Source organism: Pseudorca crassidens, chromosome 13, assembly GCF_039906515.1.
Source record: "Pseudorca crassidens isolate mPseCra1 chromosome 13, mPseCra1.hap1, whole genome shotgun sequence".
Lineage (NCBI taxonomy): Eukaryota > Metazoa > Chordata > Mammalia > Artiodactyla > Delphinidae > Pseudorca > Pseudorca crassidens.
Window position 1 is genome coordinate 77,690,601 of NC_090308.1, and position 72,089 is coordinate 77,762,689.

Here is a 72,089-nt window from a genome sequence, read left to right on the forward strand (position 1 = left end):
ATTAAAAGTGTCACATCAGTTTTATTTTATTTTCTCTTTCTGAGGAATGAAGCAGCGGGAAAAGGATGAAATGAAGTTGAGGAAGGTGAATACATGACTTATAGTTCATATTTTCCAGAAAAATATAGCATGTAAAAGCCTTTCTGGAAAAAATGCTGAAACTGGATTGGATTATTATAAATTTTGAATTCAGGTACATCAGCTATTTTATCAAAATGAAAGTCAAGCTGTGTTCACCCAAAAAGCATTCCTCAGGGGTGTTAAGTGTGATGATGGTTACAAACTTTCTCAGTTAGATTTCAAGAAAAGAAAGAGTAAATGTAATTTGGCTTGTTATTCGTACTCTACTGAATTATGTCAGATCCAAACTGCACAAAACCTTTAGGTTAATTTTGGAAAAAAAGAAACTAAAAGTCTTTTATGTGCATTTTTGTTGATACCGTTTAACCTTCAAACATCACACAGTTTATTCAGCTGCCTGTTTCTTTCTTTCTTTTTTGGCTGTGCTGGGTCTTTGTTGCTGTGAGCAGCCTTTCTCTAGTTGCAGCGAGCAGGGTCTACTCTTTGCTGCAGTGGGCGGACTTCTCATTGTGGTGCTTCTCTTGTTGAGGAGCACGGGCTATAGGCGCGTGGGCTTCAGTAGTTGTGGCTCGCGGGCTCAGTAGTTGTGGCTCGTGGGCTCTAGAGCACGGGCTCAGTAATTGTGGTTCACGGGCTTAGTTGCCCTTTGGCATGTGGGGTCTTCCCTCACCAGGGCTTGAACCTGTGTCCCCTGCATTGGCAGGTGGATTCTTAACCACTGGACCACGAGGGAAGTCCCCAGGTGCTTTTTTCTTAATTATACTTTGTTACTAAACAGAGTGAAAGTATCACTTGAGAAATCACTTACTTTTTCAGGAAAACTATGCATATCATTAATAATTATTTTATTAAAAAGAGATGTTAAGAAAGGTTTTACTGAAGAAAAGTTTTGGAAGGAATCCCCTTTTTTTTTTGTTTCTGGAAATATGTGGAAGTCAGGAACAAAGCTTCAGCTATCTTTTATTGTGAAAAGATTCATTTGGTTTACTTTAAATGGGTTTATTGAGGAAAAGAAAGTGGAGAAAATTTCTATAACAATGAAAGAAACTTCCTTGGGCAAATCTGCTAGCTGCTTTATGCTTTGGTTGCCTCATGTATAAAGTCAGTTTGGATTAACTATATAAAAATGTTCCAGGCTTTAAAATTCAATGATTCTGCTACCTTCTTAATTATCTAAAGGACAGTTGATTTAAAAAACATACAACACTATAAAATGAGTACTATACATCTTGCTTTTGAAAAATAAAAATTATTAAAGATCAAGTAATATTTCATTCATTCTTATTTTGCTTTTGTAGTCAAGATAATTTTTTTTTAATGAAGGAGTAATGGTTTTACAGATTAAACTGTTCAAAGAGGTAACACAATACACATTTTGGCCAGATGCTGGAAGTTTGGGCATTAAAATCAATGCCTAGTTTAAGTCAAGGCTGAAGATCACCATCGTAGAATGAGCTTCTGGGGCAATGGAGGAAAGCTGAAATGTTATCCAATAATTATTTATTATTAGATTGTCCTTGATAACTGTTCATAGTAAACATTTAAATGTGTTAAATAACTCAGGAGCAATAGTCTCTCAGCACTGCGGACAACAAATGGCTCTGAGCTTCCTCCAAACCACATTTGTGTTGCCAAATAAACATTCAACTGGTGGTTGAGAAGCCCCACCTTTCTCTAACACCATTGTTTTTTCTTCATATTCTTTATTACTTCTGGATAGAAGACAGTTTTCATAGCTGAATGTTGTCAACATGATTTTGGAAACTTTTTTCCCCCAAATCTTGAAATCTTGAGATGTTAAATTAATATTCTGCTTTCCATGTATCACAGCAAGATATAAAAATTACAAACTAGTACTACTTGAAGGATGTATGACTTAAAAAAAGAAATACAGTGTTTAAAGATATGTATCCATGAGGTATCACTAAGACATTAATCTTTTCTTAAAAATTATAACTTTTGTTGTATAATCATTTATTTACAAATCCAAAACCCCAAAAAGCTCTGAAAATAAGTTTTTTTTTTTTTGTAAATATGTGGCAAATATTTGCTGGCAAAACAGGATCTGAGCTGACATAATGTCATTCCAAGGTTTATTTACTTTACTTAGAATGACTGTTGCAGTGGGAAAATATTACACTTCTTGATTACATTTGCTTCCCTAACGCTGGGGATTTTATATAGGAAGCATTCAGATACCATGTTACCTTTCTAAAAGGTACAAAATTCTGAATTTTTAAACACACACAGCCCCAAAGCTTTCAGATAAGATTTTCCATATTCTTAGGGATATGCTGTGGAAGATTGTTTCCCAAAAATGTCCTCAACAAAATTCCTTATTCCACATGTTCTTTTCGAACCTTAACATGATCTCATCAAGAGGTAGAACCTAATTCCTTTCTTTTGAATTTTGGCATGTTTGGGGCTTGCTTATAATTAGTAGAATGTGGCATTATTAACATTATGTGTTTCTAAGGCTGGATTTAAAAATGCCACAAATGCCCTTGTTCTTGTGGGACACTTGCTCTTGGAGTCCAGACACCACACTCTGAGGAAGCCCAAGAAACCTATGAAAAAGCCAACATGGGACTTCGTTCCGTACTCGTAGGTGAGTTATCCACCAATAGTCTAGACCAGTGTGTCAGTCATGTGAATAAGCCATCTTGAGAGTTAACTATCTAGTCCCCAGTTGAATGACTTTAGGTGATACTGTGCTTAGTCCTGCTCACCTTTCAGACTCATGAAATTTGAAGCCATTCATGAATAAATTAATGATTTTTTGTTGTCACTAAGTTTTGGGGTAGTTTGTTATGCAACAATAGTACTGGAGGCTTAAACTGCCTTGTAAGCCGCTCAGTTGCCCCAGAGAAGCCATTCATCAGGGAAGCCCAAGCTACCCCACATGGAGAGACCTTACGGAGAAGCTCTTAGACTGCATTTAGAAAAATAGATCCCAGCCAGTCACCTGCTCCAGCTGCAGCCAACATTTGACCAACTCAGAGAGAGACTGACTCAGAACACCCCATCCATGCTCTTCCAGAATTCCTGATCCAAGAAGCCAAAAAGGAAGAGCTATGAACTTAAGAAATGGAAGAGGCAGCTAGGTGAAACCATTTTTAGGAAAGATCAAACTGGTTCTGAGTGGTTTCTGTAGTCATGTGTTCTGAGGTTTTCACTCTGATCACCTTTAAAGAGATCAGACCTGCACAGAGTATTACATATGTATGTATGTATATATAAGAATACAGTGTGTACGGGAATATAGAAAGGAGAGTAGTTAATTCTGCTCTGGGGCATTTGTGAAAAATTTGTAGAACAAATCAAATTTAAACTGGTGCCTGACAGTTGGTTAGGAGATTTTTCCAGGTTGTAAAGTGTGGGTTTGTATGTGTTATGGCTATGTGAGGAGAAAAGAAAAGAGGAGGAGAGAGACAGCTGGGAGAATGGCTACTGAGACTTCCAGAGGCTAGGTCTTGATTTTTGTCCTTTCTTCCTTCCTAAGAAATTTCTTCTTTTGATTTCCTTGAGATAATCCCATTTAAGGTAGTACCCTTTTTTTTTTCTCTGAAACTTGCCCTCAAAAAAGCCTTGACTACGACAATTCTTTTGGTTTATGACTACCCTATTCTAGGTACTGTGATAGTCATGGTGCATATGTTAATCAATTTAATTCTTACAACTACTTTTTGAATTTCAAAAATTCAAAATGGGGATATCATCATCCCCATTTTAAAGATAAGGAAGCTGAGACTAAATACCTATTAAAGTTACAAAGCAGGAAAATGAAAATGCTGGATTCAAAATCTAGACTTTCACCCTTCACGGTACAATGGCTCTCGTGTTTGATCTTATTCTCTTTAGAGCTCATCTGGTATTTATATATTTGTGGTGCCCATATATTTTATATGTAGACCTGCTTTATCCCCACAAATTCAGAGTATAGTAGAATTTGTATTTTAATTTTATTTTTTCCTTTGAGTTGGCCTTGTATTTTGTCTAGAATAGATGCTTTAATATTTAGTTGACTCAATTAGTGAAAAATAATGAAAAAACTAATGGCAGATAAAAGCTTTGGATTATGATTAAGACTTGAATGAAAATGAGAAAGAGACGTGTTTCTTCTGTTTCCTTCTGTGGGAAGGAGGAAAGAGGCTGCGACCTCGGGTGTGTGGGACTTTGCAGGGTATTTATACAAGGCTGGAGGTCTGCAAGGCTCTGCTACAAGAGCTGTTCATCTTTGTTTTATAGCTGTTTTCTATGATGAAATAGACATTTGAAAGCAATTCTTGAATTCTTTGCAGATGACCAGACTTAATATTATTTTCTTTAAGAGATTCTTCCCTTTGTACAGTGAGATTTTCCTTAAATACTACTTCTTTAAAAAAAGTATTCTGCACTGGTATTTATTTACATACTATGTAATTTTTCTCTTGCCTCAGATATTTTTGTTCCTTTCCTGCTATTATAGTAAAAGATAACAACCACAGTGAATCTGACATTTAACTGACTAGCTTCTTTTGGAATACTGAAAAATTAGATTAGATTTATATTCTATTATATAATGTCAATTTTTTCTTAAACCTTTCAACACCAAAAATATCTCTCAGGTTAGCCTAACGTATTGTATAAATGTTCAAGTTGAATCATAGACTAATAAATTTTAGTATTTGAAGAAGAAAAGGAAAGTATGCAGAGTGGGGTCTGGACATTAAACACATACACACACAAACCCTTCAGGTGACTCTCAATGCCCAGCCAGGGTTGAAAAACCAGTGTCCAACATTTTATCTTACAGATGAAATAATTGAATCAGAGGAAATATTGATAAAATGTTATTTGGGTTCCAGAAGAATGCATAAAACTAAAAATAAACTTAAAAATTCACCTAACAGGAATGATTTATTACCGTAATATATTTAGTAATAACACTTATTGGCAAACGACTGAAAGCCAACCCCAAATGGCATATGAAAAAAGGCAAATGAGTTGGCTTATAGAATTCAGGAAAATGTTGACTACCAAACCCTGGGAAGGGCAAGGATGCAGCTGGGCGTGAGGCACATTCCATGCCAGGTACTCAGATGCCACCATTCCTGTCTGTTGTTGAACTTTATTCTCTTCCATTGAAGAACACACTTCTCCACATGGCAGAACATGTGGTTGCCAATGGCTTTCCATCTTTATATTTCATCCTTTAAGACACCAGAAAGAGAATGACCTCAAGATATCACCCTAGGGCTGAATTAAAATATCCTAGAAAAGGATTCATCTTGAGTTGAGCACAAAACATAAATCAAATTGGTCCAAGGGACAAGGTCACACTGTACTGAAAGAAGCATTTCCATCTAAACATAGTGATGGGGGAAGAGGCAGTTTGTAGACAGGAGATCCTTAGCAAACCAGCTCAGGTGTCTACTAAAGTAACTTAGTCAGTTAATTGAGAGAAATGCATTTAAATATCTCTAAAATTCTTTCATTGGAAAATCTTTACCTGAAGTACAGGATAATTTTCTTGGGAAATCATTCTCTAGACTAGAATCTTCCAACCTTCTAGCAGTGGTGGCCCAAGAACTCCATAGCTCAATGCACAGACTTTTACCTACTCTCCTTGCATTTCATCCTGTGCCTCATTTTTTGTGCTACATGAGGTCTGCATCCCCAGTTTAAAACAGCCTGGTTCAATTTCTCCAGGGAATAAGTCTCTCTTCTCTGGCAAAGGAGTGGAGGAAGAGGAAGTCATTTTGTAAAAGTTGAGATGGGCCTGGGGAGACATTGCACAGCAGGCTGAAGCTCCTGTCTTTAGAAGGGCCTGCTTGCAAGGTTGGCCATTGGCTGGCTTCTGGTACCTTGGCTTTTCAAAACGTTCCCTTTGTCCCTAAGTGGTAAGGTTAGTTGCTGTGCCTCGTCTGTTTATACAACACTGTGATTTATGGTGAATACTTGCTTTCCTGCTGGGAACGCAGATTTTGGTAGGTGCTAGGCAAAAGGTGCTTATATGATCAGTCACCAGTAAAAACCCTAAACTTTTAGTCTCAAACAGGCTTCCCTGGGCAGCAACATCACACATGTTGCTGCATTTTCCTCAATGGCAGGAATGTGTGCTCTGTATGACAGAGGATGGAGTGTAGGAAGTCCTCGCATTGATTCCTCTAGGCTCCACCTATGTCTTTCCTACTGATCCTTCTTGTATCACTGTAATAAATATTCGCTGTGAGTACAACTATATGCTGAATCCTGTGATTCCTTCTAGTGAATCATCAAAATTGTGGTGGTCTTGGGATGCCTGAAACAAGGACCTCACTTTCCAACTTCACGGTTTGCCCCAGTTCTGAACCTCTCTTCGATATTACTTTCCATGGCCAAAACATTGTAATTCATCGGCTTTCCTTCTTCCCAAACCTGGTTGGAGTCTTATCTCACTGGTGTCCCCTTTCAAATTCTTTTGTCCGTATGGACTTTCATTACCACTTTTCATTACTGTAAGGTGTTTTGAGTGCAGATTTATGTAAGGGAGGATAGAAACATGTGGCTAGCTTGTCATATTTATGTGAAAGCCCTCTATTATATCTGTGAAGGTTTTTTCCCTGTTCCATTTATCCTAGTCATTTTTCAAAAAACACCATATTTTGGGTCCCCAATATCTGTCTTCATATCTATCTATAATTATTTTTATCTCTTTGTCCATTTCTTCATTTTGTGTAATTTTTCTGAAGTTACTTTTCCATACCATCATTAGAGTCTTCTGTGTATTAATGGTTTTAATTACATTATAAATCCTTCATTCATATTATTTTTCTCTGTAGTTTTTTTTTGTGCCTATTTGATTTTAAAAATAAAATATCCCCCTAATGCCTTATTAACTCATGTTTCAGCATGTTTCATAGAGTTAGTGTTCTCAACATTCCTTGAAAGTACAGACACATGTTATTTAATTCTTTGTGATATATTTCAATTTTCTAAAATTGTTTCTCATTTCTGACATCCTCTATACCTTTTGTAATATATACCTGAAGTCTTTTTGACAAAGTTTCAGGTTGCAATATTTTTCTATCTACACATCTTGGAATAAATGGTTATTTCTCCACCTATTATTTGTTCCAGAATAGTGTAGTTGTAACTTCCTTGACTTTGTTATTTGCAGCTACAATCTGAGTTTTTGTTTTTCTCTGTTTTGTTTCTTTGTTTGTGTGATTTTTCTTTAATTGCTTGAGACTATTGTGTTGGCAAATTGTGACACAACTTTTGCTTCTGGGTGTGCCAACACTTTGGTGAGAATACAGTTTAGAAAATGTACTGACTTCTTAAGTATATTTTTTCCCCCAAAGTTACCTTTGTTCTGAAACTGCACAGTTGGCTTTGGGGATATTCTTTTCCATGTCACACAACCCACTCTTACCTCCACACCTAACACCTGACAGTTAAGAAGTGAGGTTAGAGGAAAAGTACTGGTAATGCATTGGCTCCTGGTCTCTCCTCCAGCCCCACCCCCACTGATGATCTGTGGAAGTGGGGAAATGTGCTCCAACTTAGAGATTCCCCATCTTTTCTTGTCTGTATAATCTCCAGTGCTTGTGCACATGGGCTTCAGTAGTTGTGGCACGTGGGCTCAGTAGTTGTGGCGCAAGAACTTAGCTGCTCTGTGGTATATGGGATCTTCCCGGACCAGGGCTTGAACCTGTGTCCCTTGCATTGATAGGCAGATTCTATTTTTTTTTAAAATAGGTCTTTACTGGGGTATAATTGCTTCACAATAATGTGTTAGCTTCTGTTGTACAACAAAGTGAATCAGCCATATGCATATGTATATCCCCATACCCCCTCCCTCTTGGTCCTCCCTCCCATCCTCCCTATCCCACCCCTCTAGGTTGTCGCAAAGCACCGAGCTGATCTCCCTGTGCTATGCTGCTGCATCAAAATATATACACTATGAAATGCAAAACAGTTAGCTAGTGGGCAGGATCCTTAACCACTGTGCCACCAGGGAAGTCCCCACTAGAAGGCTTTTAAATGACAAACCTCTCAGATTGATATTATATGAACTTCCTAGCCTTAAAGGAAACTTTGGATAGTTTTAACTGAAAATAAAATGACCCCAAAGATGGGGCTACCCCATCATCACATACAGTTATTTAGAAAAGGTACAGTCTGAATTGACAAGCTAGAAAAAAGACTCACCCTCTGAGTTGATAAGAACTGAAGCCAAAGAGCAATGTTTGGTAAGTGGAGCAATAAAGATTTTGGTTGTCACTCAAGCTTTTTGGCTGGGCATAAACTATACAGCATAACAAGTCACCCTTCAAAAAAACATGGTACGTATCTAGTAAAATCAGTAGTGTTTAATTTCTATGCAAAAGAAATTGATAGTCCACAGCTAACATCATAGTCAATTGTGAAAAGCTGATAATTTTCCTCTAAGATCAGAAACAAGACAAGGATACCCAGTCTTGCCACTTTTATTTGACGTAGTACTGGAAGTACTACTCAGAGAAATTAGGAAAGAAAAAGAAATGAAGAGCATCCAAATAAGAAAAGTAGTAAAACCATCACTATTTGCAGATAACATGATACTATATTATAGAAAACCCTAAAGAATCCACCAAAAACTGTTAGAACTAATACATGAATTTGGTAAGGTTGCAGGATACAAAATCAACATATTAAGTTTTCTTTGCATTTCTATACACTAATAATGACCTGTACACTGAAAACTATATGACATTGATGAAAGAAATTAAAGATGATACAAATGAATGGAAAGATGTCCCATGCTCATGGATTGGAAGAATTAACATTGTGAAAATGTCCATACTGCCCAAAATAATCTTAAGATTCAATACAATTGTTATCAAAATTCCAATGGCATTTTTCACAGAAATAGAACAAATAATCCTAAAGTTTGTATGGAACCACAAAAGACCCTGAATAGCCAAAACAATCTTGAGGAAGAAGAACAAAGTTGGAGGCATCATGCTTCCTGATTTCAAACTATACAACAAAGCTATCGCAGTCCAAGGTGTATGGTATTGGCATAAAACAGACACATATATCATTGGAACCAAAAAAAGAGGACAGCAGTAAACCCACACATATATGGTCGATTAATTTATGATAAAGAAGTCAAAACTGTACAACGAATGGTGTTGGGCAAACTAGACAGTCACGTGTAAAAGAATGAAACTGGATCACTATCTTACACTATACACAAAAATCAACTCAAAATGGATTAAAGACTTGAATGTAAGACCTGAAACATAAAACTCCTGGAAGAAAACAGGTGGTAGGCTTTTTGATATAAATCTTAGCTACGATTTTTTGCAAAACAACAAAAGCAAAAATAAGTAGGACTGCGTCAAACTAAAAAGCTTCTGAACAGCAAAGGAAAACATTAACAAAATGAAAAAGCAACCTACCAAATGGGAGATAATAGTTGCAAATCATATATCTAATAAGGGGTTAATATCCAAAACATATAATGAATTCACAAAACACAATAACAAGAAAACAATCTAATTTTAAAAAGGATAGAAGATCTAAATAGACATTTTTCCAAAGAAGACATCCAGATAGCCAACAGGTACAAAAAATACTCAAAATCACTAATCATTAGGGAACTGCAAATCAAAACCACACTGAGATATCATCTCATGATAGCCATTCTAACTTATTGAGTTATAGGACCCATGATGGCATCTTAGTATAATTTCTAACAGGTAATAAGTTTAAAAATTTTATAAATGTAGGCTATTTGACAAATGGAAACTTGACTGCAAATTACTGTAGCATGTTATCAATCCTATAAATTTATGTTACTTGAAGAATAAAAAATCTGTATTTTAATAATAATATTCATGAGGTAAATTAACAACTTAATATTTTCTGTACATCTTCACACTCTGTGTTTAGCTGCCTGGAAACTATTCAACATCTACTTATGATTGTTTTTTAGCACCTTTTAATGCAAACATTACATAGAGTAACTGTTAAATTTCTTTGGAGAGCAGAACTGACATTCTGGGTGGATAAAATAAGATTAAAGTACTTTAAAAAATACCCTAAATCTGTCATGTAAAGACGTTTCCTGTTAGCACCAAGAGCTGCAGATGGTCTCATCACCAAATATATCTACAATGTATGTTATGGGATTATGAAGTTGAATTTCTAAAGCTCTGACAATGTTCTCTGGTTACTACCACTTATAATATCTTAAGGTTGTTTACTTCTTTTTCTTAACACATTAGTACCAGGTTTCTCCTGGAATAAGAGAAGATAAATGAGAGGTTTTTCATAGCTACTATAGATATAGAGAAGATGAACTTTGCAATTTAGTTAAAAACCGTAGTTGAAAAGTAACATTGAATTATCATCCAGCTATCTATTTAGACAAAATCTCTAGTATTAAGTCCCACAAATACTGAAACATACTTTAAAAATAAACATGGATAATTTTATTCCTTTGATTACAAGTGTAAAGGTATTTGTTCTATGGAAATGTATACATATAAAATGGTATACATAATTTATGACATTATTTATAGTAAGTATATGAAAATATGATAATATATGCATATAAAGAAACTATTGTGTGTATGGAATAAGGTGTGGCATTGCCATTCAGCAACCCAATAAGCTTCCTCCAATTTTGACAAATTGAAACTTCTGAACTGGAGATAAGATGATATATTAACTTCTAAAAATTCAGATATTTAGTTCGTGGATCTTGGTTACTTTTTCCTCTACAATTTGGAATAGATATTTTGTTCTAGAAGGCTCTGATGTAAGCAACACATTTCATTTTGGTACAAACTGTTATGAATGGCTTGGGAAAATACGTTATTCTATAACTTGAAGAGTGGAAAGTTTCACACTCTAATTTAGACTTTCAGACTTTGTATTGAAACTTAGAATATTACATCTAGTTTTAGAAAAGAACATTGTGGAATCCACAAAGAATTCATTAATATATTTTGTTGAAAGTATGGGTGTCTCCTCCCTGCATACACTTGTCTGCCTCATTTCTAGGCATCACAGTCCCATCTGATCACTCTACTTGGATTAAATACTCATAGGCTGCCCCCTGGAAAGTGAACAGGCGATTCAGAGGACAAGACAGGCAGTGGTCTGGAACCACATTATAATGAAAAATAAAAACATACTCCTCATCATGAGCAAAAAATGCTGCTGAATTATCGAAACACAGGCCCAGAAAATAGAATGATATTAAGACCAATTAGTGGGAGGAGTTGTTGGATAATGGGGTTTTCTCGTGAAATGAAGGAACTTTTCAGGTAAGCAAGGACTCTGAATTAATAGTCTGTTACACAAAACTCTTACAGACAAGATAGAAAGCGGCACTTGATCTAGAAAATCTGTGAATTAAAATAATACTTTGATTGATCCTACCAGCTATATAATAAAAAAATACCCTAGATACCAAACAGTTTCTTAGAAGTGGAGAAATAAGAATCCCATGGTCATTATCCAATTGGCAATTTAATATCTCTAAGAGTCATGTAACAATTATTGAGATGGGATATACAACTCAATAATGAAACAACCCTGATGCGAACGTGTAATGATCTGATATGAGAGATCTTGATAGAGAAATTAAAGAATTTGTTCAAGTGTTACCCAACTTATAAATGTACACGCCTAGGATGTTGTTTAGTCTCAATTGTTCACCAGATTTTGGTGATATCACAGGTCAAAGCAAACAAAATTAACTTTATAAAACATATTAAAGAAGAAATATGATTTAAATTTGCTGCCCCTGAATTTGTTTGTAGAATTGATATAGAATGCTCTTATAGCTATGAGTAATTTATAAATTAACACAAATGTCCAGGCATTGGAGAAGTGTAACCTCAACTTTAAATCTACTGAAAGTACTATTAGAGACTTAATTTTATTTAAGTCCTTGATGAATCATATGGTACTAAGGCAACAGGTGATATTTAATGGTTCAGTAGCAGGAGCTAAGATTCCTGAAATATTTCAGTTGTGACATCTGCTTAAACCATTCAGTGTTTGCATATTAATCACGTGATGCAGTTAGAATAACTGACATTTATAGACTCTAAGAACCATTCTGCTTTCGGACAGATAAAATTGGCTTAATTCTCCTTAGTTACTGAGAGTAACTGTGTCATCACAGGTGGTCGTGTAGATTAATAGACAGTATAAGAAACAAGAAGGTAGTTTGTTTTTTTCTTGTGATATTAAATTTTAAGTTATTGACTCACTTTCCCCTCATGTATTTACAAAATTTTTAAGGAAAAACTTGCCAAAGAAGAGACACACACACACATGCATGGGTAAATGTGCACACACACACACACACACACACACACACAGACAGATTAAATGTGGAATATTTTTGAAAGATAATAATGCATCTAAGAGGAGAAAAACAATTATGTTCCATAATTCCTCTGACAGCATCAATTCTGATAACAGTCACAAAGGCCAAAATGATAGCATTTTAAATTACATATTTTCATAATCAGAGAAGGGAGAACAGGCTGGCTATTGAGAAAGACAATTCTGTTCCTAATTAACAAACAAAAAAAATGGACAACAGTAGTTTTACAGTAAATGTAGAATCAGAATTCAAAAGTTTATTTCCAACATTCACCTTGATAAACTCCAAGGGCTAACACTACATTGTAAGTCTGTGATCAACCCCCTGCAAGGAGTTAGTGTAACAAATGTTAAGGTATTTATTTGGTATGGAGAGCTCTCAGGTAGACCTTTAATGACTCATTTGATTCAAGAGTAGCATTAGAATCCTTAAATGAATGTTCACAAAGCACTCATTCTGGATTGCAGACATCATATATCACTTATTGTCAAACAACACGTTCGCTTTGGGAAGCCAGCAAAGCAGTTGTGACTACTTTGTGCTAGTGAAAACTGAGAAGGCTGCCAGTGCTCTCCCCTGGATGGAAAGACTCTCTGCTACCACAAGAGTTGGAAAGATGATATATATATATATATATATATATATATATATATATATACCTGCCTCAATCATATATCCTCCGATACCTGCACTCATGATTACTGAGATTTACAGTTGTGATGGGCTGAATTGTGCTCCCCCATTCATATGCTGAAGTCCTAACCCTAGTACCTCAGAATGTGACCTTATTTAGAGATAGGGTTTTTACCAAGTTAAAATGAGGTGATTATGGGTCCTAATCCAATATAACTGTTTTCCTTATAAAGAGAAATTTGGAGATGGACTCACATACAGGGGAAAAGCCATAGGAACATGAAAATGGCCATCTACAAGCCAAGGAGAGAGGCATGGAATAGGTCCTTCCCTCACAGCCCTCAGAAGAAACCAACCCTGCCTACACCTTCATCTTGGACTTCTAGCCTCCAGGCTGTGTGGCTGTAAATGTCTGTTTAATCCACCCAGTTTGTGGTATTTTGCTATAGCAGCTCTGGGGACCTAATACCCCAGCAATGATTTAGGACATATGACCATGCACCAGAATAAATCCAAAAACTAAAAGAAGCTGATGGAAAAATATAGCTTTCTTTTTATGACTCTTCATATTTAGTTGCCATTTTCTGCTGAATATGACTATACAGTTGTAAACAAACATGTACTTCTAAGCTGTTAACCAGACACAAATTCTTGCATTTAAAATAATTTAAAAATATCCATAGGGAATATGTAAGAAAATTTTATTTTCATAACGGTATTTTCTAAAAAAAAAACTTGATTTTTATTCTAAAGTTTTATTACGATTGTGTGTAAAAATATTTTTCAAGCTAATTTGCTTATCCTTTTGAATTTCCACTTTTTTTCTCATCAGAAAACAACCTTTACCTAAAGATCTTGATCTGTGGTGTATTTTGTACTGTCATTAGGTAGAATGCTGAAATGCGATCACTGCTTTTAGTCTGATTTATGTGGAATTTACCAAACACTGAAGATTTAATAAAGTTATAGTAGGCTTTTTTATTCAGTGAATTTACTGACCTTTCTGACAATAAAAATATTTAAATTTGAATTCAAAACTTTTTTATAGATGCCAAAATATATTCCTAGACTGAATTAAAAAATATACAATAAATTTAAAGTTAACCTTTATATATATCGATGTATTACAAAATACTTATTGATAGTAGAAGCAAAAGGTTCTTATTAAAATAATCGTTTTTACCGAAGTATAATCTGAAATCCTGAACCGAGGTTAAATATTTTAAAATAACTTTTTAGCTCATTTTTTGGCTCAGCAAATCTATTGCTGTTTGATAGCTTATGCCTCTGTATTCAGAGTAGAACACACAAGCTGAATTCACATTGTAAGCAAAATGTTGTGTCTTTTTCTTTCGTAACAGTAATAATCATAGACTCATGAACATAAGAGATATTCTATATGTGTTTCTTTACATAGACGTGCCAGCCCCTGCTCTCATTCAGATGTTCATCCTCTGGCCTCTGTTACCTGGATTACTAACATCTCATCCCCTTTTTAAAATTCAAAACTTCACCGAACATGAGAGTAAGTTACAAGCTTTATTTTCCTAATCCATATATAAATTATCTTCATGTTTAGAATTCTATTTAGCCAAAAAAGGGACACATAGGAAAATGAGTATATGTCCTTCTTTGACTTATTCTTTCCTTATCACTTATGGGTTTTCAGCGTATATATAAACTCTTCCATTTGTCATTTAAGTGAAAGCTGAGTGATTTTACTGTATGATGTTTTTAGGCTTAAGTGGTTTGATGATAGGGCTATTAGTGGTAATAGTAACTAAAACCAACCATGCAAAATCTGTCATACCATTCTAAAACATCTGGATTCTGCCCCACCTCAAATCCCCCCAATTTGTATACATTTTATGATTTTTAATCTACGGGGAGTCTTGTTTTCTTAGGCAGTAGTAATCTTGCTCACTAGGTAGCAAAAGGAAAGTCTTTCAATAGAGGAAAATTATTGGACAAGTGAGATTGGTGATTGTCATAAGAACTCATTGACCACAAAAGGAGAGTCAGCAACTTGGGACACGGCCGAGACCAAAGACCAAGCAATCTCAGCTGGCTTAAAAGACAGCTCTTCCTCAAAAACCGTTCGTAATGCAATACTCCCTAAATTAATAATTTCACTTTGATTAACAATGTAATCAAAGATTATATTGGAAGCTGGGATCTACCCTTCATCCATTTAAAATGAAATCTCAACTTTAGATTTATCATAAAAATCACTCAAGGAAATAATAATGTTCAAGATTTCATACACAGCTCAGTTTGAAAATTGTATGCAAATTATTTACCCAAACGTTTTAAAGCCAAAGGTTTAGCTGTGGCAGAGATGACTAGCGCTCCTCAAACATGTACTTCTCCTTTCTTGGTATAGAATTGTCTCTGGGAAACAGCTGCTCAACCAGCAACCAAATTCCCCAAGTCCTCACGGCCTTGACATTTTGGTAAAGGCTCTGGGTAGAGGGACTGCCATGAATTTCTGAAACCACCTGTGACTTTTAGAATGCCATTATTTTCAGTATAGTCTATCTCTCCCTCTTGGAATCTTTAAGCAAAAATAATGCTAGTCCTGAATACTTTGTCTTCCTCAGTCGTCTAGCAGACACAAGAGCTACTCATCCATATGGTCAGGCTCTCTGAAGTCACCTGACCCAGAGGTGCTGGCATGGATTCCCCTTTCTTGGCGACCATGCCCACTTTACAACGGAGGTGGCCAGATATGATTTTCTATTTTTATCATGACTGAGTATGCCTTTGGGTTCTTTATAAGATTGGCAAACTGTTTGTAAATTTAAAAAATCAGAGTTACAGCTTAGGTTAAATACAGGAGAAGAGGTTGCTTCCCACACAGAACGCTTACCCTTTGTCCCCACTACTCACTCTTCCATGCTCAGCCATGTCTCACATTTGCAGTTAGCTATGTGGCCTTTGTGTTTCTAGCTCACACTGTACAACAGATTTTAAACCTCTCATAAAATTCCCCTTTCTATTAAGTGTAAAAATAATTCTCTGACAGAGGGGCTATAACAAAATTCACTTTATGTTTACCTCCCATGTGTAGCCAATGTGACAGTTTAAAAAATCCAATGTTTGCTTTGTTGTATGAAATAAAAATGCGATATGCCTCCAGTCACTTCATGTCATATACTGGGGAAAGTGTATTTGAAAGAGAATTGAACACGTGGAGGTGGGATAATGACGCTAGGTTTCTTCAGTATAGAAGATGGTCCAAGAAGTTCAGCTTAACAGGAGAAAAATGAGGAAACAGCCAGTTATCAGGGCCAACTTCTTAAGAATTCTGCTGTAGGTACTTTCTCTTTAGTGTAAACAGTGAATCCAAGTGAACCAAAGATAATTGGTTTAAGCACCGTTGTCCCTAAAAGTAAGAAAATTTCATGCATTGGATTTTAAAAGCCAGTGGAAACAAAATGAAAAATAAGACCTCACATTTGTGTTACCTTCTCACCTGCCTCTCACAGCAGCCTTTTGGAAAAGATGATGTCATACTGTTTGATTCTATTTTAGAGGTAAGGAGGCTTTCACTTACAGAGGTGATGTGTGCAAGTTCTCAGAACTGAGACTTGGGTTAAGTCTCTCCTTCATTATTGCAGTCCCTGCTTCGTATATAATGATGCTGCTCGGATTAGGCAGGGCTGTTTAGTAGCGTGAAGAGATGGCGCTCTTTGTAGGGCATACGACATCCAAGAACAGGGTCAGTTGGCTTCCTATTGGCTTATTTTGTCTACTTTGGAGTTGTAAAATCTGTCAAATGATATTCAGAATTTTTATATTTTACTATAAAGTGAAATCAAGTGTATGCACACACACATGTATCAATGAAATAATATCATTTGAAAATTTAAGCTGAATACTTGCTATAACGTTATCATCAGGGAGATATTCAGAATATTTAGGCACCTTTTATGGCACAGACAGTAGCGCATCAAAATAGAACACTGGCCAATCAGAATGGAAGTTGATCATAAACAGCCCGTTTGCATGTGTCTCAGTGGACAATCAACTCTAACTCTGAAGTATCCATAGACTGGGATACCTGGGGGCAAAGATAATAAATGTCAGCTTCTTCCTGCTCTGTGAAATCTGTGAAAAATGATTCATAGACCATGCTTATGTTCAGTCTCTTATTTTTCAAAGTAAATAGTTCAAACTTTCACAAATTACTATATTCATCAAAACGTTATCTTATGTTAAAAATCACACGCTGAGGTTCAGACTCTTGCAAAACTGTGAATAAACTGGATCTCTCTCCTGGGCATTTTTTTTTTTTAACATCTGTATTGGAGTATAATTGCTTTACAATGGTGTGTTAGCTTCTGCTGTATAACAAAATGAATCAGCTATACATATATATATATTCCCATATCCTCTCCCTCTTGCATCTCCCTCCCACCCTCCCTATCCCACCCCTCTAGGTGGTCACAAAGCACCGAGCTGATCTCCCTGTGCTATGCGGCTGCTTCCCACTAGCTATCTATTTTACGTTTGGTAGTGTATATAAGTCCATGGCACTCTCTCACTTCATCCCAGCTTACCCTTCCCCCTCCCCGTGTCCTCAAGTCCATTCTCTATGTCTGCATCTTTATTCCTGTCCTGCCCCTAGGTTCTTCAGAACCATTTTCTTTATTTTTTTTTTAGATTCCATATATATGTATTAGCATACGATATTTGTTTTTCTCTTTCTGACTTACTTCACTCTGTATGACATTCCATCCACCTCACTACAAATAACTCAATTTTGTTTCTTCTTATGGCTGAGTAATATTCCATTGTATATATGTGCCACATCTTCTTTATCCATTCATCTGTCGATGGACACTTAGGTTGCTTCCATGTCCTGGCTATTGTAAATAGTGCTGCAATGAACATTGTGGTACATGTCTATTTTTGAATTATGGTTTTCTCAGGGTATATGCCCAGTATTCTCTATCCTGGAAAATGTTCCATGAGCACTTGAGAAGAAAGTGTATTCTGTTGTTTTTGGATGGAATGTCCTATAAATATCAGTTAAGTCCATCGTGTTTAATGTATCATTTAAAGCTTGTGTTTCCTTATTTATTTTCATTTTGGATGATCTGTCCACTGGTGAAAGCGAGTGTTAAAGTCCCCTACTATGATTGTGTTACTGTTGATTTCCCCTTTTATGGCTGTTAGCATTTGCTTTATGTATTGAGGTTCTCTTATGTTGGTGCATAAATATTTACAATTGTTATATCTTATTCTTGGATTGATCCCTTGATCATTATGTAGTGTCCTTCTTTGTCTCTTGCAATAGTCTTTATTTTAAAGTCCATTTTGTCTGATATGAGAATTGCTACTCCAGCTTTCTTTTGATTTCCATTTGCATAGAATATCTTTTCCATCCCCTCACTTTCAGTCTGTATGTGTCCCTAGGTCTGAAGTGGGTCTCTTGTAGACAGCATATATATGTGTCTTGTTTTTGTATCCATTCAGCCAGTCTATGTCTTTTGGTGGGAGCATTTAATCCATTCACAGTTAAGGTAGTTATCAATATGTGTGTTCCTATTACCATATTAAAAATTATTTTGGGTTTGTTATTGTAAGTGTTTTCCTTCTATTGTGTTTCCTGCCTAGAGAAGTTTCTTTAGGATTTGTTGTAAAGCTGGTTTGGTGGTGCTGAATTCTCTTAGCTTTTGCTTCTCTGTAAAGGTTTTAATTTCTCTATCATATCTGAATGAGCTCCTTGCTGGGTAGAGTAATCTCTGTTGTAGGTGTTTCTCTTTCATCACTTTAATTATGTCCTGCCACCCCATTCTGGCTTGCAGAGTTTCTGCTGAAAGATCAGCTGTTAAACTTATGGGGATTCCCTTGTATGTTATTTGTTGTTTTTCCCTTGCTGCTTTTAATATTTTTTCTTTGTATTTAACTTTTGATAGTTTGATTAATATGTGTCTTGGCGTGTTTCTCATTGGATTTATCCTATATGGGACTCTGTGCTTCCTGGACTTGATTGACTATTTCCTTTCCCATATTAGGGAAGTTTTCAACTATAAGCTCTTCAAATATTTTCTCAGTCCCTTTCTTTTTCTCTTCTTCTTCTGGGACCCCTATAATTTGAATGTTGGTGCATTTAATGTTGTCCCAGAGGTCTCTGAGACTTTTCAATTCTTTTCATCCTTTTTTCTTTATTCCACTCTGCAGTAGTTATTTCCACTCTTTTATCTTCCAGGTCACTTATCCGTTCTTCTGCATCATTTATTCTGCTACTGATTACTTCTAGAGAATTTTTAATTTCATTTATTGTGTTGTTCATCATTGTTTGTTTGCTCTTTATTTCTTCTAGGTCCTTGTTCAACGTTTCTTGTATTTTCTCCATTCTCTTTCCAAGATTTTGGATCATCTTTACTGTGATTATTCTGAATTCTTTTTCAGGTAGACTGCCTATTTCCTCTTCATTTGTTTGGTCTGGTGGGTTTTTACCTTGCTCCTTTATCTGTTGTGTATTTCTCTATCTTCTCATTTTGCTTAACTTACTGTGTTTGGGGTCTTCTTTCTGCAGGCTGCAGGTTGGTAGTTCCCATTGTTTTTGGTGTCTTCCCCCAGTGTCTAAGTTTGGTTCAGTGGGTTGTGTAGGCTTCCTGATGGAGGGGACTGGTGCCAGTGTCTGGTGGATGAGGCTGGATCTTTTCTTTCTGGTGGGCAGGACTGCATCCAGTGGTGTGTTTTCTGGTGTCTGTGAACTTATTATGATTTTAGGCAGCCTCTCTGCTAATGGGTGGGGTTGTGTTCCTGTCTTGCTAGTTTTTTGGCCTAGGGTGCCCAGCACTGTAGTTTGCTGGTTGTTGAGTGGAGCTGGGTCTTAGCGTGCGATGGAGATCTCTGGGTGAGCTTTTGCCGTTTGATATTACGTGGGGCCAGGAGGTCTCTGATGGTCCAATTTCCTGAACTCGGCTCTCCCACCTAAGAGGCTCAGGCCAGACACCTGCTGGAGTACCAAGACTTTGTCAGCCACCTGGCTCAGAAGAAAAGGGGAAAAAAAGAAAGAAAAAAAAATGAAATAAAATAAAGTTATTAAAATAAAAAATAAAAGAATTATTAAAAATAAAAAAATAAAAAGAAAGAGAGAGCAACAAAACCAAAAAACAAATCCACCAATGATAACAAGCGCTAAAAATTATACTAAAACAAACAAACAAAAAATGGACAGACAGAACCCTAGGACAAATGGTAAAAGCAAAGCTATACAGACAAAATCACACAAAGGAGCATACACATACACACAAAAGGAGAAAAAGGAAAAAAATATATATATATATATACACTAAAAAAACAAAAAGGGAAGACAGCAACCAAATCAATAAACAAATCTACCAATGATAATAAGCTCTAAATACTAAACTAAGATAAACATAAAACCAGAAACAAATTAGATGCAGAAAGCAAACCCCAAGTCTACAGTTGCTTCCAAAGTCCACCGCGTCAATTTTGGGATGATTCATTGTCTGTTCAGGTATTCCAGAGATGCAGCGTACATGAAGTTGATTGTGGGGATTTAATCTGCTGCTCCTGGAGCTACATGGAGAGATTTCCCTTTCTCTTCTTTGTTCGCACAGCTGCTGGGGTTCACCTTTGGATTTGGCCCCACCTCTGCATGTAGGTCTCCTGAGGGCATCTGTTCTTTGCTCAGACAAGAGGCGGTTAAGGTAGCAGCTGATTAGGGGGCTCTGGTTCACTCCAGCCGGGGGGAGGGAGGGGTACGGAATGTCGAGCCAGCCTGCAGCAGCAGAGACCAGTGTGACATTGCATCAGCCTGAGGCGTGCCATGCGTTCTCCCGGGGAAGTTGTCCCTGGATCACGGGACACTGTCAGTGGCGGGCTGCACAGGGTCCCAGGAGGGGACGTGTGGATAGTGACCTGTGCTTGCACACAGGCTTCTTGGTGGCTGCAGCAGCAGCCTTAGCGTTTCATGCCCGTCTCTGGGGTCCGCGCTGATAGTCGCGGCTCGTGCCCTTCTCTGGAGCTCATTTAGGCAGTGTTCTGAATCCCCTCTCCTCGTGCACCCTGAAACAATGGTCTCTTGCCTCTTAGGCAGTTCCAGACATTTTCCCGGACTCCCTCCTGGCTAGCTGTGGTGCATTAGCCCCCTTCAGGCTGTGTTCTCGCAGCCAACCCCAGTCCTCTCCTTGGATCTCTCCTGGGCAATTTGAATAACATGAGTCTGTTACTGGAGACTGATCTCTTCTCTGCTTAGCAAATCAGCAGCAGGCCCCACTGGACCCTGTTCCTGCCGTACACCATTCAAATCCCTCAGCCACCCTCTGGACCCACTTTCTCTGCTTATGAATGACTCCATATGGTCACATGTTTCATACTTATGTAATATAATGATATAATTATTTTATGAGCTTTTTGTCATAATTTCAAAAGAAACACTTTTCCCCCATATTATTTCTAGACTGAATTCTGTTTAAAAGTATCCTGAAACTTAATGATAAATCTGGTCCTTTCCATGCAACAAAACTTCCACCATTACAGATAAGTGCAGAAAAGCACTCCCCTGGTGGTCTAGTGGTTAAGACTCTGCGCTCACACTGTAGAGGATGCAGGTTTGATCCCTGATCAGGGAACTAAGATCCCACATGCTGCAGACAAAAACAACAACAACAACAAAAACCAAACAAATAAGTGCAAAAGCTATTTTTATTCTTTTCATCAGTATGACAACCTGCACAAATAGGAAGTACAGTAATAAACTGACGCAGACTTTAAGAGAAATTAATAGCCATGGAAATAGTTGAGATAATTCCACAAGGTTTGTCAATAAATATTTTCTGAAAAAAATTTGGGGAAAGCTATTTGCATAATTTCCAGTAATATAATAAATTCCTAAGGGAAGTAGGCTTACTGTTAACATTTTATTCAAGTTTTGTACATTCAGAGTTGCAATTAATCTGTGGGGAGAGGGTGCTGAGATTATATAATCTCCAGGTTCAAATAATTGTCTGACCTATTTTTAGTAAATTTCTATAAACTAGATAGCAACTGATAAGGATACCTCCTTTTAGAAGAGGTATTTACTAACTGAAATGTAATATCCAGATTTATAGAGCTGGTTCTCCTGCCTTGCAATGACATATTTAAAGTCATGCTTTTATTTTCAAGTGAAATTGAGGGAAAACTGAAAATTTGTCTTTGTTTAACTCCTGCTTTCAACTTTCCCAGACTTTCCCCCTGGGCATTAAATATACTTTTTAATATACATAACATGTAACCACTGAATATTTATTTAGATGATTTTTGTTTGTTATGAACTGAATTGTGCCCATCCCCATTCATATGTTGAAGTCCTTAACCCCCAATTTGACCGTATTTTGAGATAGGGCTTTATATGGAGGTATTTACGATTAAATGAGGTCATTTAAATGAGGTTAAATGTGGCCCTAATTCCACAGGAATTGTGTCCTCATAAGAAGTTTTCATAAGAAGAGGAAAAGACATCAGAAATCGCTCTCTCCATGAGCACACAGAGGAAAGACCTTGTGACTCTATTGCTTAGTAAAAGAGAGAGACATGGCATTGAAAAATTGGCAGTGGCCACCGATTTCATGCATGTGCTCTGATGCTCTTGTGGATCTCCGAATAATTTTGGAGACTATTTACACATGGTTGAAGAACTACAAGAACACTTATGTGCAGCAGATCCAGACCACAGGTATTTGGTCATCACTAAAAACAGATTTACCAATGGGAATTTGCCAGTTTCTGTTTTTCAGAGCAGCTGTTTCCTTCTATGTGCTCAGTAACATTCAGTTTTGTTTACTGATTTGTCCTTTTGGATAGATCACTGTGTTAGCCACCGTGAAGAATTATAAAGAAAATCAGACTTCCAGACTTCGTATTGAAGACACACATATTTATCTGAAGATCTTCCACAAACCCCACTTGAATGAGCGTAGAAGAACAGAAAAGGTAGAAACTTGTAGTCAGAATAGAAGCAAATGGCAAAGAAAAGGTCTCAGTTAAATTTTAGGTAGTGGGGGTCTGGATGAGGAACTGTAAAGCAAGGTATTGCTATTTTTTCTTTTAAATAAGATTTTAGGACTATTTACTTTTTCTCGTTAAAAATAGGGATATTATTTTGATAAGATAATTCTTTTTTTTTACATAAAGAAATTATGAACACAAGTCTTGCTATCCCTGGCTCTTCTGGGGAAAAGGTGGGTTAGTATCCAGGGAACTGCAGTGGTCACTGTCACAGAAACAAAGGCACTATCCTTTGCTGTGTGAGGGGTGTCCCTGCTCCCATTCTCTTGCTATATGCAACCCTGATAATATATCTTGGCACTGGCAACACGTCTCAAAGAGGCAACTGTCACAGGTTAAAATTTACAGTCACAAACTCATATTTTTTGAAATGTAACTTAAACTTTCCCAAGAGTGTTTATTTCTGTTCAGGGGAAAACACTTAATATTGCCACTTCCAGGAACACTGTTTCAAAATAGTTGCTTTCAGGATACATAGTTCAGTATACAAAAATACCTTTTTTTCCAGGTGATTTTCCCTTATCTAGGGGTTTCAAGGGGAACCGAACCCTGGGTACCACCAGCATGCAGGGGTCTTGGTTATATCTCCCTACAAAAAAGACCCTCCTCTTAGCTCCTTCTAGTAATGCCGATCTGCTAAGTCTTGACTATGTCTTTCATCCTTTCCCTGGAATATCTCACAGCTCAGTATAGGGTTGCCAGATTTAGTAACTAAAAAATATAAAATGCCCTTGTAGTTACAAGATGGCAGCCCAGAGCTTGGCACTGTTACTACAGTGGTCTTTAGTGAAGTGGGAGATGGTCTCCTCTTCACTCTGGAACATAGCGATGAGGCCCCTGGGAAAAGCAGTGTTTGAGACTCTGGGCTTAATAACCATGAAGTTTTCGGATTAGCATGAGCCCTAGAAATTCACTGGGAACAACGAAGCGCTCTTCCAGGAGACCAGCATCTACCTCAGACTCAAGCGCCTCTATTGTGACCTTGGACGTGCCAAAAGAATCACAGAGAAGGAATAAACAGAAATTGGGATCAAGATGACAAAGCAGAAGATGTGGCAGCATCCTCTGTGGTCAGTGAGGAAGCCTTGAGGAATAGAGTCATGAAAAAAAGCAAAGTGTAGGAAGGTTAAATTTCAATCTGATAGTGAAGGGGCTTTTAAATGTTTCAACGGTTTGGTTGTACTTTCTGGAGGAGGACAGTTTTCTGGATTTGGTAAAGGCACTGGAGTTCAACCTTCACAAGGACTGTCAAATGGAAAGAGCAGTAATTAGTGCCCCTTCCCTCAATAGTCCAAAGACTGGGACATGGACCAAGGTAGGCTTTGATTCTATTACTTCAAAAGGTGAGAAAAAGTGTTCAAATCCCAAAACTAATGGCCTTTTTCCTGTCTTTATTGGGATAAAGCATACCACTGGAATGCTAGTAATAAGAAGCCGGCTGTGTTAAACTTTTTCTTCATGATTGGATAGTGAAGCATGTGACACAAACCCACTCTGATCTAGCACCTATCTTTAAAGACTGTAAGAAATATTTAGCAGACATTAAACATGGGAACAGGGGCAGTAATAATGATCAAAATGGAACTAACAAAATGTTGGTTGAAACACAGTCTCTTTCCCTATTTGGTTCAAACAAATTACAGCAAGAACCATCATTTTTGTTTCATGACAGCAAAACTAAAGCTACATCTGAAAAGAAAGTGAAGTCTGTGTCTGAAAAGAAAATGGACCCATTGCTAGGAGCAATAGATGCTTTTGCAAGAAGATTGATGCCTCTGTTTTAGGCTTGTTAAGCTTTGGCCCCCTGACTGGATTTTTATTTTCCCTTGGCAAACCAGCTTTTTTGGCAAAAATATTCCACAAAGTAAACCAGTTTCTTCACCATTTTTTCACGAAAACATTGGTGAGCCAAGCAGAAAATGGCAGAAATGAATGCAAAGGCAAAGATAAAGGAAGGGATGATGAACCGCCCAAAATAGTAATTACTCAAGTAAAAGGAGATGCTTTTTACTCCAAAAACTATAAACTATTTTATAAGAAAATGAATTTAAAAGAGAAGGGTATAGGTACCCTGCATTAAAACCTATAGCAAATCAGAAGCACAGCTGCAGACACCAATTTAGGAAATATACTGCTGAATGTTTTTTTTTTCTTTTTTCTCGGTACGTGGGTCTCTCACCGTCGTGGCCTCTCCCGTTGTGGAGCACAGGCTCCGGACGTGCAGGCTCAGCGGCCATGGCTCACGGGCGCAGCCGCTCCGTGGCATGTGGGATCTTCCCGGACTGGGGCACGAACCCGCGTCCCCTGCCCTGCCTCGGCAGGCGGACTCTCAACCACTGCGCCACCAGGGAAGCCCCCTTTAGTACTTTTTGAAACCCTACTTAGAGAATTCAACTTACCCAGCAAAGTAGACTAATGACCAATTGCAGCTAAATATAGCAAATAAATTGCAAAGTAATAGGAAATGTGATCCAGTTGATAATGTGCAATAATAGAGCAGAAGTCATCCCAAAAACATTTCCTTTATTACTTTCAAATGGGAACTTGCAGAGGAAAATAGCTTCTCATTTCTACCTTCTATTTTGGCTCAGTAGCGAAAGGTAATCAGAACACATAGGGATGGATCCTTTAAAGCTATGATTTCTTTAGATATTCATCAATAAATATTTATAATATTTATTTCAGTTAAGATCATGGGCTTTGGAGCCAGACTGCTTGGTTGTCAATCTCAAATCTGCAGTTTACTAGCTGTGTTACCATGGGCAGATTAAGTTTGCTTTCATTCATATGTAACAATAGCACTCCTCTTCTAGGTATGTTTGTGTGATCATATAGAGAGCACTTAGTACAATGCCAGACATTTAATAAACATAAATTTAATAAATGCTGCCATAGACATTTAGCTTAAGCAACCCCATAGACACAGTTTATTAATAGAAGTAAATTTGGCCCTTAGTATAGTGTATATCCTATAAGCATTTAAAAATTCAAAAGCAAAGACTGTATGGTATATAAGTTGATTTTAGAAAACACTCCTAATATTAAGACTCTCAATTTAGCTGTAAAGTCACTTCCAACACGAGACATCAGTGGTTATTGTGCCTGAATAATTAGAGAGCTGCTTTTGTAAACTCTAATCTGAATTGTGGCTTTGAAATTCTAACAATCAAATTTAGTTCTAATGATTAAAATAAGTGTGCTTTAGAGAAACAGAACCCAGTGTAGGCTCTTAGAACAAAATATTAGCAATTGTGTTAGTGGTCATAGATGTGCCTGCCATCTGTGGTTAAGTGTTTTGATTAAGTCTATAATCTGAAAATGTGTTGTTTTACTCAGCTTGAGGCTTGTAGAGGAAGGAGTCCTATTGTATTCTGACTGCACGATGCCATTTGGTGGGGATGCATGCACCCTGTTTACTCCCAGAATCATTAGACCACGGGAAAGTTTGCCAAGTTCCATCTATGCATGTGTAGCTTGAGGTCAAATCTGTTTTTCCTTAAAGTTCAATTTCCTTATAAAGACAACCCTGGCCTCCAGGCATCCCCATGCAGTTTTCTTTGTGAAAAAGTAAAATTAAAAAAAAAAATCTAGCACATTCTGAAGTTCACCTGGGCTTCATTTCCATTGTTTTTTTTTTTTTTTGAGTTGTTCACATTGCAGAAGAAACACGTTTATATTCTTCCAAATGAGCAGAGACCATAGTAAATAGATTATTACAGTGACTTTATAGATAGATATCAGGACTCAAGGATATGAAAATTAATGCTAATTTATTTTCATTTTTGAACAAGCAAGATTTGTTACCAGAAACACATAGTTTAGATAAAATAAGCAGAAATTGGAGATTGTATTTATGCATACTTAAGGCTAAATGAAAACATTATGGATATAATGAATGAATTATTATTCTCTAATACAAAGGTGGTTTATTTTGAAAATTAATGTCAATTCTGCTGAAACTTAATGCATCAAAAATTGCCGAATGTTTTCCTACTTTGTTAGGAATAAAATGGATTATTATTTTCAAGGGACAGAATGAGGTTTCGCAGGGGACAACATTGTTATTAAATCTCAGGGACAGCATAATATGCTGAATTCCGATCGGAACAAAATATTAGCCGTTCTTTTAGTGGTCATGGATGTACCTGATATATGTGGTTAAACATTCTGATTAAGTCTATCATCTGAAAATTTATTACTTTACTTAACTTGATATTTTATGTAAAAATCAAGACACTCTCAGTGTGCAAAATTTGCTCTTCCTCTGCAATAAGCCAGGTCTTTTAACTCATACTTAGATATTCAACATGCTTATGACCAATTTTCCACTTTCAATTTATCTTTCTTTTAATACCAACATCAAATTAATCATTGTAGGTGGTGTCTCTCAGTTCCATAAAAATTATTCTCTATGGCTTTGAGGTAAGGTGCACACTCTTTAAATCGAAATACCCAGCCCTTTACAACACGGCTCAATCTGGCTTTCTAGCTTGTTCTTCTAAAATTTTCCTTTATGGATCCTCACTTTATTTCAGTCAAACTGTCCTAAATGACCTCTTGTAAATTTCGTTTCTCTAAGCTAGCAGGGTGTTTGGAGCCCATGAATCAGAATCCCAGGGAGTGTTTTTATGGAGCAGGTGCTTATTAAAAATGCAGATTTCTTGGTCACACTCCAGATCTATTGAATCAGAATATCTGGGTGCAAGGCCCCCAAATCTGCATTTTGACAAGCGTCTAGATGATTCTGATTCACATGAAGCATTTGTCTTCATCTTTTCAGCCACCCTATAGTAAGTATCATTTTCCTAGTATGTCGACCTATTGGGATTCTTGTATGTAATTATGAGTTCTTCAGAATTCTGTTCAAATCTCACCTCCTTCAAAAAGCCTTTTCCGATTCCCCAAGGAAGATGTTTTTTATTTTCTTTACCTTCATGTTGCTTATTGTTAAGACTCCTCTTATAAGACCTATATGCTATGTCTCTGGTCCTGGAACAACACTGAAAAAAGCATAAGAGCAGAAGATTTGAACTGTTTTTTCTTGATCCATATATAAGAAATATATTTTACATCCGGACATAACACACACACACACACACACACACACACACCCCACACACACATCTAAGTTAAAACAAATTTTACAAAACAATCTTTATTGTATTAAATGCCATTTGGTTATTCCCATTTTGTATTATATTGTATTGTACTCTATTATATTCTATCTATTTCATTATGAAATACTTAAAAATATCATGGCTCACCCATAGGCCACTATAAATGTTTTGAAAAATACAGATTTAAAGGGCTAGTTTGCACCCAGCAAAACACGTTGTAATGTTTTCCCAAGTGTTTAATTCCTTGAGAAATCATTAGGCTTGGTAAAAAACAGATTATTTTGAAACGATTAGATTATGGATTGGCAGAAATTAATATTCAAATGCAATGAGTTTAACTGGTTACATGATAATTTTGATTTGAGCTAGTTTCTGACAGTAATATTTGCCTGATCAAATAATTTTAAAAGGCTAGAGTAGTTTGAATTCATCAATAAAAAGATCATATTAAAAGACATAAAAATAGTTGGATTTCTCTGAAGACTCAGGTATTGCATCTGTCTCTTAGAGTCAGTTTTTCCCTTACATTTTCAAAAATAATCCCCTGTCCCTAATTAAACCTCAAAAGTTTATTTGACAGAATCTGAGCATATCTATTAAGGATGATGAGTTGCCTTGAGGATTTTAACTTGGTCATTTTACAATCCATAACCTAGCACAATGCTATTCATACACTAAATTATCAATACATATTTATGAATAAATAACGTAATGAAGAAACTATGGATTAATATCTGAATTTCCATTGGCTGAATTCACAAAGCTATATTTTACTTAAGCCATTGCAACCCATTCTAGATATAAAATTTTTACTTAGAAATAATTTTAGATATAAAGAAAAGTTACAGTGATAACATAGACAGCTTTCATATACTTTTTACTTTGTTTCCCCTAGTGTTAATATCGGTGATAGACTGAATGTATCCCCTCATAATTCATTATGTTGAAATCCTAACTCCTAATATGATGGAATTAGGAGGCAGGTCTTTGGGAGGTTATTAGGTCATGAGGGTGGAACCCTCATGAATGGGGTTAGTGCCCTTATTAAAAAAACCCAGAGAACTCCTTCACCCTTTTGCCATGCGAGCACACAGTGAGAAGACTACAGTCTGTGAGCCAGGAAGGGAGCTCTCACCAGGCGCAGAATCTGCTGACACCTCGATCTTGAACTTCCTAGTCTCCAGAACTGAGAGAACTAAATTTCTATTGTTTATAAGCCACTGAGTCTATCGTATTCATCTTATGTATCATAGTACTTTTGGTCCAAATTAAGGAATCAACATTGGTACATTACTATTAACCAATTAGTTAATCATTTTTCCACTAATTTCCAGAATCCAATCCAGGATAATACATTTCCTTTAGCTGTGATGTCTCCTTAGTCTCCTTCAGTCTGTGACAACTTCTCAGTCTTCCTTTATTTTTTATGATCTGACATTTTTGAACAGTACTAGTCAGGTATTTTATATAATGTTTCTCGTTAGGGTTTGTCTAATGTTCTTCTCATGAGGACTGGGTTTGTGGATTTTGGAAGAATACCACAGAAAAGAAGCACCCATCTCATCACATATATATATTTAGGAGTATATGGTATCAACATGATATTGATAATATTAACCTTGACCACTCGGTTAAGGTTGTGTTTGTCAGATTTCTCCACTGCATGGCTACTATTTTTTCCTGCCTGTATCCTGTGGAAGTGCATGACTAGGTCCATTTCACATTCCAGGGGGTCATTATTAAGCTCCACTCCTAGAGAGAGTAATATCTATATACAGTATTTGGAATTCTTTTGTAAAAAAAAACTATCCCTTTCTCCTCATTTATTAAAATTATTTATTTATACCAGTATGTACTCATATATATTTATTTTATACTTTGGGTTATAAAACAATGCTATTGTTATTTATTTTATTGTTCAAATTCTTTGGCCACTAGAATCTCATTCAGATTGGCTCTTGTATCTATTTGACACCACCCCATCATTTTTTCTTTTGAATACTTCATTCCTTTGTGGCACTACGAGATACTCCAGGCTCATCTCATAGCTTCACTGCCTCAGTTCTAGAATCAGCAATATATTCAAGTAACTATTATATACTATAATAAAATTAATGACTTAACAAATTAAAGTAGGAAGAGAACAATTAAAAACCAGAAGAAATAAGTATAAACATAGAAATTAATGAATTTGGAAATAGAAAAATAGTAGATCTAATAAATAAATCTAAATGGAAATTATTTGAAAAACATCCATTTTGTTTATGGAAATACTTCGCTGAAAGAAAATTCATTTTGGAGGCTACCAATGAAACAAACAAACCACTAGCTATCCTACCAACATAAAACTAAGACACAAATACACAAAATTAGAAATGACAAGTGGAAAATAACTATCAAAAAAAAGAAAATTTTTAAAATGATGAGACTAATTTGCACAACTTTGCAAGTAAATTTGAAACTCTAGATGAAATGGAGAAATTCCCAGAAAAGTACAACTTATCAAAATTGGCCTTGGGAAAGACAGAAAATCTAAACAGATTAATTACCGCAGAAAATATAGAGAAAGAAAAGCTCACCCACCCAATGAACGTTCAACACATACTAGGTCGAGGTGGTTCTGTAGGGAAATTCTATCAGCTTGTTAATGATCAGATACTTTCAATACTGTTTGAATGATTTCAAATCAAGTAAAGGAAGGAAAACATTCAAATCATGTTTTTAAAAAATCCTGAGATAACTCATATATATTATGCACATTTTGTTGCAACTTATGCTTTTGATTTAACAATATTTTTGGATATTCCATGGGTTAGAGTGTATGAGTTCTAAATTATTCTTCTAATGTCTAGTTTCATACTTAGTAGAGATATATAATAATTTATTCAACTATTTCCATACTGAAGGGTATTCACATTGTTTCCAGTTTTTTGCCCTTGCAAGTAATGTTATATTAAGTATCCTTGTACACATATTGTTGGAGGCCACAGCTTAGGTTTTTGTAGCACTAAGCAGCAGATCAAGGTGATGAGATATAGAAATTATTTTAGGGAATAAATATGACACAAAACTGAATTCAAACACATATTCATGACAATTTCCTGGAAAATCAGTTTGTGCATTAATACTATACTACTGATAATGGTTTATATAAGTAAGTGAATGTAATCAACATTTATCTAAATTTTTTGGTGCAAAAATCCACATCCATTCAAGAATGTAATTAATTTGTTTCCTCAATGCCATTTTCCATTGCAAAGCATTAACTCTTCCGGAGCATATTAGTCACTGAATTTCCAAAGAAGCAGAATAACAGTCATGCATGCCTGTCTTCCTGTTAAATTATTTCAGTCAGTGAAAATCGAACAAAGAAAAGAAACACCCTCAGGCTATATTTTAAAATGGGAATTCTTCAAAGACATAATAAGACTTTTATTTCATAATCATTTTACTACTTGAGTAGTATTCCATTTCAAATGGACATTACCCTCTTCCATTATTATTTGGTTAGGTGTTTAGCGCATTGCAATTTCATATTATTAAAAAATTGCTTTATTGTGGTATATTCACATTAATAATTAAAAACATACCTATTCCATAAATGGAAAATTGTGTGACTCTGACAAGTTAAATATTCTGTTACTTAATGCAAAGTAGTTGACTTAATTTATATCTATGCATATATATGTGTATATATAAATATGTGTATATATATATATAGATTTTATATGTATGTGCATGGTTTTTTACTGCAATTCAGACATGTAGAGGAAAATGTGTTACATTATTTGGATAAAGCTGATCTCTGCTTCACAAATACAAATTTTTTAGCTGGAGAAAGAAGGAACTCATACATTCTGGTTTTTAAACCTAATCTGAGCTGATATTTTCAATAGTCACTTTGGTAATATTTTGTCTCTTAACATCGTCGTCATTCCTCTACAACTTCCTTTAGATAGTTTTGGGTATAAGTGAACAAGGGAACCTTAGTGGTAGAGAGGGAGATGGTAGGGGTCTCTTGTCTTTGAGCTAGTCCTTAGATGTGTACTGTCTGGGGTCCACTGGTTTCTGGAATGATAACTTTGTATTATCTCTAATGTTTAATTGCTTGCAAACTCTAAAGCAAACATGACAAAAGACTCAGATCTGATAAAGTTGACTGGTGGTCACATGGTTGTTACTTTTTCTTTATATGTCTCTGTGTTTTTGACCTGATAAAAAAATAATTTAAAAACAACATGCAAGTCATCTGAAGTTAATTGTTCACTCTGATAGTAATTTGGGTTAAGATAGTTTGGCAAAGCCAAGTGCAAAACAAGAAAGTAAAATTAACGGCTAAAGCAAAATTCAGGAATTTTGTTTTTTCATACTTTGCCCCAGTTATCTGAGATAATAGAATCATGATTTTTCATGTGTTTTCTGCTGACTGTCCTTACACTTTAAATTATTCCTAATTCAGTCTCCTTTTGATCTATGGAAACTAACCAGTGACAAAATATAAAATAAGACAAAGCCAGTCAAACTTGAATTCACAGGATGCCAAATATTGGAATGGAAATTTCACTGAATCAGCTAACAATTTCAAAAGATCTAAATTTTTGACACAGTGTAGTCAAGGAACCACAGAGCTAGCTGAATTTTGCAATATTTATCTAAATATTTTTGTATGTTACTCATGCAAAAATTTACCCAAGCTCCCCAGAACTTAAAACTGTGTAGTTTCATGGAAAATTTAATCAAAATAATGGGCTGCAAGTAAATCAAAATCTATTTTATGTCTTACACTCTCAAATCATCAAATTTATTCACATCCTGTAACATTTAAACACTGAGTGTTATTAAACTAATCACGTAAGATGCTTGGCTGAAAGAAGAGGGGCCAACTAAACGTTCATCATGAATTTGAGGTCCCTCATTAAATTGTGCCACCAAAATTTAATCCCATGTAAACCTAATTATCTAATGCTTATTTTCCTTTTTTTATTACTTTGATAGTTTCCAGCCGAGGTGTTACGAAATCTAGCAATAAAACAAAGGAAATCCATATTAACTATTCATAATGTAGCTATGAAAGTGACTGAAAATGATTACTTACGTAGTAAACTTCATATTTTCTTTATTTTGGGGTTAGCTCTGTAAAAACTTTATGAAGGGGCTTCCCTGGTGGCACAGTGGTTGAGGGTCTGCCTGCCGGTGCACGCGGGTTCGTGCCCCGGTCCGGGAAGATCCCACATGCCGTGGAGTGGCTGGGTCCGTGAGCCATGGCCGCTGAGCCTGCGCGTCCGGAGCCTGTGCTCCGCAGAGAGGCCACAGCGGTGAGAGGCCCACGTGCCGCAAAAACAAAAAAACGAACACGCACAAAAAAAACTTTATGAAATATGTACTCTGATACAACCAAAAATAGAAGTAGGAATGCTGGGAGGCTGAATCATTTTTATTTATTTTATTAAAAAATGTTAATTGCCACACTGTATGTAAAGCCCAGGAGATAATATATTGAAGAGAAAATAAAGATATCTGGAGAAGCCAGGCAAAATTATAGAAATGCTCACATAGCCATTAACTTATAAAATCATGGTTGTAACCACCTCGAGAGCATATTGACAAATTCAAAAAGGAGTATTTTTAGATTTTTAAAAAATAAGCTATGGATGTCGCAGCATGTTATACTGTGAAAACAACACATAAAAATCTATTTTAAATGCTTGTGAATAGAAAGGATGCTTAAATATAAGAGAATATTTTTCAAATAGAAGAAAAGTTATGTTAAAATTGGATGAAATTTATAAACTCTTAGATAATTTTTGGAAGTACTTTAACCATGTAACCAACAGGCTAGACTAGGTGTTAACATGTCTTATGCTTCATACTTTTTCTTCTTCTTCATGCTTATTCACTGACCATGTTTTAAAATATAAATACTAAATAGCAGTTTGTGGGCTGTCTGCTATCTGATTATTTGAACTCTTTAAAGAGAACTGGATCACTGGTAATATGACAACAATCCTTCTTTCTGTAAAACTAGAGTCATTTTGATTCCCTAGGCTTCCTTTTCCTATCCCTAAATGAAGAGTTGAAATACATTATCTCTGAGTCCCTTCAAATGTTCAGTTTCCATGAAAATCTGTGAACAGAAAGAAAGTTTCCAGAATTTCAATGTGCAAATGACAGAGAAAGGGAGATGGGAAAATACAAAAAAGACAAAGTAACTTCCTTTCTAACAACTCATGTACCATCCAGGTCACGAAGGAGCAGATAATAGAGACAAACACATTTCCAGTTGGGGGGAAAGATACTGTGCCAGAAAACACCAAGAATGGATTTTTCAGCTTTTGAAATAGTCCAAACATAGGTTAAGGCACAGGGGTGCTTGATAAGCATCCAGGTGAGCCTCTCAGCATCCTGGTTTTGCCTGATGAAGGGATATTATTTATCAACTCCTTCCAAAGTCTCCTTTGTTGAGTAAGTAGAGTTGCGTGCATATTGTCAGACATACGAATCAGATGTCTAATCTCACTAAAGTCAAATAAAAAACCTAGTAGAGTGCTTCCACTTTCACCTCAGAGATATACAGAGCTGGAAAGAGCATTGCTTCTATCCTAACAAAATGAAAACCTAGGCAAACTACAAATTAATGACTTTTCTTGCACCCACCAGAGAAATAAAGTTGCAGGTTAGACAGCTTACCTGAAATTTGTAGAGGCACCTGTAACGAGAAACAAGATCCATGCATTTGCTTGCCTCAGATAGAATGCCATCTAATTTGGTAGAAAGATTAAGGTAGAATTTTTTAATGAACTGCTGAAAACTGAGTTTAGGCTAATGTGAGAGCACTAACAAAAGGAAAGTTTGAGTAGTTGTATTAATTTCATACAAAGTAGACTTTAGAACAATAAAGATTATCAAGGATAAGTAGGATACATTATGATACAGGGATCAATTCTCAAAGAAGGCATGACAATCCTAAAGGTGTATATTAAAATCTCCTATTATAGCTGTGTTTTTGTCTATCCAGCAAACTCATGTGGTTTTTTTCCTTATGAAATTTCTTTACTATTGGATGCATAAATATCAGTAATTAAATCTCTGTTGTAAATCGTAGCTACTAGCACTAGAAAATATCCTTCTTTGCCTTTTTTAATGTTCTGATTGCTATCTCACCAGATTTAAAAATTTCCAACTTTGCTTTCTTTATATTTTTATGGTGGTATATATCTGTTCATCCTGTCATTTTAATCATTATGAATTTCTTGGTTGTAGGTATATCTCTAGTAAATAGCATATTTTTGGATTTTGCTTTGTTGACAAATTTGAACATCCTTTTCTTTTGATAGCTATGTTTTGCCAATTTATGTTTGCTGACAAAATTAATGTGTTTGGCTTTAGTTCTGTAATGTTGTATTTCATTATTTTATATGATGAATATAAATATACTATATTTATATGATTATATATTCATATATATATACATTTACATGTTTATATAAATATACTTTTTTTTTTTTGCTGTACGCAGGCCTCTCACTGTTATGGACTCTCCTGTTGCGGAGCACAGGCTCCGGACACGCAGGCCCAGCGGCCATGGCTCACGGGCCTAGCCGCTCCATGGCATGTGGGATCTTCCCGGACTGGGGCATGAACCGGTGTCCCCTGCATTGGCAGGTGGACTCTCAACCACTGCGCCACCAGGGAAGCCCTATATAAATATACTTTTAAATGCAATTTCATATATTTGTTCTTACTTTTTGTTTTATCATATATTTAGAAAGGTTTGTTTCCTTGTCTTAATAACTCCCTGTATATTAATTCTTTTATACAATACTCTTCATACCCACCCTCTTTTTAGAGACCATTAATCTTTTCCCCCCATGCAGGAGAAAAATGAACTAGTACTATCTTCTACTCTTCTCCATCTCCAGTGGTCTAATCTCAAGCAACATACTTGAAATCACTGAGCTTGTTCTACATTTTATATACAGTCCCAATTATTACAACATTGTTGTAGTTGCACTGTTACTACCTTGTCAGAGAATATAACTATCATATACTATTCCATCTCCCTGAAAATCATTATCTAGTCTTTGTTCTACAGGTAAATGTAGATTCTATGGCCATAACCAGTCCTTTATGCCAGTGCATTTCTGGTCATTTTTGTGTTTTAAAGCTTATTCTCAATCTCAAGTAGATTATTTGAAGCTTATTCTCAAGTAGATTCAGCAATAATATTTCCTATGTTATTTCATTTTCCTCATGGTTTGTCTATTTATACAAGATCAATTTGATCTGAAAAAAATTCTTTATTAATAATGTTTTTCTTAAAATCTTACACATGTTACTCCATTGCATTCTAGTATAAAACACTGATCTGGAAAGGCCTGCAATCTATTTATTTTTTCATTATAAGTGACTTGGTCTTTGTGCCTGGATTCTCCAAATATTCTTTCCTTTAGTTTTCAGGTCAATAGTTTTATTAAAATATATTGCAACATTGGCTGTTCTGGGTCAATTCCCCCTAGTAGGTGGCATAACCTTTTAAATATAGTTTCAAGCTCTTTTATAAAGTTTAGGAATTTTTTTCTGAAATTGTAATGCTTAGTATTTATTCTGTACTATTGGTTTGATTTTCACTTTCAGAGACTCCTGTTGTACTTATATTAGATCTTCTTTACCTGTCCTCTATCTAGCACTTTCTCTCAAATCCTTTCCATCTCTTTCATTACTTGTTTTTAAATTTTATTTCTATATTCTTTTTATCTTTTACATTAGTTGTTATTTTAATATGCTTTAGTGTTCTTTCTAATTTGGTCTTCAAATCTATAGTTATTTTTTTTCTTTTAATTCTTTTATTTTCTTCCTTTTCAGTTCATCTTACATTCTCACTTATGAGTTTTTATAATTCTGGTTTGTGTCGATCTTTTATTGCTTCTAGCATTTCTTAACTTCTTTTAGCTTGATTTGACATTTTTGGTTAAATTATGTATTTGTTGCATGGGCATACCTTTCTAATGTACACTTATTTTATCGATTCATTAGTTTCTTTTTCTACAATAACTTTTTAAGTGATTCAACTAAGTTCATTCCTACTACTTATATTTAATTGGTTTTTTAAACTGAACTCTTAGGAAGGGATGGTGGATGAGGACAGCACAGTTTCAAGACTTAGAGCTTCCTCTTCCATTGTTATATGTAAGTTCACAAATACGACCTCATACTGAGATCTCTTACCTTTATCTGGGCTTTCTCTTTCCTTGCTTCCTGGTGTTTTTTTCTTGCTCAGTTTGGATTATATCTTCAGCAGTTTCTCCCCAATACAGGATTGTTTTTCTAGAATGAAGTTTCAATTGGTTAAGTTTCAGAGTTCATAAGGGGCCAACCAACCGATTTAACACCATCTGAACTTCCATGGGTGCCTTGTTCTTACCTGTGAATTTGAGCCTGCAAAAGTCCACATTTGTTTCAGCCACCAGCCTCAAATTTGTCCACTGATTTTGGAGTTCTCCACCTCTTAGAGCCCCCAGAATGTCTAGTCCTCCTTCACTTCCTTCTACATAGTTAATATAGGAAATGGTCTTCTTGTTATCTTTCTTTTGTCCTCACCCACTTGCATATTGAAGTTACTGGGAATTCTTAGTTTTTCTGTAGATATTGTCTGTGTATTTTCTGTTTTATTATCCTAATTGTTTTACATTTTGTGAGGGGAGATTTGAGGCAATTACAAAACTCTACCGCCATCACCATCTTTTTCAAAATCATCTTCAGTACTTGTAAAACAGAATAAACTAGTAGAGAAAAACCTACAAAAAAAGCAAATGAAATGCCTATTACTTTAACCTTAAGAGTACAAAGTACAAACAAAGGACCCCTCTTCAGTTCAGTATAAAAGATCTCAAATCCTAAGATCACAATTTCATATGACCTGAGAGTAGGATTCTAGAGAAGAAATTTAAATTAAAGTGAAAGAAAGCCCTGAAACATTTTTATGCTCTCAATGATACAATTCACTTTCTGCATTGTTGGAAAGTGATCTCGATTGTTATTTTTCCCTGGAGCCATGTTGTCCTATACAGTAGCTACTACCTGCGGGCAGCTACTGAGCACTTGAACCATGTCTAGCATCACATATAGAAGTGATAGTATTTTTGATATACTGGATTAAATTAAAATATTATAAAATTCATTTCAATTATTTCCTTTTACTTTTTTATTTATTTAAAATTTTTTAAATTTTATATTGAAGTATAGTTGATTAACAATGTTGTGTTTGTTTCAGGTGTACAGCAAAGTGATTCAGTTATACATACACATGTATCTATTTTTTTCAAATTCTTTTCCCATTTAGGTTATTACAGAGTACTGAGCAGAGTTCCCTGTGTTATACAGTAGGTCCTTGTTGGTTATCTACCTTAAATATAGCAGTGTGTACATGTCAATTCCAAACAAAATTCAGAACTATATATGTGGCTTACATTTGTGGCTCACATTAACTTTCCATTGGTTAGTACTGCTCTGGAGCATGAGAATCTGCATTTTCCTTTCTCCATCCTCTGTGTCCAACTGAATCTCAAGGTATTCTGTAGTATTATAAAACATAAGCAGAATAAACATTGGTATGAACTCATGTTTAGCTTAATATAGAAGAATATGGTTACATATAGAAATGTTTATTGCTATGTGTATATACATGGGTTAGTAGATATACAAATAATTTATGTAGATATTCTGCCCTCAAGGAGGTGGAACATAACTCCTCACCTCTTAAGTGATATAGCGTAGTGATTTCTTTCCACAAAGTACAGTATCGAAAAATAGAAAGAAAGAAGAGGGTGAGAGAGTGAGAGTAAAAGAGAGAGAGACAGAGGAACTTGTTTAAATTCTTAAAACCAGTGATGCTTGATTTCAACCCCACCATTATCCTTTCTAATTTAATGAACCAGTAAATTGCCACTTATATTTTGCTTAACTGTTCTAATTTATCTCTTCCAAATATAAGATTTGTATTTAACAGGATTCTCCAAAGAAACAGAACCAATAGGATATAGCTATAGACATAGATACAGATAAGAGATTCGTTATAGGAATAGGCTCATGTGATTATGGGGGTTGAGAAGTCCCACAATCTGTCACTGCAAGCTGAAGAACCAGAAAAGCCAGTGGTGTAATTCAGTCCTAGTCCAAGGGCCTGACGATCCAGGGAAGCCAATGGTCTAAGTCTAAGTCCAAAGTTCTGAGAAAGAGGGCCCAGTGGCATAAGTCCTGTTGTGAGTCCAAAGGCCTGAGAACCAGGAACAGTGGTGTCCGAGAATAGGAGAAGATGTATGTCTCAGCTCAAGCAGAGAAAGTGAGTTTTCACTTCCTTTCCACCTCTTTGTTCCATTCGGGCCCTCAACAGATTGGATGATGTCCACCAGCACTGGTGGGAGCACGCTTCTCTAGTCAGTCTACTGATTCAAACGCTAATCTCTTCCTGACACACTCTCGCAGACATACCTAGAAATAATGTTTTGCCAGTAATCTGGGCATCCCTTAGCCAAATTGACACATAAAATTAACAATCACAACATTTGAAAATATACCCTCTTCCCAGAAACCCTTCTTTACTCTTCACTCCCTAAGCTCTTGCCTAATTAACTAATTTCTTTCACCAATAAATATCTCAAATGAGTAGTCTATACTTACTTTTTTATTCCCTGGTTACCATGGAAACTTTTGCTTCCATCCTGCCTGCTAGTTTTTTTTCTTCTGTGATGTTGGTATTTATGTCCCCATTTTCATTCTTCATAGTAGTAATTTGAAGCTTCTCTCTCTCTCTCTCTCTTTTTTTTTTTTTTTTTACTTTGAGTCAAACTAAAGGCTTGCCAATTTTATCGACTTTTAAAAGAACCTATTTTAGTTTTATTGATTTTTCTCATTTTTTTCTATTTCCTATTTCTTTTATTTCTTCTTTAATCTTTATTTTTTTTCTTCCCTCAACTTGGGTTTAGTTTGCATTATTTTGAATTCCTTAAGGATGAAATTTTAGTTATTAATTTTATTCTTTTAAAAATATAGGTGTTTAGAGCTATAAATTTCTCTCTAAGCATTACTTGAACCTTATCCTATAACTGTAGGGTATGCTGTATCTTAATTTTTATTGATTTCATAGTCTTTTTTTTTTTTTGGCTACAGCATGCAGGATCTTAGTTCCCTGACCAGGGATTGAACCCGTGCCCCCTGCATTGGGAACATGGAGTCTTAACCACTGGACAGCCTGGGAAATCCTGATTTATTTTTAAATTTCTCTTGTGATTTCTTATTTTACCCAATCTTTATTTAGAAGGGTGTTGCTTAATTTCCATATACTTGTGATCTTCCAAAATTCCTTTCTATTTATTAACATCTAATTTTACTCCATGTAATCACAAAACATATTTTATATGATTTAAATTCCTTTGAATTTATTTAGCCTTGCTTAATGGCTGGATATATGGTCTATACTCAGAATATTCAATGTGCACTTGAGAAGAATGTATAGCCTCTTCCTGTTGGGTGAAGTGTACTATAGATGTTTGTTTAATATAGTCAGTATACAGTGTTGTTCAAGTCTTCTGTTCCTTTGCTAATTTTCTACCTAGTTGTTCTGTACATTATTGAAATTACATGGAAGTCTCCAGTTATTATTGTTGAATTTTTCTATTTCTCCCTTCAATTCTGTCAGATTTTGCTTTATTTGTTTTGGGACTCTGATGTTAGGAGCATATATGTCTTTATATTGATAATTGCTATATTTGATGTATTTAGATATAGCAGTTCTTGTTTGATTGACTCATCATTGTCTCTAGTAATAAATTTTGTTTTAAAATCTTTAATTTTGTTACTATATGCATGGCATATCTTTTTCATCCTTTTCTTTCAACCAATTTATGTCTTTGAATCTAAAGTGTGTCTCGTATGAAGCAAATTCATTTCACACCCTAATGATTGGTTAATCTTCTAAAACCTCCACTGTCATTATAACTGTCCTCTCTAAGGAGAGTTGCCCTGTTTATTACAGCAATGATTTTCTCTTGAGCACTGAGAGCACAGGTATTCCAAGAGCCCGCTACATACATATAGACACACACACACACACACACACACACACACACACACACACACCCCATGCAAACAAGGCTTTTGTCAACATATGATAGTTGACTGTTAACAAAAAAAAGTTTAAAATTGATAACTCTATGGTACTTGTTCTCAAACAAGAATGACCTGGTGAACTTGATACAAAGCCAAATTCCCTAGCTTTAGCTGAAGGATTCTTATATAGCAGGCTTACATGGGTCCCAACTATTTTCAGTGAAGCAAGTTGGTAATTATGATGCAGGTGGTCTTCACACAATCATTTGAAAAAGCAGAAACCAACTCACAAGAGGATCAAAAAACTGGCATCAAATGCCTCATAAGTTGGCTAAGGCTACCTGTGTAACCTTGAAAGCAGCAGCTCTCCCGAGATTGTCCGATGAATGTGTTTTGCTCATGCTGTACCTTGGTTGATTTATTCGCCTCCATCTGACATGCATTATTCTTCCTTTATGCTTGACTTCAGCCTACCCCTCCTTAAGCTCAGCTCAGATTTCACCTTCTTCATTTTTACTGACACTTACCTAAGTTAGCCTACAATGATCTGAAGGATGAATTGGGCTAACTGCTATTGTTTTCCTAAATAGTAGCAATAATTGCTTACTTTAAAATTTTCTGATTTCATTACCTTAGTGAAGGGTTTGACTAGGACTGATATTTCCTCTCTAAAGAGCAGTGAACTCTTGCTGGACTTGTCAGCTGAACCTGGCCTTAGACTGCAGGGCATGGAGACAGTCCTGATGCAAAGATGTGTCTGGAGGCAATGCAGAGCTCAAGAGTCAGGTGAGCAGTCCCTCTCAGGTGGCAACCTGGAGAAGCAGAGGCAAAGTCCAGATAGGAATCAGGAGTCCCAGAGGAGAGCAAATTCTGAGTGAAAGGAAGGAGCTATGCCTCCATCTGGACCATATGTCCCATTTTTGCAAAGGCTGGCTGGATTGGGTGCTGGTGAGGGTGCCATTAGAAGCACAGCCACAGAGAGAGAGAGAGAGAGAACTATAAATGATAAATTAAACTCTTTCATTCTTATTAAAAAGGGTAAGAAAACCAAAAAGACCAACTTTGAAAGGCCACCATGTGCTATTCTTAGCTCACTCGTACAGAGACTATCTTTGACCTCAGGTTGGCTCCCTAGTGTCTTTCTTTGGTCTAATCTTCTGAGTTCCTCAAGGTATTAGAGGTTGGAGGGAAAAAATAAGGAGCAATCTTGTGCTCTGTTGATGGCTGCAAATAGGGTCAAATTAAATGTTTATCTCTTCCATTTCATATCTGAATTACTGACAACATAGAGTGTCACCAATCACATTGTACTAATCAACATTAAAAGATATTTAATGATGATTTCTGTAATTAATATACAGAACATCTCCAAGTCAGAAAAGGAGCTGATTTATTTTTTCTCCTACAAAACTGCTTTTGGCGTCATTTAAAATTATCTAGATATATAAAGATAAAACATTTAAAAACCCTGACTAGATACCAAAAATATTAATGTTTTTCTTAAATCACTTGACTCCATTTAATGCTTTTATATAATGTTCATAGGTCTGCATATATGTATGTATATACATATATGTTTATTTATCTGAAAGTATAAGCATAGTGAGACAAAATAGAAATATTACTATGTGTGTCCCTTTCCTCTTATACACTCCATTTCAACCTTTGCTTTTAATTATATTCTTTCTTAATAGCCAGTGTACCTTGGGACAATATTTGTATTTTCTTTAATATCATTGACATATTAAGTAATTGTAAAAATGGTACATTGAGTATATAGTTAAATATGATCAGTAAACAAGTGACATGTATATAGTAAATAAAGAACTTTTTATGGTAATCAAAGGGCATTAGATATAAGTAAGAGTAGATAGAAAAACCTTATCTTAACACAGATATGTTTCATAAAATTAACTAAAAGCCTGTTTTATATAAATTCACACACATAACACCTCAGGGTGATAACAACTCCTCAGACTTTCAGAGAGTATGTTCAGGTTAAGATTGACAGAGAGGTTGTTTGCTTTTTCTGTTTCTTTTCATTCATTTATTTATTTGCTGGGCACATACCAGGTGATAAGTAAACAACACAAGCAAAGTCCCTATTCTCATGGAGCTTCTTTTCTACTGGAGGAAGGCAGCATGGAAACATGTAGACAAATGTTTAAAATGATAACATTTCAAATGCTTTTCAGAGTTATAAAGAAAATAAAGGTGGGTAGTGGAATATGGGAATAATGGAGAATGCAGTATTTTAGGTATAGAGATAGAAGAGGCATCCTTGAGGAGGCGTATCTATTCCAAAACCTGATATATGCAAAGCAGTTAGGCATGTGGAAATTTGAGGGAACCTGCTCCAAGCAGAGGGGCCCCAAGTGTGAAAAGCTAGGGGCAGGAACAAGATTGATCACCTGTGGAAGTGGAAGAAAATTAAGTAGCTGGGTTCTAGTGAAACAGGCTGTAAAGACAATGTAGGAAAAGTAGTCAGGGGCAATATGGTGTAGGGCTCTGTGGGCTCTGGTAAAATTTGACTCTATTCTAAAAGTCAGGACAAGCAATAGGAAGATTTTAGGCAGGACAGTAAAATAATCTGATGATGAACCACGTGGATTAGAGAGCCGGCAGGGGACCTTCTGGTTTGGCTTTAACAGGTGCATCTGATCAGCCGTCCTAAATTCTCTCCCCATTTATCTTGTTTTAACTGCATCCAAAGCCAAGCAGGGGACTGTGGAAAGGCAACCTCTTTTGAAGAACATAATGGTTTAAAGGAATCTGTTTCTTTTGGAGAGTATTGAAGACCATAAAATGTTGGAATGTTGGTAGATTACCCAGGAGAGAATGATTGCCAAGGGGATTTAAAAATGTGTATCAGGAACAAAATGTTCCCTTATCCACAGGATAAAGAGTAGAAAAAGTGCAATCTCTCTTTTACTCTCTCTGTCTCATTACAACAACTTTCTTCTTCTTCTTTTTGTTTTTTAGTTAGTATATATTTAATCAATAGAATTTGTACCGTTGTTGAAAACGACATGCCACGTCTCAAGTGTTAGTCATGTATTTTATAATAAAAGACAAACAAATGAGAAAAAACTAAAATTATATTTCTATCTCTTTCAATTTTCTTTTTCGATGATCTTTCAATAGATGATAAATTCTCTTCTTTTGCTAGAGATTCAAAAGGAAAAAATTGATAGGACAGACAATCATTTCACTTCATTTTGGAAGAAATAAAACAGATTAGAGTGTTATTTATTACTGTCATGTTACTATTCCATAGAGCCCAAAATATCAATGGTAAAACTTATTATGTAAACACTTTTGCATATTTCCAAATAATTATGTAATATTTTTAGAATGTCATCAAATCAGTTAAATACCATTAGTAATAATGAAAATGCTTGAGGAATTCTTTACCTAACTATAAAGCATTTGGCTTTTAAAAGACATATTTGATCTCATTGTCTACCAAATCTGAACAATTAATATCTCCAGCTATCTCTTGAATATTTTCATAAAAATTGTGCTCATAAATATGACTTTTTTAGATTAATGGCTTTATTATTTTATAAAAATTATGTATGCTTGGGATAAATATTTAAGAAATACATAAAATGAGAAGAAGGTTTTTAAAAAACCATTCCATATATAACCAACTAGAAATAAAAATGGAAGATACGTGATTTCATCCAGAAACTCTCTCCCCCACACTCTTTCACTCACTATATCTATTTATCTATCTATCTATCTATCTATCTATCTATCTATCTATCTATCTAACATCTATCTATCTATCATCTATCTGCACCTGCATATCTATACCTATATCTACACACACACACACACAGTATAAGAAATAATAGGTCGGGGTGGGGGGGAATCAAGATAGTGGAGTAGAAGGACGTGCTCTCACTTCCTCTTGCGAGAACACCAGAATCACAACTAGCTGCTGGACAATCATCGACAGGAAAACACTGGAACTCACCAAAAAAGATACCCCACATCCAAAGACAAAGGAGAAGCCACAATGAGATGGTAGGAGGGGCACAACCACAGCAAAATCAAATCCCATGACTGCTGGGTGGGTGACTAACAGACTGAAGAACACTTATACCACAGAAGTCCACCCACTGGAGTGAAGGTTCTGAGCCCCATGTCAGGCTTCCCAATCTGGGGGTCTGGCAAAGGGAGGAGGAATTCCTAGAGAATCAGACTTTGAAGCCTAGTGGGAATTGATTGCAGGACTTCAATAGGACTGGGGGAAACAGAGACTCCACTCTTGGAGGGCACACACAAAGTGGTGTGTGCATTGGGATCCAGGGGAAGGAGCAGTAACCCCAGGGGAGACTGAACCAGACCTACCTGCTAGTGCTGGAGGGTCTCCTGCAGAGGCGGGGGGTGGCTGTGGCTCACCGTGGGGACAAGGACACTGGCAGCAGAAGTTCTGGAAAGTACTCCTTGGTGTGAGCCCTCCCAGAGTCTGTCATTAGCCCCACCAAAGAGCCCAGGTAGGCTCCAGTGTTGGGTTGCCTCAGGCCAAACAACCAATAGGTAAGGAACACAGCCCCACCCATCAACAGTCAAGTGGATTAAAGTTTTACTAAACTCTTCCCACCAGAGCAACAGTCAGTTATACTTCCCACTCGTCCCTCCCATCAAGCCTCTTAGATAGCCTCATCCACCAGAGGGCAGACGCAGAAGCAAGAAGAACTACAATCCTGCAGCCTGTGGAACAAACACCACATCCACACAGAAAGACAGACAAGATGAAAAGGTAGAGGGCTATGTACCAGATGAAGGAACAAGATAAAACCTCAGAAAAACAACTAAAGGAAGTGGAGATAGGCAACCTTCCAGAAAAAGAATTCAGAATAATGGTAGTGAAGATGATCCAGGACCTTGGAAAAACAATAGAGGCAAAGATCGAGAAGATGCAAGAAATGTTTAACAAAGACCTAGAAGAATTAAAGAACAAACAAACAGATGAACAGTACAATAACAGTACAATACAGATGAACAGTACAATAACTGACATGAAAACTACACTAGAAGGAATCAATAGTAGAATAACTGAGGCAGAAGAACGGATAAGTGACCTGGAAGACAGAATGGTGGAATTCACTGCTGCAGAACAGAATAAAGAAAAAAGAATGAAAAGAAATGAAGACAGCCTAGGAGACCCCTGGGACAACATTAAACACAACAACATTCACCTTATAGGGGTCCCAGAAGGAGAAGAGAGAGAAAGAACCAGAGAAAATATTTGAAGAGATTATAGTTAAAAACTTCCCTAACATGGGAAAAGAAATAGTCACCCAAGTCCAGGAAGGGCAGGGAGTCCCATATAAGATAAACACAAGGAGAAACACGTCGAGACACATACTAATCAAATTTACAAAAATTAAAGACAAAGAAAAATTATTGAAAGCAGCAAGGGAAAAACAACAAATAACATACAAGGGTACTCCCATAAGGTTAGCAGCTGATTTCTCAGCCGAAACTCTACAAGCCAGAAAGGAGTGGCATGATATACTTAAAGAGATGAAAGGGAAGAAACTACAACCAAGATTACCCAGCAAGGATCTCATTCAGATTCGATGAAGAAATCAAAAGCTTTACAGACAAGCAAAGGCTAAGAGATTTCAGCCCCACCAAACCAGCTCTACAACAAATGCTAAAAGAACTTCTCTAAGTGGGAAACACAAGAGAATAAAAGGATCTACAAAAACAAACTGAAAACAATTAAGAAAATGGTCATAGGAACATGCATATCGATAATCACCTTAAATGTGAATGGACTAAATGCTCCAACCAAAAGATACAGGTTTGCTGAATGGATACAAAAACAAGATCCATATACATGCTGTCTACAAGAGACCCCCTTCAGACCTAGGGACACATACAGACTGAAAGTGAGGGGATGGAAAAAGATATTCTATGCAAATGGAAATCAAAAGAAAGCTGGAGTACTTATACTTATATCAGATAAAATAGGCTTTAAAATAAAGAACGTTACAAGAGACAAGGAAGAACACTACATAATGATCAAAGGATCAATCCAAGAAGAAGATATAACAATTATAAATATATATGCTCCCAACATAGGAGCACCTCAATACATATGGCAACTGCTAACAGCTATAAAAGAGGAAATCGACAGTAACACAATAATAGTGGGGGACTTTAACACCACACTTACACCAATGGACAGATCATCCAAAATGAAAATAAATAAGGAACAGAAGCTTTAAATGACACAATAGACCAGAAAGAATTTAATTGATATTTATAGGACATTCCATCCAAAAAAAGCAGATTACACTTTCTTCTCAAGTGCACACGGAATATTCTCCAGGATAACTCACATCTTGGGTCACAAATCAAGCCTCAGGAAATTTAAGAAAATTGAAATCGTATCAAGCATATTTTCTGACCACAACGCTATGAGATTAGAAATCAATTACAGGGAAAAAAAACATAAAAAGCACAAACACATGAAGCTAAACAATACGTTACTATATAACCAAGAGATCACTGAAGAAATCAAAGAGGAAATCAAAAAATACCTAGAGACAAATGACAATGTAAACACGATAATCCAAAACCTATGGGATTCAGAAAAAGCAGTTCTAAGACGGAAGTTTATAGCTATATAAGCCTATCTCAAGAAACAAGAAAAATCTCAAGTAAACAATCTAACCTTACACCTAAAGGAACTAGAGAAAGAAAAACAAACAAATCCCAAAGTTAGCAGAAGGAAAGAAATGATAAAGATCAGAGCAGCAATAAATGAAATAGAAACAAAGAAAACAATAGCAAAGATCAATAAAACTAAAAGCTGGTTCTTTGAGAAGATAAACAAAATTGATAAATCATTAACCAGACTCATCAAGAAAAAGAGGGAGAGGACTCAAATCAATAAAGTTAGAAGTGAAAAAGGAGAAGTTACAACAGACACCGCAGAAATACAAAGCATCCTAAGAGACTACTACAAGCAACTCTATGCCAATAAAATGGACAACCTGGAAGAAATGGACAACTTCTTAGAAAGGTATAACCTTCCACGACTGAACCTGGAAGAAATAGAAAATATGAACAGAGCAATCACAAGTAATGAAATTGAAACTGTGATTAAAATTCTTCCAACAAACAAAAGTCGAGGACCAGATGTCTTCACAGGTGACTTCTTTCAAACATCTTTAGAGAAGAGCTAACACCCATACTTCTCAAAGTCTTCCAAAAAATCACAGAGGGAGGAACACTCCCAAACTCATTCTACGAGGCAACTATCACACTGATACCAAAATCAGAAAAGATACTACAAAGAAAAAAATTACAGACCAATATCACTGATGAATATAGATGCAAAAATCCTCAACAAAATACTAGCAAACAGAATCCAACAACACATTAAAAGTATCATACACCATGATCAAGTGGAATTTATCCCAGAGATGCAAGGAGTCTTCAATATACACAAATCAATCAATGTGATACACCATATTAACAAATTGAAGAATAAAAACCATATGATCATCTCAATAGATGCAGAAAAGGCTTTTGACAAAATTCAACACTGATTTATGATAAAAACTCTCCAGAAAGTGGGCATAGAGGGAACCTACCCCAACATAATAAAGGTCATATATGACAAACCCACAGCAAACATCATTCTCAATGGTGAAAAACTGAAAGCATTTCCTCTAAGATCAGGAACAAGACAAGGATGTCCACTCTCACCACTATTATTCAACATAGTTTTGGAAGTCCTAGCCATGGCAATCAGAGAAGAAAAAGGAATAAAAGGAATATAAATTGGAAAAGAAGAAGTAAAACTGTCACTGTTTTCAGATGACATGATACTATACATAGAGAATCCTAAAAATGCCACCAGAAAACTACTAGAGCTAATCAATGAATTTGGTAACGTTGCAGGATACAAAATTAATGCACAGAGATCAATTGCATTCCTATATACTAATGATGAAAAATCTGAAAGTGAAATTATGGAAACACTCCCATTTACCATTGCAACAAAAAGTATAAAATACCTAGGAATTAACCTACCAAAGGAAACAAAAGACCTGTATGCAGAAAACTATAAGACACTGATGAAAGAAATTAAAGTTAATACCAACAGATGGAGAGATATACCATGTTCTTGGATTGGAAGAATCAATATTGTGAAAATGACTATACTACACAAAGCAATCTACAGATTCAATGCAATCCCTATCAAATTACCAATAGCATTTTTTACGGAACTAGATCAAATCATCTCAAAATTTGTATGGAGACACAAAAGACCCCGAATAGCAAAAGCAGTCTTGAGGGAAAAAAACGGAGCTGGAGGAATCAGACTCCCTGACTTCAGAATATACTACAAATATACAGTAATCAAGGCAACATGGTACTGGCACAAAAACAGAAACATAGATCAATGGAACAAGATAGAAAACCCAGAGGTAAACCCATGCACCTATGGTCAACTATTCTATGACAAAGGAGGCAAAGATATACAATGGAGAAAAGACAGTCTCTTCAATAAGTGGTGCTGGGAAAACTGGACAGCTACATGTAAAAGAATGAAATTAGAACACTCCCTAACACCATACACAAAAATAAACTCAAAATGGATTCGAGACCTAAATGTAAGACCGGACACTATAAAACTCTTTAGGAAAACATAGGAAGAACACTCTTTGACATAAATCACAGCAAGATCTTTTTTGACCCACCTGCTAGAGTAATGGAAATAAAAACAAAAATAAACAAATAGGACCTAATGAAACTTCAAAGCTTTTACACAACAAAGGAAACCTTAAACAAGACGAAAAGACAACCCTCAGAATGGGAGAAAATATTTGCAACCGAATCAACGGACAAAGGATTAATCTCCAAAATATATAAACTGCTCATGCAGCTCAATATTAAAGAAACAAACAACCCAATCTAATAATGGGCAGAAGAGCTAAATAGACATTTCTCCAAAGAAGACATACAGATGGCCAAGAAGCACATGAAAAGCTGCTTAACATCACTAATTATTAGAGGAAGGCAAATCACAACTACAATGTGGTATCACTTCACACCAGTTAGAATGGGCATCATCAGAAAATCTACAAACAACAAATGCTGGAGAGGGTATGGAGAAAAGGGAACCCTCTTGCACTGTTGGTGGGAAAGTAAATTGATACAGCCACTTTGGAGAACAGTATGGAAGTTCCTTAAAAAACTTAAAATAGAATTACCATATGATCCAGCAATTCCACTACTGGGCATACACCCAGAGAAAACAATAATTCAAAAAGACACATGCACCCCAATGTTCTTTGCAGCACTATTTACAATAGCCAGGTCATGGAAGCAACCTAAATGCCCATCGACAGACGAATGGATAAAGAAAATGTGGTGTATATATACAATGGAATATTACTCAGCCATAAGAAGGGACGAAATTGAATCATTTGTTGAGACATGTATGGATCTAGAGACTGTTACACAGAGTGAAGTAAATCAGAAAGAGAAAAACAAATATTGTATTTTAACGCATGTATGTGGAACCTAGAAAAATTGTACAGATGAACCTTTTTGCAGGGCAGAAGTTGAGACACAGATGTAGAGAACAAACGTACGGACACCAAGGGGGGAATACCATGGTGGGGTGGGGATGGTGGTGTGCTGAATTGGGCAATTGGGATTGACATGTATACACTGATGTGTATAAAATTGATGACTGATAAGAACCTGCAGTATCAAAAAACAAACAAAAAAAACCAACTAATACTAAACTTTGTTTGGATTATTTGTATGGAAATATGTTAATATAAATGTATCAGACATTACATGAAATTTCTAAAAATCTTATATGTTCTGGTATAATGTTATAAGTCATAATTCTAGTTATTATTTTAAAATGTATATCTCAGAAATAACTAAATTTCCTTGTCAATTGCATTATTATGAACTTTCATCAAATCTTTAACTGCGGTCATTTTTAAGTCTTTTGTCATTTACAGACAGTTCTGGGTGTACTCTGATGCTTTCACAAAAATGTTCCTATAAAAAGGTTTCATTTTCAAGGAGTTCATGGAAAAGATTCTGACAAGTACACGTTTCTGGTAACTGACTATACTGCTGAACTGAATGAATAAGCATTTTCAGAACTCTAATGGAAAATGATGAATTCATAAAAATGTTAACAAAAGATCAAGATGAAAAAAGATTAATTACATGGGACTGAGTGAACTGATGAGGATGGTTATAATTTTTGTGAATTTCTGTTTGAATAAAAATAAAATCTCACAAGGACTCAGAGGCAAAAAGTATACAAATTAATTTTCACTGCAAAGTAAAGGAGCTGTTACAGTGGAGGATTCCTGGACTGAATGTCAATATTATGACATAGTGTAAGTGTGTTTCATGTTTGGTAATTGCAATCATTGTTGCTTTTGTTGTGGTCATCCATTTACAATGCTTGGTGTCAGTTGATTTATCTCTTGTAAAAATAAAATACAGTGTGTGTGTGAGTTGTGAAAAAAAGAAAGAATAGGCTGCATAAAATATAATGTATATTTTAAGGAAAATAGAATCACAAGATACATTCTGTTTTAATCAAAATATATTAAATTTTTCTTGAATTTAACCAAAGAAAAGTTAGTAAAGGAATTGTTAAACTTCAAATGATTTTTTTCTTCCAACAAAAGTTAACAAATCTTAGAAGATGCTTCTAAAGTTAATTAAAAGTTTATGAAAAATTTAAAAGCTATTGGCTCTTTTTTGTTTTGCGGTACACGGGCCTCTCACTGTTGCGGACTCTCCCGTTGCGGAGCACAGGCTCCGGACGTGCAGGCTCAGCGGCCATGGCTCACGGGCCCAGTCGCTCCGCGGCATGTGGGATCTTCCCGGACCGGGGCACGAACCCGTGTCCCCTGCATCGGCAGGCGGACTCTCAACCACTGTGCCACCAGGGAAGCCCTGGTGGCTCTTTTTAAGCTACCCATTTCAACAAAAGACAGAATCAGTTGACTACCCTGCTAAAAAGATGAGAAAATATCCCATTTAAGCTTCTCCCAATTTTCCTTCCCCACACCTCCTATTCTTTCTGACATTGATGTGTTTTAGATTTTACATTCTCTTGTGTAACCATAATTTCCATAATTGTTTAGTTTTGCACTCATCTAAAGTACACCATGAATCCATTTTACTATGGCTTCTCCATTTCAGAGTTCCTTATTAGATTCACCTTTTATTTGGTTTTCTTTCATTGTCGGTTTCCTTTGTTTGCTTCCATGTTCCGAAGAACTACTCATACGTGCTGCTTTCCCTGAGTTCTTGAAAGTTTCTGAATGTTTTTCTGTTTTCTTCACAGTTGAGAAAGCTTAGCTAAATTTACCAGTTGGTTAGTATTTGCTACCATTCATCCATTTACTCAACATTATTAATTAAGCTCCTGCTATGTACCAGGTATTGAAGACACACAGTGAACAACATTGCGCAAACAACACAGCCAGTGCTCCAGACCTTATGAAGCTCACGATCCATTGAGGGTAGCAATACAGGCAAATACATGAATTTTATATTGTGGTGTATGTTGTGGAGAAGAAAGGCGGGGTGATGGGATCGTGTCTGTGCCTTTTTAAGTGTTATGGTTATGTAGTGCCTCCCTGGAGATGATATTTGAGTTGAGATAGTAATGACAAAATGAGCCAGTCATGTGGAATCAGTTGGAAAGCATTCCAGGCAAAAGAAACAGAAGAAAAGTAAGTGCATGGACCCTATGATAGAAAAAAAAATGCTTTCTGAAGATTTTGAAGGGCAGAGAGAAGGCCTTTTTTGGCTGAAAAGTAGTGAATGGGGCAGAGGCCGTTGTTAGGAGATGATTCAAAAAGGTAGGGAGAGTGGACCATGTCAGGGCTCATAGGACAACATGAGAAATTTGAGATTTTTCTAATTGCAATGGGAAGTCCACATTCTACTCCAGACACTGCCTCCTTTGTCTATGCCTCTTCTGGCAAACTTTTTGAAAGGGTAAATTTCTTACATAATGTTATTTCCTTCATTTGCTCCTTTCAGGTTTCTGTCATCACTGCTCTAAGACCTTGCTGACAAAATTATCACTTATATTTGGAAATGGTGGTTATCAGGGTCTGGGGGCTGGGAGATATGGGGAGATGTTAGTCAAAGGGTACAAACTTGTAGTTAGAAGATGAATAAGTTTTGGGGATCTAATACACAGCATTGTGACTATAGTTAACAGTATACTGCATTATATACTGAAAGTTGCTAAGAGACCAGACTTAAATGTCCTCACCACAAAAGGAAAAGATAATTACGTGATGTGATGGAAATGTTAGCTGGTGGTCATATTGCAATATATGTGTATCGAATCAACACCTTAAACTTTTATTGTGTTATATGTCAATTATATATTAATTTAAAAAAAAAGAGGAAAGAAACCTGGCCACCATCTTATGAAAACAAAACAAAACAAAGTTAGAAATGGCAATTAGATTGCTTCATCTAGTGGTCACTTCTCTGCTCTTACCTTTCTTGATCTTTCAGTGATTTCATTTGATTAGCCAACCTCTTCCTCCTTTTTCTGTTGGCATGTATGACATGGCATTTCATAGTTTTCCTTTGATCTTACTGAGCACTCCTTAGTTTTCTTCTTTGTGTATTTATACACTGTTTCTGTGTGATGTCTTACAGTCACATGACTTTGATATCATCTATGTAACAATATCTCCCAAATCTCATTGTCCTGGCCTTCCCCAGAACTCCAGTTTCATGTATCAACTGCTCACTTGGCATCTCCTCTTGGATGTTGTAATATGTATCTCAAACATAACATGGCCTAAATCAAACTCTTATTAGCCAATCCCAAATAAGTGATCTCACGGACTTCCCCATCTCAGTCAGTGGTACCCTCATCCACCCAATTGGTCAAATATATAAATGTTTCAGCATTCTTGATTATTCCATTCTTCAGCAAATACTGTCATTTTATGTCTAAAATGCACCCCCAGTCAGAACAATTCCCTCCAAGATGACCAGCCTCAATTTTATTTTCATGTACAGTTCAGAGATTAGTTCAGAGATTATAGAAATTCTATGGGTTTGAACAATTCTTGGAGTAAGGGTAAAAGTTGGGAAATAAATGTTAGTTCCTTTAGCCATTTAGAATTGCATTTAATTACTTGTAACAGCCAACAACAGTGCTTCAACAATTTAGGGGTTCATTCTCTTGTGGGAAAACAATCTAAAAGTAGGCTCTTCTGAAACCATTAATGTCCCAGATTTCCTCTTTTTGCCTTGCCATTCTTTATGTATTTCACCTTTGAGGGTGCCTTGTGATTACAAGATGGCTGCTGCAACTCAGGCCATCTTGTTCACTTTTCAGGAATAAATTAGGGGAAGAGGGGTGGAAAAAAAGGCACTTCTAGTTGAGTAAGCTTCTTTGAAATCTCTTTAAAGATTTCAGAAGCCTTACCTAGTGACTTTTACTTTGCTATTCTAACTTCAAGGGAGCTCACCACCACCTTGAATAAAAACATGTTTGTGCTACAAAGGAAGGTAAGAAGCGTGGATATTGGGTAAACTGATAGTAGTCCCTGCCACAGTTTCTTTCCCTCCTCTTTCCACAAAGCATGTCTTTTCCTCCATTTAATATCTAAAATCAACTCTCCAGGAGAAATATTTTAAAACAAAAAACATTGCTTTAAAATTAAAAAAATCACTTGTTGGTCTTTTAATTCCATTTGTTTGCTCACTAATATTATATCATGAAATGTTAACTCTGAGAGAACGTTAAAAATGACCATAATAATGTGAGCTTTTCAAAGTGTGGTGAAGATCAGTGCCAGTTCCTGGACGATAGTGTTGTTTCTTGTCAATTATATATAAAAATTAAGTGTTTTTTATAGCAATTTTGTAGAAATTAGATTGATTAATTATATTCCTGATCCTTTAATAATTTTGAAAAATGGCTTATAATTTTTTTTTCACTTCTTTAGTCATTTACTTTTATTGTTTTTTCCATATTATTAATTTATGACATATAGGATATTTTAAAATAAATAGAAATAAATATATTGACAGATAGTCTGTCCTTTTAGTTTTTAGACAAGAAAAGTAAAGATTATAGGGCTGAGAGATAGTCCTAGAATTACTATTCAATAATCATAAAACACATTTTACCATACTATCATCAGTACTTAATAACAATGTTAAGCTATAAACTCAAAATCTTAACCAGTAACCTCAATATCTAAGCATTGCATCTTGGTAGCTTGTCAAAAGTTTCATCACACTGGAATTCTTTATTTACTAATTCAATTGTAGTGCAAAGGTGTAACCTAATGGCTGCTGGAAGCCCTGGGTCCTAGGATTGATATTCTAGGGTGGGGATAGAAAGATTTGAGCTAGGTAATTTTGGTCTAAAATTTTTGCACAAAAATTACACTAACCTATCAAAAATATGCAGTTAATTTGTTCCAGAATAATATCAAACTATGAGGGAAAAAATTTACTGTTATTAACTATCTCCTTACATTTCCATTGAAGTCAATTGATTAATGTGGACATAGCAAGTCTTCAAGAAGTACAGAGTAGTAACTGGAACCAATCTTTAAGGGATTTATAACATGATTATAAGTCAAGAACAGTTTTACTGTCTTAGGTTTAAAATCTGATGCTCTAGGAATAGGAAATCCAATTATTAAACATTCTCCAATCTGTCTAATTTGCTTTAAATTATTTTATAAACCCAGCCATATTTTTTAATTCTTCTGTTTCTTCTCTTCTAGTGCATCCAAATTGGTAGCATGTTGGGATTAGACACATTATTTATAACAAAAATGTCTGCTTGAGCTTGGGATTGTTTATTAGCTCTGAAGCTAATACATAGCATGACAACCCCTTCTACCTGCTTTTTAATTTGTTGCACAATGTTTGTTTACTTGTCAACAGAAGCCCTAGCACCCTTGACAAGTCTAAGAAATATGTTTCACAGAAATTATAAAAGAAGTATCAGGCAGCCCAGTCATGCTCTGAGCAATCTGCTCAGAAAAACACAGAAGCCAGAGAACAGCAAGTAGGAAGCCAGACTAGACTAAGAGAAGGAGTATGAGGATTAAAAGATTAATGGTACAGAGACACAGATACCACCCATTCATTACTTAACATGCTTAGAATCATAGTAGATCCTCATCCTCAATATATGTCTGTTCAAGGAATTATAATTTAAAAAGTCAAGGACAGAACTTGACTTTTGGTATGGGTGGTGGACAAGATCAACCCTAAGAGAAAGTATTGAATAATTTTACTTACTGCACTACAAATTCACTGAGATCAAAGACAATATCAGTTCATTTTTACATCCATTGTACCTACCACAAATTATCATCAATGTATGGAATGAATGATTAAATGATCTATGGTAGCTGCAATAAAAGTAGATACAGAGAAACACTAAAGTCAAGATAAGACTGAGGTGGATTTATAAACAAAATGGAAGTGAAGACATGGTTGTAATTTCAACATACGAGAGCATAAGAAGAAATGGAGAGTGAGGATATCAGGAACAGGTAGAGGCAGAGATGAGGAGAGGTAAATGTAGAGGGGTCTGCGTGTATGTGTGTTTACATGTGTTAATGGAAACAATGAGAGTAGAGGAAAGATTGAAAACGCGTAAGTGGGATGGGGTAACTGAAAAAGTAAGGACCACAAATTTACAAAACTATATCCTTCCTGTTTCCTTCTCAAATTAGAACAAAGAGAATAGTAATTAAAAAACATAGTAAAACAGCTTGAAAATGAATTATCCAATACTATATGCAGATATGATTAAGATGCAAAGCTTCCAATTTAATTGATTACTTGATGTTCAAACAGATAATTTTGTAATAAGAAAAGGGAGTGAGATGTTATATCTAAAGAGAGATACTTATTTGTAGTAAGTTAAACCAACCAATAATCAAGTCCTTCTGAATTTTCCAACCAAACTCCTTGAAATCATGGACAACAATTGCAATCAGTTTATAGGAATACGTTTTATACAAGCATGTCTTTAAGCATGTCATTAAACTCAATCATATTCAATTAAGTTTTCTAACGTCCTATCCTTTTTTTTTTTTTTTTTTTTTTTTTTTTTTGTGGTACGCGGGTCTCTCACTGTTGCGGCCTTTCCCGTCGCGGAGCACAGGCTCCGGACGCGCAGGCTCAGCGGCCATGGCTCACGGGCCCAGCTGCTCCACGGCATGTGGGATCCTCCCGGACCGGGGCATGAACCCGTGTCCCCTGCATCGGCAGGCTGACTCTCAACCACTGCGCCACCAGGGAAGCCCCGTCCTATCTTTCTTAATGAGCCAAGGCAGAGTGGCTGGATCAGGCATTTTTATCTGATGGAATCTTTTAAGGATGGAGGTAGGTATACTTCTAGATGTTGTACTTCAGTTATAAATATGTGATTCTCAGTGTCAGTCAAGGCTGGTCAGAGTTCCTCATTTTGTCTCACCTGAAGTGTTCTTTGAATATTTATTACTGCTTGATACAGGTCTACTGTGTCCTTCTACTCATCTACCTTAGAGATATCAAATGTCACCAAGACAGGCATGAGTCCCAGCAGATCAGATCTACCAACACCTAGGACTTATTGCTGATGTCCACAATCTAAGATAACTCTAAGCAAACATCTCACTTACAGTACAACCTGCCCAGATGACATTTTTCTAACCAATGACTCTTTTATTTTTCTATAACCAATAATTCTTCCACATTTCTTTCTCAAATCCCTGACAACTTCAATCCATATTCAATCTCATTTTCCCAATTATGATGTCTTCCCAAGACACGGACCATCATAACTCTGTAGAAATTTCTGAGTCCCCCCTTTTAAGATAGTCTTGTCTATGAGACTCTTACAGTGTTCTAGCACAAGAAAATGGCCACCTGTGTTTTTTCTCTTCCACTGCTACTGGTACTAACACTGGTACCAGCTACTACTACTGCTGTCTTTCCACCACCTACTATGACTACTTCTACTACTATTACTTTTACTGCCACCACTATAGCCACCTACTACTACTACTGACTCTGCTACTGATGCTACTGATTCATGAAACCTCTATTGCGAGCCAGTTGTGGTGCTAAGCTCTTTACTCAGGACAACCTTGTAAAACAGACATTTTATTCATTCATATTTTATAGATGATGTTATCAAAACTAAAATGAGGTCATGTAATCTGCTATTAAATGTCAGTATGTGGATTTAAAAACAGGCCTCCTTAGCTCCAAATCTTGGATAGTTTCTATTCTACCAAGAACAGAATGACTATATTTACCTAGGAAATCACCAAGAAACTGAGATCCCTTAATTTGGAATCTGGAAAAGCTTAAGTGTACATGCTGGGATTGACTTGGCTAGTTGGAAGGCAAGAAGAAGTGACTTTCTTGGTATAGGACATTTTGTCCTTTCTTACACTCTAGTTTACCTGTGGGTTATTTAGAATGAGAAGCTCAGTTTGGGGACTAGGTGTTAGGTACATACTGCTCTCTAAGTAGATGTCAAGAGATGGAAAAGTTCAATGAAGTTCACTAAGACTCATTGTAATCCATGGAGAATTATCTCAGGTTTAACAAAGGTAAGGGTCTACTAAAGTTCCAAAGGGCATTAATTCATGAAAAGAAATTATCCACTTTATGCCTGCTTGCTTTAATTATATCAAAATTGAAGCATTTGAAGTTCATTGTGTTCACTATTATGTATGAATCTGTGAAACCCCACATTATAAAGAATAACTTCATTTATGGTCTGAGGTCAAGAAGATGGGAAGAAAGAGTTAGGTTGGAACCCCATATTTTTAACTTTAGCCAACATAGTCTTTCTGGTTAAAAAGAAAAAGAAAAAAAACAAAGAAAGGAAACAGCAAAATTAGGAGGTACACAGTGAAAGACTTTAAAAGATATTCCTTTCTGACTCAAAAATGAAATCAAATGAAATGAACACTTATTGGTGTAGGAAAATACTATACATAGCAGATATTTAATAAATATTTGGTAAATAGTTTTACATTGGCAAATATATTTAAGCTCTTGCAGCAAATGACATTTTTAGACCTCTCATATATTATCATCTGATTTTTAGAATACAGTTTACAACTTTAAAATTAACCGTGTGGTAATTTTAAAAAAGCTTTTGGAATAATTTAGTGAATGCAAATATTTTTGCTATTACATTCTAGGAACTGGTTGTTTAGAAACATGAATTAGGTTTTTAAAAATTTATGTAAATTGTTATCACATACAACACAAATAAACAATATTTGCAAGCAGTAGAAATCACTTTTTAAAAGAAGAGATTTCACTGAAATTTGGCTTTTTAAACCTTTATGAAAAATATTTATTTGAATCTCAGAGGTTCTACCACTATATAATGCAATAAAAAAGCAACATAAAAAATATGCAGGAAAAATGTTAAACATGTAAACAAATGCATGAACTAATGCACAATTTCTTATATTCTCCGCAGACCTCAATAACCTTCAGTGTCAAGTTCCAGAAATGTTAATGTTAATGTGGTTACAAGTACTATTATTTCTGGGGGGTAAGATTATACCTTTATTGAAAATAAGGTCCTCCATATAACCTCCTGCTTACTTTCCCTGCATGAGACCACTGCTTTTTAAATTGCTGTTCAGCTCCTGCTGTTGCTCCTATAGATGATTCTGCAAAAAATACATCAAACTTTTAGAGAATTTGAGGGTTCCACATGTTAGGTGAAGTTAAGCTTGGAAGAGCTGCAACAGTATTGGGGAATTCATACTGGGTAGTGTCTGAGGCACAACCAGTGGGCCTGAATGGTGCCCGCCATTTCTTAAGGGTGTTTCTTCCTAAAGCCTGAATATATTCTCTTCAGTTTACATTATTGCTTAAAATTCCACCAATTTGGGCATATACCCAGAGAAAACCATAATTCAAAAAGACACACGCACCCCAATGTTCATTGCAGCACTATTTACAATAGCCAGGTCATGTGAATGGACCTAGAGACTGTCATACAGAGTGAAGTAAGTCAGAAAGAGAAAAACAAATATTGTATAATAATGCATATATGTGGAATCTAGAAAAATGGTACAGAAGAACCAGTTTGCAGGGCAGAAATAGAGACACAGATGTAGAGAACAAATATATGGACACCAAGAGGGGAAAGTGTGTGGTGGTGGTGGTGGGATGAATTGGGAAATTGGGATTGACATGTATACACTAATATGTATAAAAAAATTAAATTAATTAAAAAAAATAAAATAAAAAGGAAAACAATTCCACCAATACATTTGAGTTATAAATACAAATACTTCTGGGAAATGTATGGAGTGTTAGAGAAATGAGCTCAATCAGATTGGTTTTTTTGCTAGGAACTAAAGTGAGATCCCACTCTGGGACTAGGAGTTTGTACAGAAAGCAGGTGGAGTGACTATGCAGGATTCCCTTCAGCAAGAAGCCCTGGCACAGCAGGATAGAATGTTCTAAGGCTCTGCAGAAAAAAAAGTTCATGGGTACCTACAGGAAGTTTAAAAAGGCTTTATCCTGAGCCTGGGAAAGGAATGACAGAAGCAGAAGCCCAGTTGTCAAGGTTTAGGGAAGAATAGGGATTAGAGGCAATTAGGGCATGAGTGTTATCCAGGGAATTTGTAAAGAAAGAAAATAAATTGCAAAGCAACTGAAAAGGGTAGTGAAATTGAACTTTTTCCTCTTACTCCTAAATTACTCATTCCCGGCTCTCAGGAATTACATGTGTTAACAGTCTCATTATGTTTCAGTTTTTTTAATGGTAAAAAGAAAAAGCCCCTTGCTGAGGAGAATGGGAACCTAATCATTATTGTATGTGCATTTTAAATTCCAAAAAGCAAACTCTTTAGAGTTCCCATCAGAAAATGTCTCAGAATGGCAAATAATTTGTATTTCATGATCTACACTTATTTTGAGATAAATCTGCAGTCTCTCATTATTGTTAATCAGATAGAATGTTTGTAGTTCTGGGAACACATAGGGAGGTCTCATGTCTTTAGGATCTGCTCAAAACCTCCAGCCCCTGCCCTCACTCCCCCCCATACCCTCAACCCAACTTGGGTTGGATTTCCTAGACTAGGTGATAGGGAAATAGTGTCTCATTTTTTAAGACAACAGACAACAGCTCATTTTTCAGCCTTTTATGACTCTCCCAGGATGATTTGGCTATTCCCTCCATCACACCCCTATATATCTTGTTTCTTCTCTTGTCATATATGAAATATTTCTTTGCTCTTCCCCTATTCATATCTTTCTTCCCCTATTTCTTCCCCTTAGAACAAATGATTGTATGTTTGTCTTTGCAATCTCAGGGCCTATCGAAGTAAATTCTTCCCCCAAAATGGGTGAATGAGCGAATGCATGCATGGATCCTTCAGTGAATGAAGCAGCAGCCCGGTAATTCCCCTTTGGGATGTAACCCATTCATCAGTTTGAGCTGCTTACCTGCCAGGAATTACTCAGAACTATGGCTTTGGTTCCTGTGCTGGTTTCCTTTTCTCAGATATCAAGATAATTTTAAATACTCAGATGTGAAGATTGTAGGCAATCTAAGGGGAAAATTAAATCTTTTTATTTTTGTAATCCTGTGATGATTCAAGAAATTCTCCCTTCCATAATAAACATGAACTAGCAAAAAATAAAATAAGACCCTGTTCACTCTGGCTACATAACTACATATGTAGCTGGGAAACAAAGAAGGGGGAGGGATCCCAAGCCAGGAGTGATGGTTAGATATAAATAAAGATGATGTATTTCCAGCAAAACAACTTACAAACCTGCTAGAGATTTTAAACAAAGTAAAAATGAAAGCTTTCTTCTGGATTGCTATTAGCCACATCAGATTCTCTAGATGATTTGAAACTTCCAATGAAAAGCAACTCAAAATTTATGCAGTGCACTCCTTCTCTTCAGAACTGTTGTTTTGCAGAATTAAAGGAGAAATGTGACCTTGATTGCATTCCTGGAGGCCATGCCTAATCTAATTTATTCCCAGTAGAGCTGAACAAGGAAGAGCTGGTGCAGTCTGCTGGCCAGGTCTGCCACCACAATACTTTCTTCAAAAGGTTTTTCCATCTGGAAAATGCATAATTCAGCTTCACTGGCATAAGTACATCATATGTAGGAAATAGAAGAACAATGATATTAACTGAACAAGCTTCAAAATAAATATGGACTATTTGAAAAGGAATGCTAACCAGTTGCTGAAAAGTGAACAGTTCTAAATGGCTTTCATCTTGATGTTCTGGACCATCCATTTCAGTCTGTTTTTATTTTTGGAGTAGAATTTACTTATTTTTCAATCTAGGGAGTATAAAGAGAAAGAAGAGGTAAGTGTAGAATGTAAAAGAACATATCCAGAGGAAGGGAGCCCTGAAATAAAGGAATTCTGGAATTGGAATATTTGATTTTTTTTCCATGAAGAATTTTACTCATAAGAATTCTGTCACAAGCAATGGAAAAACAGTGATAATAAGCTCAATGATAGTGTTGAGAGTGAAATGCTTAACTTGTATGGTGTCGGAACAGCCAGCTTTAGCAGCACCAATGATATCCTGAAAAGTTGGTCACTGTCACATGTGGAACTAAAATTGTTACCAGGTGACACCTCTGACCATTGGTTTTCATGTTCATTTGGCACAAGTCTTTTAGCCTCTCCATAAATGCACCAAATATCAGGCACACATTCCCAAATATATAAACACACTTCATCAGGCACAAGGACACTTCTCCCAGCTAATATTCATCATTATTATCACCATCATCATCGAAAAGAATATTTATTTATTTATTGAGAACCATCAACATTTCATCATTTCTAAGATGAACGATTTTTTTTTCATATTTTAACATCTCTGGTGTCAGAATGTGTTTTTCAATCAATGTTGTCTTATAATTGTTATCAGTCAGATGATTAATACAGCATAGCTGTTTTACCTGACAGTTTTGGAAATATTAAGAAATAGTCAAAATATCTATAATGAGTATTGTCAACTTGAGCTAACCCTCTGGGTACAATGATGAAATCTTTTAAGAAATGTTGTATGACCCATGATCATGAAGACATTGAAAAGAATATCTTGTGGAAAAATACAAAAATCAATGAATTTAATTCTAATTAATTAATTTTAATTAATTCGAAATGTTCTGAACACTTTAAGCAAATTATTTTATTTGTGTTGAACTTTTCATTTATGTAAAGAGTGATATATGATAAAAATAAGGAATTGGCTCACATAATTATTGAGACCAAGACATTCCAAGATCTGCAGTCAGTAAGTTGAACATCCAGGAGAGTAGATATATATTTCTAATCTGAATTCTAGTTTGAAGATCTAAGAACCAGAGGAATTAATGATAAGTTTCAGTCTGAAAGCCAGCAGAAGGCTCAGTATCCAAGAAGGGCCCGTGGTTCAGTCTGAATCCTGGAAAGCTAGAAAACAATGTTCCAGCTCAAACAGACAAGGGGATGATGGTTCCCTCTTATTCACAGGAGGGTCAGCCTTTTTGTTCTATTCAGGCATTCAACTGCTTGAAGGAGGTTCACCCACATTAGGGAGGGCAATCTACTTTACTCAGTCTACCAATTCAAATGTTAATCTCATCCCCAAACACCCTCACAGGCATACCCAGAATAATGTTTGACAAATATCTGGACAACCCATGGCTCAGTCAAGTTGATTTAGACATCACAGGTCTTCCCCTTGTCAACTTGGCATCTATATGCATCTCCTTAAGCCATGCTTAATCTCCAAATAAAGGCAATAACAAGATCTTAATTCCACTAATGTGATACAACTCTCTTGCGTACAACTGCAAATGCACTAACTCTTTCCCCAGAAGAGGAGCTAAAGTCCTTGAGTGACGTTTACTCTTCTCTTTGGTGTCCTGGAACTTAAATACTGTGATGTAAAATTAATAGAACTTAAATACTATGATATTACAGATATATATATATAATTTTATTATAACATATTTTATATAAAATACACAAACAAAGGTATTCATAAAATAAGGAGGAAATATTCATGAAAATTATAATCCTAATTTCTGCTACTGGTCACATAGCCATAGCTGGTATTTATAACTATCTCCTTCCGCTATCCATTTTGTATTCTCTTTGCCTCAAAAAGCTCTTCAACTGGTTTTTATTCTTTGCTTGGTGGGGGGACCCAAACTTTCATTCTTGAAGGGTCCAGGCCATTAGTAGTCCTGCCTGAATTGGGTTGTTGTAGTTTTCCATTGACCTTAATCTCAGAGCATGGTGATGCTAAGAGACACCCTAGGGGATCTCCTGTATCCAGACATACTATTCCTCACCTCTACTGTAGTCATCCAGTTTCTTCAGAGTAGTCACACTCAATCCCCCTAGACAGCACAGTAACTCCCTTCTTTGATTCAGAGACATAAAGAGCCCAAAAATTCAGTGGCAGTTTTAACTTCCTGTTCAGTGGCATCACTACTGTATCTTCTAGGGGAAGCATTCCTCCCTTTGGAAATAAGACCTCTGGGCCAGCGGAGTCTTGGAAACAGGAAGCAAAAACTTTGCTAGTGGATCACTAGCAAGTAGTGCCACTCCCATTTCCACTACTTAATTCCTAGACTCATGAATTCTAGCTAGGGAAGGAACAGCACCATATACTGAACACTGGTTGAGAGCATAGACAGCCTTCTGGAGAGCCTTGTCTCAACCTTGCAAGTTATTGCCACCTAGCTGGTACTGTAACTGTCTTCAAAAAGCCATTCCACAATCCTCTTGAGCCAGCTGTTTCAGAATGGTAGGGAACATGGTAAGACCAGTGAATTCTATGAACATGGACCCGTTGACACACTTCTTTTCCTGTGAAGTGTTCCTCAATCAGAAATAATATTGTATGGAATACCATGATGGTGGATAGCCTTATACACGGTATTCCATGTATGTCTATGGATGATAGTTTTGGCAAAATCATAGTGTGCAGGGAAAGCAAATCTCTATCTAGAGTAACTATTCCAATAAGAACAAAACACGGTCTCTTCCATGATGAAAGCAGTCCAATGTAATCAATCTGCCACCAGGTAACTGGCTGATATGTGGAATGGTACCATAACAGGGACTCAGTGTTTGTCTCTGCTGCGGGCAGATTGGGCACTCCGTGATGGCCATAGCAAGGATGACCTTGGTGATTGGAAGTCCTTGTTGCTGTGCCCATGCATAAATTCTATCCCTGCCACCATAGCCATTTTGCTCATTAGCCCATTTGTTGATGACAAGTGTGGCTGAGCAAAGAGACTGACTGGTATCCACAAAATGGGTCACCATCCCATCCACTTGATTATTAAAATCCCCTTCTGTTGAGGTCACCCTTTGGTGAGTATTCACAGGGGGCACAAATATATTCACATTTCTTTTTGCCCTATTCAGAGATGTCTATTCATATAATACCTCTTCCCCAAATTTCTTTCCAACCAATTTTTCAATCATTTTCTTTCCAAGTCCATGACCATTCAACCAAAGTATTGACCACAGCCCATGAATTGCTATATAACCACACGTCTGGTCATTTCTCCTTTCATGTAAAGTGAAAAACCAGGTGCGTTACTCAAAGTTCTGCCCACTGGGAGAATCTCTTTTCACCACTGTCCTTCAGGGATATCTGACTGAGAGGCTGTAGTGCTGCAGCTATCCACTTCTGGGTGGTGCCTGCATGTTGTTCAGAACCATATCTAAACCAGGCTCAAGACTCTCCTCCCCTGTCAGCTAATCATAGGAAACTCCCCAGCAGGCCATAGGTGCAATCTGGGAGAGAGAACGCAGTATAGCAGCAGCTTGAACCATGAGTATTTGGGCTACATCTTCATGTGTCTTTGAGGCTTGCTTGGACCCGGTCACACATATACCACTTTCATTTGATGGTGGAGTACTGCTGTGCATATCCAGCTTTATGGTTTGCTGTGTCAGGAAACACCCAGTTCAGGATGGGCAGGTCAGGTTGTTTGGTTAACTTGGAGACCCGTGGTTAAGCATTCAGCCTCTACTAAGGCCCACTAGCAGGCCAAGGGCTCATTCTCATAAGAGGAACAGTTATTTATAGAGGATGGTTTTTTGCTCTAAAATCCTGAGGACCTGCACTGAAATTTATCTACAGGACCTGCCGAAGGCTACAAACAGCATCCCTATTTGCCGCCAATACTGCAGGCAGAATTGGGTCTGCTGGATCATATGGCCCAAGTGACAGAACAGCTTGCAACAACTGCCTGGACCTGTTGCAGAGCTTTCACTTGTTCTAGGCCTCACCTGAAACTAGCAGCTTCACTCGGTAAATGGGCCAGAGTAACACACACAAATGAGGAATATGTTGTCTCCAAAATCCAAAGAGGCTCACTAGGCATTGTGCGTTTTTTTGATTGTAGAAGAGGCTAAAGCAACAACTTACTGTCTACATGCCCACACCACTGGACCCCTGGAAGACCCTTGAAATTTGGTCAGATTTATTTCTCAGCCAATGACATACCAATAAGTCTTACCAGTAAGTCTAAGGTAGTCATGTCTTCTTGCTCACTAGTTCCAATCAGAATATGTAATGGATCAGTGTGTTATCTTGTGGAAGGGAAAGGTGATCAAGATCCCTGGAAACTAAATTATTACATAGGGCTGGAGAGTTGATACTTTCCTGAGGTAGGACAGGGAAATTGTGCTGCTGATCTTGCCAGCTGCAAGGAAACTGATTTTGGTGCCTTTTGGACAAATATGGAGAAAAAGGCATTTGCTAGATCAATAGCTGCACACTAGGTACCAGTGAATGTGTTAATTTGCTCAAGCAATGAAATCACATCTGATACAGTAGATGTAATTGGAATCATCACGTGGTTAAGCTTACAATAATCCACTGTCATTCTCTAACCTCCATCAGTCTTGTGTACAAGCCAAATAAGTCTAGTTGAACAGGGATGTGGTGGGAATCACCATCCCTGAGTCTTTCAGGTTCTCGATAGGGGCTCTAATCTCTGTAATCCCTGCAGCAATGCAGTATTGCTTTTGGTTTACTATTTTCCCAGGTAGAGGCAGTTCTAGTGGCTCCCACCTGACCTTTCCCACCATGATAGCCACAGGTAAAGAATCAATGTGGGAATTCTGCTAGCTGAATTCTGCTAGCTGAATATATATTCCAGTTATGAATTCTGAAACTGGAAAACATCCACAAGATGGGTTCAGAGACCCACTGGGCCCACTGTGAGACAGACTTGAGCTAAAACTCCATTGGTCACCTGACATCCATAAGTGCTTACTCTGACTGGTGGACCACAATGACATTTTGAATCCTGGAATTAATGTCAGTTCAGAGCCAGTATCCAGTAGTCTCTGAAAGGCTTGATTTTGTCCTTTCCTCATAGCAGTTACTCTGGTAAAAGGCTGCATGTCCTTGGGTGAAAAGCTGGGATAACAGTTAAGAGTATGAATTTTTGGTAGTGTACTAAGGTCCTTCCTCAAGGGGAGCTCACCACCTCCCCTACTTTCAAAGGGTTCTGGGTTTATAAACCCACTTAAATCTGGGAATTGATTTAGGGACCATGACATTCTTGGGACTGTTGTTCATCACTTTGGCCTACATAATGGTTTTCCAATAGTGTTTCTCACAGCTGCTCAGAGAGCTTCTGAAAATGCAGATATCAGGGCCTCCTTACGAGAGATTCAGATTTGGTACATCTGTGGTGAGGCCCAGGAACCTCAATTTTGAATAAGTAGTCCAGGTGGTGCTGAGGCTAATCTTTTAAACACACTGGTTAAACAATTAACAAATAATTATTTGATGATTCAACACACAAACAGCACTTTGGAATCAGGTTTATGGTATTGAGAACGAACCAGTTAGGTTTCCCCAGACATGGAAGGCATTTACAATCTACCCTAACTTGTAACACTGTAACTGTTGTTGAACCCAAGCTTGTGTGCCCAATGCACAGTGAGACCAAACAAACCAAAATGTTGGAGTTTGGAGCACAGAAAGTGTATCACAGTGGATGAGCAAGGAGAATGGGTTGCTAGTACTCAAATGAGTAGAACTCCCCAATGGTTTTTGGGGGAGAGTTTTTAATGGCAAAATTTGAGGGGAGAGCTGCAGGGTGTGTAACCTTCAACTGCCTGGTTGGTGGTGAGGTAAAAGGTTGGTGTCCTAGAAATCTCAATCATCAGCCTTATGGTTCCAACCAGTCTGGACCCCACATGCTTGTGCTCAGCCTGAAGTTACCACCCTCTGGCTGGGTGGGGGCCTTAGTTCCTGTAGAAGAACTCGGAGATATATTGTTATGTATGTCTCTTAAGGAGGAACCAGGACACTGCTTTATCCCTGCACTATTTTTTTTTTTTTTAGTACGCGGGCCTCTCACTGCTGTGGCCTCTCCTGTTGCGGAGCACAGGCTCTGGATGCGCAGGCTCAGCGGCCATGGCTCACGGTCCCAGCCGCTCCGCGGTATGTGGGATCTTCCCGGACTGGGGCACAAACCCGTGTCCCCTGCATCGGCAGGCGGATTCTCAACCACTGCACCACCAGGGAAGCCCATATCCCTGCACTATTGTTTCTTGACCACTCTTCCTTAGCTTCTGCATTCCCTCCCTTCCTTAATTAGTAACTGTTTGAATCTGCCCTTTGGAATTCAGGGAGGGAGACTGAAGCCTTTTTCCTACAAATGAGAAACATGACATACAGAAAGGGCTTTGTACCCAGGAGGGCCCCAAAGAGTCCTGCTCAGTTTCATAATTATTAAAATAACCAATATAAATATTTACTAAATATTTTAATGTAAACAATTGTGATATACAAATTACAGTAATAATAATAATTGACACTATTAACTTCTGTCTAACTGCTTAATGTAAATTACCCATCAGCTTCCTTTCCTTTCTCATCCTCACCCCGAATCCAAACCCCAACACTAACCCTAACCCTAACGCTAATCTTAATCCCATCAAATCCTCCAAACCAACTTCCAGCCTGTACCCGTCATACGTATGAATCTTTTCTAAAACTCGTGCTTGGACATTTGCTTCTGGTTCTTCAAACTTCATTTTGAACACTTGGTCGAAATTGCATGAAATGAAAATAAAACATTTTTTTCAAAATAAGTATTATTAAGAAAGTCATCCCTAGAATTGGAAATAAGATGCTTTCAGAAAAGCCAAAAGACTACTTTAGAGAGAAAAATAGAATGAATATCATAGATGTTTTATTGAGGTATTGAAAAATATATTTAAAAGTTATGTTGTATTTATGATGTATAAAATATGTTTGAAAATAAACTATAAATATGTACTACTGAAACTTCCAGATACACCAAACTTTGGACATAATTGGAAAATAAATATGCCGATGCAGTTTTCATACCCACTTGTATTACTTACTCAAAAGATTCTGTCTTGGATCACCTTTAAAACTCTAAGGCAAATTTCCTGCAGTTTACTTTGTGCCTCAATTTTTTATTTCTGTAAAGTGGAGAAAATAATCTTCCTTGTCTTGCAAAATTGTGATAATTAAATACATTAATACACATAAAGCTCTTGGAGCATTGCTTTGCACATAACACAAGCTCAAAATGTATTACCTATTACTTTTTACAATTATAAATTTATGGCACCTACATCTTTTGAAGTTCTCCATGAGGAAAATCTTCCTTTATAAATAAGTAAGACAGGGCTTCCCTGGTGGTGCAGTGGTTGAGAGTCCGCCTGCCAATGCAGTGGACATGGGTTCGTGCCCCGGTCCGGGAGGATCCCACATGCCGCAGAGCGGCTGGGCCCGTGGGCCATGGCCGCTGATCCTGCACGTCTGGAGCCTGTGCTCCACAACGGGAGAGGCCACAACAGTGAGAGGCCCACGTACCACAAAAAAAAAAAAATAATAAGGAGAGAGAGTTCAAGATGGTAGCATAGGAGGCCCATCCTCACTTCTTCTCATGGACACAAAAAATTTACAGCTACACATGGAATAATTTTCCCCTGAAAAGGACTTGAGAACTAGATGAAAAGCATCTGCACAACAAAAGATAAAAAAGATGTATTGTATGGAGACAGTAAGAGAGGCAGAGAATCAGTCTCTCATCTAGGACTCCATGCCAGGTTCAATGTCCCACAACTGGGAAGGGGTCCCCAAAATACGAACTTTCCTTCAAGGAGTGAAGGGTCTGTGCCCTACATCAGGCACCTTGACCCCTGGGTCCAACACTAGAAAAATGAGCCCTCCAAATGCCTGGTTTTGAAAATCAATAGGGATTAAATCAAGGGGAGCCATAGAACTGTGGGGAATGGAGAACACACTCTTGAAAAGCTCACGTGAGAACTCACTTGCCCTGAGATCCAATGCAAAAGCAACAGTTTGAAAAGTGAGGGAGACCCACCTACAAATCCTAAAGCAGCTGCTGGAAAGGGGGGAACCTGCAGTGACATTCTCTGGGGATGGCAACACTGTCATGCATCATTTTTGCAACCTCATTCTAACTTGCCTGTGATGGAGCTGGTGAGTGCCACTTTTGGTGCCCTCCCTCTAGCCTGCTAGCACTGGTGGGCAGGTCCCATGTCCCACCCATCCCACACAGCAGCTGAGAACCTGCTCTAAAAGATCTCCCACACAGATTCAGTTACCCTGACATCCAGAACAAAAGCAGCAGTTTGAAAAGTGCCTAAACCAGAAGTGAGGGGGACCCACTTGCTAATCCTAAAACAGCTGTTAGAAAGGCAGGAAGCACCAGTGATTTTCTCTGGGGACATAAATGTTGAGTGGGTGCCATTTTTGCAATTTCATTCTAAATTGCTGGTGATGGAGCTGAGGCCCCCATTTTTGGTGCTCTCCCACTAGCACCAATGGGCTTGTCCCAAGCCCCACCTGCCCTGCACAACCAAGTTCGTTGAGTGCCCTGGGCCCAGTCTATCTTGTGCAGCAGCTGTGGCCCCACCATACCTTGCAAGGGTGCTCAAGGGATGACCTTTGAGTGCTGGGCTCTGGAGACTAGGAGAGATTGTGCTTCTGGGCCCCACACATCACAAGACCCCACAAGACCCCATGAGACCACATCTTCAAGACTGGGAGAGGTAGCTGTGTTGCCTAGTACATACAGACAAACACAGAATCAGGCAATATGAGGAGACAGAGAATAAGACACCAAAGAACAAGACAAATCACCAGAAAAAGACCTTAATGAAATGGAGATAAGCAAGCTACCAGATAAGGAGTTCAAAATAATGGTCATAAAGATGCTCACCAGGCTGGGGAGAAGAATAGATGAACACAATGAGAACTTCAACAAAGAGACGGAAAATAAAGAAAGTACCAAACAGAGGTTATAATTAAAATGAAAATTATACTAGAGGGGCTCGAGAGCAGAATAGATGAAGTAGAAGCACAAATCAGTGAGCTGGAAGACAAAACAATAGATCTCACCCACACATAGTGGCAATATTTTAACAAAAAGAGTTTTAAAAACTAAGGATACCTTAAGGGCCTCTAGGATAACATCAAGCAGACTGTCATTAACAGTATAGAAGGAGAAAGATAGAGAAGGGGTCTGAAAAATTATATAAAGAAATGGCAAAAAGTTTTCCTAACCTGGGAAAGAAAACAGATATCCAGGTCCAGGAAACACAGAGTTCCAAACAGGATCAGCCCAAGGAGAACCACGTCAAGACACATTATAATTAAAATCATCAGAGTTAAGGATAAAGAGAGAAT

At 36.7% G+C, this 72,089-nt stretch overlaps 1 pseudogene; it reads left to right on the forward strand.

The window, feature by feature from the left end:
- The first annotated feature begins 16,754 nt into the window (after nt 1–16,754).
- On the forward strand, nt 16,755–25,184 carry LOC137204904 (nuclear pore complex protein Nup50-like; annotated as a pseudogene).
- The last annotated feature ends 46,905 nt before the right edge of the window (nt 25,185–72,089 follow it).